General features: G+C 39.1%; 2 protein-coding genes across 2 annotated transcripts; both read right to left on the bottom strand.

Annotated features, from left to right (window-relative positions):
- Positions 1-19173: 19173 nt before the first annotated feature.
- On the bottom strand, positions 19174-20479 carry LOC141589876 (uncharacterized). Its single transcript, XM_074410498.1, has 2 exons — positions 20399-20479; positions 19174-20301 (listed from the first exon to the last, which is right to left on the bottom strand). Exons 1-2 carry the CDS (start codon positions 20477-20479, stop codon positions 19174-19176), a joined length of 1209 nt encoding a protein of 402 aa, XP_074266599.1.
- Positions 20480-38452: 17973 nt separating this feature from the next.
- LOC141591963 (uncharacterized) lies at positions 38453-42612 on the bottom strand. The gene is made up of 2 exons (XM_074412491.1): positions 42119-42612; positions 38453-39327 (listed from the first exon to the last, which is right to left on the bottom strand). Exons 1-2 carry the CDS (start codon positions 42503-42505, stop codon positions 38764-38766), a joined length of 951 nt encoding a protein of 316 aa, XP_074268592.1. The 5' UTR covers positions 42506-42612; the 3' UTR covers positions 38453-38763.
- Positions 42613-72089: the final 29477 nt, after the last annotated feature.

The following is a 72089-nucleotide window of genomic DNA, read 5'->3' as shown; positions in this document are numbered from 1 at the left end:
TCCCAGAATCGGTCCAAGAAAGCGCGGACCAGGCTAAGGTTAGCCCGGAACATCCTCTTCGCGATGTTCCTCCAGACCTGCACCAAAGGACCGAACGCTCCACGCTCGATCATGGCCCTCTCCTCCGCCGACAGCCGCTCGTAGTGCTCCATCGCTGTCGTGTAACCCGAGAATGACCCGATGTTCCCGGCCTCCTATTGTGATTTGAAACAAAAGCTATCTTTAGTTTTGAATGAAATTTGAAAAAAAAAAAAATTTGAACAAATGAATGAAAGAGGACGAGTAATGAGTAGTGAATTCCTATTTACCAAACTCTTCACCGTCCTGTAGGACAGGTGACCCTCTGCAGCCCACACCAGGTGCCTGCTCTCCCAAGTCTCAGCCCACGCAGGAGCTCCTCTCAGTTGACGACCCCCTCGTCCGACGTTGGCCCGTCTCGGGGCCTCCTCCTCCTCGACAGCCTCCTCCTCGTAAAACTCGTCCCCAGCAGCCATCACCGCAGCGGTGAAGGCCTGCTCTAAAGCCTCCTCGACAGTAGCAGCGTCGATCTCCATGGGAGGTCTCCCAGAAGTATAAGCCTCATCACCTGCAACGTTAAAGCAAATTTAGGCCGCGTCACGTGACGACGAGCCTTGGTTAAGGGATTTTCGAGCCTTCGGAAGCCCTGAAACCGCTCTTTTCTTGCCATCCTTGGCCATATTCCCACCTACCCGATCACTCATGTGGTAATTTGGGTCAAGTCAAGCCTAATTTGAAGCCTAGTTCCGGGTTCGAGTCGAAATTTCGGCAACATTTCGCTATAATGGCGATTATGCCCTAGAAAAGTGTCCTGAAAAAGCCGTCACAAACCGAAATTCCGAGATGGTAGAAAGTTTACCCACCATTCAAGGATCCCAAATATCAAGTTTCATCGCAAATGGGCAATCCTAAGGCTATTTTCGAAGCAATTTACGGTTTAGTTGTAAAACCGTCTCAAATTTCACTCAAAGGCTCAAAACTCAACGAAAATCCGAGACAAATACATGGTTATGTTCCTAATACTACCTATTATCCATTTCTAATGCCAATTTCACAAGGCAAATGCGTTTGGGGGAAAAGCCCCAAAATTTCGATCAAATGGGTCATAAACCCTAGCTTTTTCGGCTCAAAATTGGACAAATATAGACGATTAATGCAAGAATGAGATATATACCTCGATTAGTCATGATTAATGCAAGCTTTTGGATCAAATCTTGGCGGAAATGGTGAAGATTTGAGAGAGAAATGAGTGATTTATGTTTCGAAATAATAATGAATATAAACCTCTGATTCATCGCGTTTTTACGCAGAAAAACCACTTTGGGGAATAGACGCAGCATGCGCTGCGCCTCTTCCAAGAGACGCAGCTCTTGCTGCGCCTCTTCCTTGTGTTCCCTCCATACGGATTTTCAAAAATTCGTTCTAAATTCGTTATTTGTGGGCCCATCTTTGGTGCGCCTCTTCCCCGATGCTATTTTTATTCTTTTGGTCCGTTTGACGATTTTCTTTCGTTCCGGCCCGCACTTCCAAGCCAGCAGCAGACTGTCACACGTTATTTATTCCTTCCAAGATCTTTTGTTTGTCGTAACGAGCATTTATTCCTTCACAGAATTCGACACACCTTCATTATGTCTCCAGCGAGAGTAAGCGGATATACTTTCCCTCTCATGACAAGAAGAATAAATTCCTAATCACGTCTCCAGCGAGAGTAAGCGGACGTACTGTCCCTCTCAAGACATGAGGATTGACATCTACCTAAGCAGATTTCCCCTCAGCAGTTCCCGCATGTGTCCTGCTACTCGCAATTGTTTCCCGAAGCCTACCCAAGCAGTTTTCTCTCAGCAGCTCCCGCCTGTGTCCTGCTACTCACAATATTTCGTGTTTCCCCGCGGAGTTCGACAAAGGTGTCGTTCTCCAGAAGTTCCCAAACCAATATAGTTCCTATACCCAAGCTTTAGTTATCCCTTAAGTTGAACTTACTTTTGGCCTCCTTCCCGTCGATGTTTTCCTTTAGGGCCCCATGCCCTAGCACAATCCTTATGTATCTTTTGGGTCTTAACCTTAGCTCCTATGCTTAACCTTAGCTCCTATGCTTAACCTTAGCTCTTACGCACCTCCGGAAGCATCTCGAGAAAGAAGTCCCAGGTATGATCTCTTCTTATGGATGGCGAGCCTCCTTACGTAGTCTAATGGACTTTAAACGACCCTCCCCGATAGTCGACAGACTCTAAAATGTTCCCGACGACAGGTCCTTGGCTCAGACCTTTTGAGCCGCCTCGCGTCGCCATGGTCGTCAGGTTGTAATCTTCGATTGACTTGATGGCTATACTTTGACTTTCGCCTTGTCCAAGCCTCAGTCAAAGTGGGGGCTCTGTAGATACCTCGTTTCTGCACCTCCCGCAAACCACCTGGTGATGATTGGGCCGCATGTTTGGTACGCGGAACGATTTGTGACAATTCGTAAGATTATCGTCAAGTGATTGCTCAAATATTAATGTCTACCTCTTAGTTGTCATCTACGCGCCGATACGGTCATTTTGACAGTAATTAGAGTACATTCGGAGTCCGGGCCTAAAACCGTCTCCATTTTCTGATAACCGTTAAATCCCGAGTCAGAATGTTCTGGAATGTTCCGGATATTTCTATTCCATATTTCATAATTTTTATCTTTTGGTATACAATTTCCCGTAATATTCACATAAGATATTAAGGAAAACCGAATTATTTCCGTCCTACCATAACTCAAACACAGAAATCTTTCTTCCGCAGGAGGAAACCCCTTGGGAACAGACGCAGCAGGTGCTGCGCCTCTTCCAAGAGACGCAGATGGCTCGCGCGCCTCTTCCCAGCCCTTTCTCGTATTTCTCGTATCTTTTTTATATCTTTCCGTGATTCACTTCCAAAGAGTCTCCGAAACCCTAATTCCTTCACGTGATTAGTATAAATAGGAGCCTTCACTCCTCATATTTCTCACGCGAGTGTCCGCCCTTCTCTTCTCCTTTTGCATTCTAGACTTTGTTCTTACTTTTTGGCGTCTACGTGCTTGAACTTTCGACCACGTAAGCTCGGATCCTTCTGAGTACCAGCCTCCCCGTTTGCATGACCGACCAATTTGACCAACTCCACATCAATCAATTTTAATTAATCTAATCGTTTTCCTCTTACGAGGGCACTTTCTTTGCATTCGCGTCGAGCATCACTAATCGATATATTAGTCCTTCTCGTTTCGTCAACATGTAAGTCTGAGGGTGTAAATCTCTCTTTCATTTATTGTATTTACTTTTAGTAATCAATTGTAAGGTTTATGTCGAAAATATCATTAAAACCGATTTCTAAAACCATGCTTTAAAACCTCTTTTTACGGATTTCCAGTAGATAACCGTCGAGAAAGGACGCAAAGAATCGCCGCGCCTCTTCGAAGGAGCGCAGTTCCTGCTGTGCCTCTTCGTGAGGCTGCCGCAGTTCCTGCTTCCTTTCTTCTTCGTTCGTCCTCTGTTATTCGTCAAATTCTTTCTTTTGTTTCGTTTGTTTGTTAATTCTTCGTCACGATAGCATTAGTTTCACATGTATATTAATTCATCATCTTTAATATGTTTTAATCATCATAAATCCGACTTAAATCCCAAATAATCTCATATTTGCGGGTTTTCGTCATTAAATTCAATTCCGGGTTATAGAGATTCAATTCATCAATATTGGGTTTCTGGAATTCGTCTTTGATATAGTTTTTCATCTGTCTTTTATCATATTCGTCATTAATCCATCGTATTTAACTTAATTAATTGATTTAATTTGTTTAACTTGTTAATATTTTTTCACTCCTGTAATTAATCCATCTTAATTCGTTTAATCCATGTTTTATCACTTTTATGACCATCATTCATATGTAAATAACCTATTAATCACTTTCATCCGAGTAAATAATTTTAATCCATCATTAAAATCACCAATTGACATTAACGGCTTGCAATTACGGCTTCATAGCGAGGGATCGAAATAAGGAACAGACGCAGCGTCTGCTGCGCCTATTCCAAAGGACGCAGCTCTGCTGCGCCTGTTCTTGGCTGAGTTCTGTCCCTGAACTCCGTTTTTGCCTTGACATAGTGTAATTAGTTTACGTATTAATCAACTATTAACCGTAATATCACGCTAATTCCTGTTCGTTAATTTATTCTTTTATTTCTTTTATTCCTTTTTTCTCAAATTATCCGTTTTAAAGGTATTTTCGACATAAATCGCCTATTCCAATGTAATCATTGTAATTTTCATTATTGCAATTTTCTTTATTGTATTTATCATTATTTATTGTATCATTTGTATGTCTTCACATGTAATTGAACATTAATCCCTAATTCGACTTAATTGTTTGCTAATTAATTGTCAACCGACTTAGTTAATTCTTCACATGTTAGGATTAAAACTTGGATGTTGCATTGCATGCATATAGCCGACAATATATCAAGTACGAATAACTTCCCTAATCATTAGTAGAGGCCGCTATCGAGGCGGGCGGGATTAGGTGTTCGATCAAAAGAGCTTCCTAATACGTACCCTCACCCCTTACTCCAGATCTCCGTGAGCACCCGTGTTCATTGGCATCCACGAGAGTCATTGTAGACATAGAATGCTAAGGGTAACGATTGCTTAGTGTTCATGTCACTACTTTATGTCTTGACATGACACGAGGTATTCGAACGGTTCCAATTTCCCATAAAAATTGGTGGCGACTCCAACAAAATGCAAACGCTTGTTTCTCTTTTCCTCCCAAGCGCCCCCGTGGGCGGCCCGCTGTCCACAACAAATAAAAGTAAATAAGGACGTAAAAAATGATAAAAGGAATGCTAAGATAGTCGGTTCACTATAGCTGCGATGGCACATAATCCTAGGTAAGTCCGAAATACAGTCGTGTAGGATGGGTAAAACAAGTCCTCTCGGTCCAAGTTAACTAGTAGCTCCTTTCGGCCTATGCTACCAGTCCCTAAGTCTCACTAATGCTAGCTCTCGCCCCAATTAGTGATTCCTAAAGCCTAAATTGCATTATCTCTCCATCTCAGCAATTTAGTCGTCTCAACTCGTTAATTAATGCCCTTCCCTATCTTTCGATCTATGGGTTGGTCAAAACTAAGCATCTAACAAGTCTCCTCTCGGTCTCATTGTTAAATATTGCACTTAACGAATTATACGGTGCTAATCAGACACGAAGTCAGTCGATCGACCAGCTACCCCAGTCGATCGACTAACCGGCTCAGTCGACCGACTAGTTGAGCCAGTCGATTGACCAAGCCCTAATTCGGGGTCACCTTTTCTACGCCATCTACGCTATAGCTCCCCTCACATCTTAGCAAAGGTACTTAGCTACTCATAATAGTGATAGTAACAACAATAAAATTAACAAATACCATAAGTGAAAACATGATTAATAATATTAAGCAATAGAAACGCAATAAAGTAAATAAGGTTTCGGGAACTATCTAACAATTCTAAACTATGGAAGAATTAAAGCAAACTGAATTTGAATAAAGTAACAGAGGAATACCGTAAAGAAGAATTGAAGAATCCGAATGCCAAAAGAAATACTTTATTGAAATTAAAGAAAACTGTAAACTGTAAAATGTAAACTAGGTAAAACTAAACTAATGAATGATAGATTAATGAATAGGAAGGGGTTACGTTATATAGGAATGTCACGTAAAACCCTTATTCCTAAACCTAATTACAATGGGCTTTGTCACGTCTTTTTATTTCCGTCAGCTCGTGGTTTGGTCGATCGACCATGGACCTCAGTCGATCGACTGACTCTTGATGAACAGTAGCTTCTGTTAGTCGTGCACTGGTCGATCGACCATGTAGGTCAGTCGATCGACCAAGGGTGCTGTACAGTAATGCATTCTGACGAATTCTGCAGCGCGCAACGATCTTAAAAGAGCTGCCATTTCTTCGTTACTTGGTCAAATCAGGCGTTCTATGCGGCGTTGGAAAGCTAAGAGGATAAGCTTTCACCTCCAATTGGAATCTCTCAATTATCAGCTCTAGAACTCGAGATATTGCCATCTGAAGTAGGCTTTGATGCGTGTCTTTTATATAAGGTTTTTACCTCATTTTTACACGCATTTCTGTGCTTTTTATGTAGCATCTGGCTACAAATACCCCCGAATATTCTACTTTGGTCCGTTTATTGTATTTTGCAGGAATTGACCGAGGAGGAGCTAAAATAAGCCTTAATTGTCCCAATTGTATGCATTCATGGGAAATATGGAGTGCGCATGAGCTGAGCAAGGGAGAAACACGAGGCCTGACGTGCTTATATAGCTCGATCGAGTGGTTTTACTGCTCGATCGAATGCTTTTTACATTGAAGTTGGTCGATCGACTGGTTAGTGGAGTTCGATCGAGGAAGTTCATACAGCAGTGCTCGATCGAGTGGATATCTTTGCTCGTCGACCGAGTGACGTGGAGTTCGATCGAGTAATCATCTTACTCGATCGAGGGGTTCTCGTGCGCTTTAGTTTAATTCTACCTAATCTTTTATGGGCCTTTCATAATCAGTCCATAGGTTAGGTTTAAGATGCTTTACAAGATAAGATCGAGGAGAACACTACGTTACTCCTATCACTTTTACTACGCACATTTCCACTTTGTTACTTTTGTGATTTTTCGGATCTTTGTTCACCACTTTGCTACTCGAATTTCGGTATTATCAATCCATTTAATTCTTAATCATTTTTATTGTTCTTAATTCCTTTTCTTCTCTTTGATTTATAGTCGTTCAATCATCTTTTTATATTTGTCATCATGTTTAGTTTTGATTGTTTGGTTATTATGATTGCTACCCCCATAATTATGAGTAGCTAAGTTCCCATGCTAAGACTATAGGGGATCCATGATTTGAAGGGAGAGTAATCCAATTCATCAAGTTAATGCTAGTATCGTTCATGTTGTTAAAATGCTACATATAATTGTAATTGCCTAATTGAGTCGACGCAATTAGACCCTTATTCTTGGTGGACCTTGACCTGGACCGAAAGGTTGGAAGGGGGAGACTAGTAGCAAGCAATAGAGTATTGCAGCGAGGGCGAAAGTTAAACTGTTTACACTTTAGGGTGAATTAAGGACCGAAAGGTGACGTTCGCTACCCCTTGGACTGTATTGCATTGACACAGGACCTAGATTACTCGACCGGACGATTGTGGTGAACCGCTTGTCTTAGCTATTCCCCTTTATCTGTTAAATCCTCTTCCTTTATTTCTCTTTTCTTTACTCTCTTTAGTTTAGAAATCACAAATTATAAACCCCAATTTGGTTACTTAGACGAACTTGAGTTTAGCCGACAAATTCCTACCTCTCTGTGGATTCGACCCGACTTCCCTAGCTATATTAGTTAGTTGGCCATTGGTTATTTTTGACAGTACGCGATGACGACGTGTCAAATTTTGGCGCCGTTCTTGCAGGGAGGTGGCGAATATTTGTTGCTTTAATTAAGTTTGTCTTTCGTCTCAAGGGATTCATTCCTTGAGATCGATCTCATTTTCGCGAAGCTTTGATTAGTTTTGCGGGATAGCGCTTTATTTGTCAAAGATGCCTACGATTACGGAACATACGAGCCATGTGGTAGATGCGGCGAGGAAGGGCACGACCTTTATGAGTGCACGGCAAGTGTAGAGCGTGCCATTGCATACAAGAAGTTCAAGCAGGGAGTTCCTTTCTCCCAGTTGTACGAGGAGATAAAGAGCGTTTCAACCCCTTCTACGCCAATATCACAGCCGGGTTCTCCTTCTTCAAGAGAAGCAATTGCCGAACTGAAATCCATCGTGTTACAATCGGATTCTGTTATATCGGAGTTAAGAGAGCAGTCGCGCAGCTTAACACTCGCGGCGGATCAAGCCAAGACTTCTCCAAATTGTGATTCCGTCGTGGGATGAATTTCCACGGTGACCTTCCTCACGAAGAAAATGAGGTGTTGACAAATGATGATGATTCGATGACGATTTAGAAGAGTTCCTGCGAGAAATGCTTGCTGCGTGTGCGATAACCACTTTCGGTCGAGCAAAGATATCCACTCGATCGAGCGGTTCTACCACCCACACTCGATCGAGTGACATTGACAGTCGATCGAGAAGCACAGAGCCCCAGGTTGGTCGATCGAGTAAAGAGGTGAAGAAAGCACTCGATCGAGTGCCGGATAGGTCGATCGAATGAAATTGAGGAAGAAATCGGTCGATCGACCGGTGAAGACGTTCGATCCAGTGCTGTAAGTGGCGGGAATCCCAATTTGTTAATTAATACCGCCACCGTGTCATCTCCCCCTGCTGTGGAGACGTCACGAATTGATAAGGGTAAAGAAAAGGTCGCAGGACCACTCATCGCTACCAGGGTACCCTTTCCGAGTCGTCTGAAAGACGCAAGGATCGAGCAACAAGATGCGGTAAGTTCGTGGACATCGTGAAGAACCTTCGTAAATCTGTCCCTTTCTCTGACCTTGTCACCCAGGTTCCTACTTACGCCAAGTTTATGAAGGATATTATAACGCGTAAGAGAAACTTGAGCGAATTTGAGACGATTTCATTTATGGAAGAGTCTAGTAACCTACTGTTAAATAAGGCCCCTCCAAAAATGAAAGACCCGGGCAGCTTTTCTATTACCTGTGTCATAGGTGATTTGATTATTGATAAGGCCCTTTGCGACTTAGGTGCCGGTGTTAGTGTCATGCCCCTTCCCCGTCTCGCAAGAAATTGAAACCGAGTCACTTCAAGGTGACTAACATTACCCTACAGATGGCCGATAGATCTCTTAGGAGACCTTTAGGTGTCTTGGAGGATGTGCCTGTGAAAATAGGCAAGCTTTACATCCCAAGAGATTTCATTGTTTTGGACATAGCGAGGACACCCGGACCCATTTATTCTAGGAAGACTGTTCCTTTGTATGCACCGTGGGCCGTTATTGATGTCAGACAAGGGCGTCTGACCCTGGCAGTAGGAGATGATGCTATCACCTTTAGTTTGCCCAATACTCTAGCCCACCCAATGATAGAGGACACCTGCTATTCGGTCGATATCATTGATGAGTCTATTTATGACTTCTGGTCGGGTTCTTTTGTGAAGGACCCACTGGAAGCTCTCATGCTTTTTGATGAGTGTGCAGGTAGCCCAGAGGACGATGACGCTGCATTGGATTTGCTTGTTGATGATTTAGACGAGCGTGAGGGAGAGCAGGTGGAGCAAATGATCGCACTCTTTGCTCTATTGAGGTAAAAGTACCAGAACGTAAGCCTCTCCCATCTCATCTTAAATATGCTTTTCTTGACGACACGGAGCGGATCCGTCATTGTTAGTGCTAAGCTTAGTGATGAACAAATGACCTCTTTGTTAGTCAGACTTAAGAAAAACAGAAAGCAATGGGCTATTCATTGGATGATATCACGGGGATTAGTCCCGATATTTGTATGCACAGGATAGAGCCGGAGGAGGATCACAAACCTTGCAGACAGGGGTCGGCCCGGGTGAACCGAGAAGATGGAGGATGTTGTGACGGTGAGGTAATGAAGCTTCGGATGCGGTATTATTTATTCTGTCGGTAATTCTAAATGGGTAAGTCCAAAGATGGTGGTCCCGAAAAAGGAGGGACAAATCGTAGTTAAGAATGAGAAGAATGAATTAATACCTACTCGAATAGTAATCGGTTGGCGGATGTGCATAGACTACGACATGACTAAATGCCGCCACCAAGAAAGATCACTTTCCCCTTCCTTTTATTGATCAAATGGTAGAAAGGTTAGCATCCCACAAATTTTTCTGCTATTTAGACGGGTATTCAGGGTTCTTTCAGATCCCTATCCACCCAGATGATCAGGCCAAGACTACATTTACCTGTCCTAAGGGCGTTTTTGCGTACCGCAGAATGCCTTTTGGTTTGTGCAATGCCCCTGCCACCTTCCAAAGGTGTATGATGGGGATATTTTCAGAGTATATTGAGTCTATCATGGAAGTTTTTATGGATGACTTCGGTGTATATGGAAGTGATTTTTCGATTGTCTGTCTAACCTTGAGAAGGTGTTGCAGTAGCCAGATCGAGGTTAACCTTGTCTTTGAATCGGGAAAAGTGCCACTTCATGGTCAACGAGGGAGTTGTCTTAGGGCACTTAGTTTCTGATAGGGGAATAGAAGTTGACAAGGCAAAGGTGGAAGTGATTCAGCAATTACCGCCTCCCGTTAATGTTAAGGGGGTGAGGAGCTTCCTTGGTCACGCCGGTTTTTATCGCCGGTTCATCAAGGATTTCTCTAAAATTGCTAAACCACTTACACAAAATTGTTGTTTAAAGATGCCCCTTTTGTGTTCACTGATGCTTGTCTTTCTCGCTTTTAACAGGTTAAAGCGGGGCCTTAGTCTCCGCGCCGATCATACAAACCTTCCTCCTAACCGGGACTTGCCGTTCGAGATCATGTGTGACGCGAGTGACTACGCACTAGGAGCGGTGCTTGGCCAGAGGAAAGACAAGGCCTTGAGTGCTATTTACTATGCGAGCCGAACTCTGGATGAGGCTCAAGTGAAGTACACTACCACTGAGAAGGAACTGTTAGCGGTAGTTTATGCCTTAGAAAAGTTTCGTACTTATTTAGCCGGGTCGGAAGTTCTTTTTTTTACCGACCATGCAGCTCTGAGGCATCTCCTTGCTAAGAAGGAGGCAAAACCACGGCTCGAGGTGGATACTCCTCCTCCAGGAGTTTGATTTGCGATCAAAGATAAGAAAGGAGCCGAGAACGTTGTAGGCGATCACTTGTCGCGGGCGATGCGACAAGAAGGGGAAGATTCTCTACCCATCGATGATTCTTTTCCCCGACGATAGTCTAATTGCTTTTGTGTCGTCTATTGTTGACCAGGAACCTTGGTATGCGATATAGCTAACTTCGTTGTCGGTGGCAAGTCGCCCCCGACCTTTCTCATCGCCAAAAAAGAAGCGTTTTCTTTATAACGCTAAACAGTACTTCTGGGATGATCCTTACCTGTTTAAGGAATGTGCAGACGGTCTCTACAGACGGTGTATTCCGCAGTGGGAGATCAAAATAGTCCTGGAAGGCTGTCACTCCTCTTCATACGGTGGTCACCACGGTCCATCGCGCACCGTGGCTAAGGTACTTCATCTGTTTTTTTGGCCTTCTTTGTTTTGCCGACGCCAAGTCTTTTGTTTCAGCTTGTGATGCATGCCAGCGATCAGGGAACATTTCGAAGAGACATGAGATGCCACAAAACGGCATCCTAGAGGTTGAGGTTTTCGATGTCTGGGGCATCGATTTCCAAGGACCGTTCCCATCCAGTAAAGGTAACAGGTACATTTTAGTAGCTGTAGACTATGTGTCAAAGTGGGTTGAGGCAATTGCTTCACCTCATTGTGACGGTAAGACCGTGATAAAGATGTTCAAAAAGATCATATTTCCCCGTTTTGGTGTCCCTAGGGTCGTCATTAGTGATGGGGGGATGCATTTTAAGGAAAAGAAACTTACTTCCATACTGTCTAGAGTTGGTGTCCAACACCGGCGTGGTTTGGGGTATCATCCCCAAACTAGTGGTCAGGTAGAGGTCTCTAATCGTGAACTGAAAGAGATCTTGTCTAAAGTAGTTTCTAAATCACGGAAAGACTGGAGTCTTAAGCTAGATGACACGTTATGGGCTTATAGAACTGCCTTTAAGACACCAATTGGTGCATCACCTTATAGGTTAGTTTATGGGAAATCGTGTCACTTACCCGTGAGCCGGAATGTAAGGCCTGGTGGGCAATTCGTGAGCTTAACTATGATCCTAAACTGTGTGGTCAGAATCGTCTTTTGCAGCTAGATGAATTAGAAGAATTTAGGCTCAACGCCTATGACAGTTCGCGCATCTACAAGGAAAAGACGAAGAGATGGCATGACAAGAGAATCTTACCTCGGGAGTTCCATGTGGGGCAAAAGGTGTTGCTGTTCAATGCCCGGTTGAGACTATTTCCCCGGCAAGTGAAGTCCGTGGACTGGTCCATACACGGTGACGGGTGTTACCAAATTTGGATCCGTAGAGCTTGAAGATTCCGAGGGCCATAGATTCAAGGTGAATGGCCAATATGTGAAGCATTACTATGAGGCGAGTGAAGCGGACAAGCCCGTTGAAGTTTTGCACTTCGACGAGCTCGACGCGCCAGTTACTTGATACCAGAAAGGTCGTGCGGGACCTCTTAAACCAGCGCTCTCCGGGAGGCAGCCCGGACAGTTTTATTTGTGTTTTTGCTGAACTATTTGTCTTTCCGTTTATTTGCTTCCCTTTAAACTTTAAGTTAACATTTAGACGCTGCTTTGGAACAATTTCTGTATTTTCCTTGCTTTCATGCGTCCTTTGCAGGCTAAAAGTGGTCGATCGAAGGGTTTTTGAACTCGATCGAACGCTTCCTGACGCGGCTGCTACTCGATCGAGGGATGTTGTCCTCGATCGACCAGATCCATAACAAGGCTTACTCGATCGAGTGGCTTGTCTCTCGATCGAACCCTTCCCATACCCTGTTCACTCGATCGAGCCGTTCCAGGAGGACGATCGAGCAATTATGACTTCCAGCCGCTGTTTTTACGTCTGCAAGGCCGCTGTTGACTTTCTTTGACCTCCCATGTTCATGGTCGGTTTGGGGAGGTCCCGCTATATGATGTTTCGTAAGTTTCCCGTCACCACTCCTCTTTTCCCGTTTAGTTTGCATTTCTCTCCCTATTTTTGGTACAATGAGGGCATTGTACGGTTTGGTTTGGGGAGGTATGCATCCATATCTGTGTCTGCATGTTTCTTGCATTTCTGCTTGCACGTTTATTTATTTCCGCATGCATTGTTGTTTTAATCAATTCCAAAAAAAATCATCATATAAAAATCCCAAAAAAATCATAAAATTCAAAATTTTCATGTTTTCAATTGAGTCAGAACGTTTGAACATTGACGCTACATTTTGAGCCTTGCATTTTCTTGACATTTAGCTGGCGTGTTTATGTGCATAATCTACGAGTTTTTATTTCTCTCTTATCTGAACGAATAGACTCGATTCTTTATGTCGGCAAGCTATAATAACATTCTGAGGTTAGAGCTTATTAAACTGGTGACATTCATGACCGGTTTCATTTAGGATGTGAGTAGTACTCTCTTTAAGACATGTAACATCAATTTGCATAAGCATGAGTCTAGTCTTCTTAATACCTGTATGCATTCGGTCTGTGGATGGTGACACGTGTTAGGAGAGGCAGTCCCCTTTATTTCATTCTACCCATGAGCCTCACATAGCCAAATTGCCTTTTTGCCCATCAACTACTTCCTATAATATTTCCTACCCTAGCTGAGCTAGTAACGAGTAGTTCTTGGAATGTGTTATTGCAATATGGTTATTTCATCTGATTTCAGAAGTTGGCGGAAGAATCAAGGGGAAAGAAAGAAAAAATGTGTTGAATTGTGAAAAAAAAATGAATCGAAAAAAGAAAGAAAAGAAAGCGGAAAAAGAGACAGAAAATTCAAAAGAAAAGAAGAAAAATTCAATTGAAAGAAAAAATGAGAATTGTGCATTGTTTCACACTCCCATGACTTATTTATATCCTATGGGGAGTTGACGATTTTTGGTATTCGTGAAGTTTAGTGCATAGTTTGGCACCGTTTCATCTTGTTGTAATGAGTACGAAGTTGGGATGCAGTCTATATTTGGATCCGTTGTTGCTAGCCTAGCTATTAACCCCACATATCCAAATTCCTTTTTGCCCCTTCCTACCCATTACCTCACTAACCCAAATGTAAGTCCTCGGCACGTGTCTTGGTCATTAGTATGGTTGGAATGCTTATGTACGGTTGTAGAGACTTTATTCACGTTAATTGCATGCATGTTCTTATAGGTCGAGTTAGGTGAGTGTCCTGCTTCTTCCTATCTTTCACATTTATACTCACCCTGTACCTGATTTTGAGTGACGAGCGACCCGTGAGAGTCCGACATCTTGAATCTTGCAAGGTCGACGGTTCAGTAAGATTGAAACGTCAATTTAACTCGTTTGCACTTCTCAGTTGCCACTTGTCATTTTGTTGCATTAAATTGGTTCTATTGGATGATTTGTAGCTGATGCGTTGGTCCCGTTCTATTGTTCACCCTTAGTTGCATTCATATTTGCTTGGGGACAAGCAAAGGTTTGGTTTGGGGAGATTTGATGCGTGTCTTTTATATAAGGTTTTTACCTCATTTTTACACGCATTTCTGTGCTTTTTATGTAGCATCTGGCTACAAATACCCCCGAATATTCTACTTTGGTCCGTTTATTGTATTTTGCAGGAATTGACCGAGGAGGAGCTAAAATAAGCCTTAATTGTCCCAATTGTATGCATTCATGGGAAATATGGAGTGCGCATGAGCTGAGCAAGGGAGAAACACGAGGCCTGACGTGCTTATATAGCTCGATCGAGTGGTTTTACTGCTCGATCGAATGCTTTTTACATTGAAGTTGGTCGATCGACTGGTTAGTGGAGTTCGATCGAGGAAGTTCATACAGCAGTGCTCGATCGAGTGGATATGCTGCTCGACCGAGTGACGTGGAGTTCGATCGAGTAATCATCTTACTCGATCGAGGGGTTCTCGTGCGCTTTAGTTTAATTCTACCTAATCTTTTATGGGCCTTTCATAATCAGTCCATAGGTTAGGTTTAAGATGCTTTTACAGTATAAGACTGAGGAGAACACTACGTTACTCCTATCACTTTTACTACGCACATTTCCACTGTTACTTTTGACAGTTTTTCGGATCTTTGTTCACCACTTTGCTACTCGAATTTCGGTATTATCAATCCATTTAATTCTTAATCATTTTTATTGTTCTTAATTCCTTTTCTTCTCTTTGATTTATAGTCGTTCAATCATCTTTTTATATTTGTCATCATGTTTAGTTTTGATTGTTTGGTTATTATGATTGCTACCCCCATAATTATGAGTAGCTAAGTTCCCATGCTAAGACTATAGGGGATCCATGATTTGAAGGGAGAGTAATCCAATTACTGGGTTAATGCTAGTATCGTTCATGTTGTTAAAATGCTACATATAATTGTAATTGCCTAATTGAGTCGACGCAATTAGACCCTTATTCTTGGTGGACCTTGACCTGGACCGAAAGGTTGGAAGGGGGAGACTAGTAGCAAGCAATAGAGTATTGCAGCGAGGGCGAAAGTTAAACTGTTTACACTTTAGGGTGAATTAAGGACCGAAAGGTGACGTTCGCTACCCCTTGGACTGTATTGCATTGACCTGGGACCTAGATTACTCGACCGGACGATTGTGGTGAACCGCTTGTCTTAGCTATTCCCCTTTATCTGTTAAATCCTCTTCCTTTATTTCTCTTTTCTTTACTCTCTTTAGTTTAGAAATCACAAATTATAAACCCCAATTTGGTTACTTAGACGAACTTGAGTTTAGCCGACAAATTCCTACCTCTCTGTGGATTCGACCCGACTTCCCTAGCTATATTAGTTAGTTGGCCAGTTGGTTATTTTTGACAGGTACGCGACAGACGTGTCAGGCTTCAATATCGTGAAGTGCTTCTTTGCTTGTTAAACTCGTACGCACCCATGCTTTTGCTATCTTTAGGCCTTGAAATGCGCACCAAGCTCATTCCTCGAGTCAATACCTCGTGTCAAATCCTATGTTAAACACTCAGGAACGGATTCGGCTCATTTTCCGCTGGATTCTTCACATTTCTGCAATATTATACAAAAACACGAAAGTAGACGGAAATAGGTAAAATAGTAGCATAAACTACATATATGAGCTCTGAAATGCGTGCAAAATGGGGTGTAAAACATCATATTTAGGACACGCATCAGTAGGGTTCTCATTATCCCGCCCAAACACAATATTGTTTCTCCATTTCCAAATCCACCAACATGTTAGAGCGAACAAGATAGGCCAGTCCGGTTCAGACGTCAGAACATCGTTACTCGCGTTTTTGGTTAACCAATCCAAGAAAGAGGGGGCATAGAATAAAGAGCACATAGAGTCTATGCCAACAGCGTTCCATATTTGCTGCGAGTATGGACATGAGCGTAGTAAATGATCAGTTGTTTCCTAGAACTCGTTACATCTCGGACAAATGGGATCGTCACCCATGTTTCTTACTACACGGTTCACATTCACCATCAGCCGGCCGTGAGCAGCTAGCCAGAGAAACATGCGCACACTTTGCTATACGGGAATGCGCCATATCGTGCGCCACACTATTGATTCAGGGAGTATCGAATAGTCCAAGTCCTTCAGAAGTCCTAAATCAGAGCTGATAGAAAACTTCCCCGACGATGTACCCTTCCAATAAAGAGAGTCCTCAAGGTCTGGGTCATTAACTAGCGAGATTGAGGCGATTTTTTGAAGTATTTATTGCGGCAGGTAATTGGAGAAGGAATCCCATTTCCACCCATGTCCCTCACTCCACATATCACTAACAGTATCAAGCAGCCTATCTTCCGGAATTGGGGCGATAGAATGGTCACTCAAGCCCTCTCCATCCACTCAAGCGTGATCCCAAAAAAGAGTACTTCTACCATTTTCGATTACCATGGCTGCACCCAGGACAATAGTGCGTGACTGAGATGTTATACCGGCCCAAACATTAGACATACTATTTTTAGGTTGAAATATGTCAATGTCGCACCGATTGTTACAGTATTTAGCACGTAAGACCCGCGACCAGATACTAGATCGTTCGGTTAGAACCCTCCATCCAAGCTTGGTTAGGAAAGCGGCATTAGCTTTTCTAGCTGACATGATGATAAGTAGCATTTTAGTCGTATTTTACCCCTTATTTATAGCTTATTCCGACTCGATTTTGTGTGCCTTAATCGTTAAATAGCTCATTTATTTACTAATTTATAATAATTAGTCCTCATAGTTATATTTAATAATTAATCGGTATTATATAATATTAATATTATTACTATTACTTTATTAATATATTAAATATAATTTGTAGGCAAGGTGAAATAAGGAGACGGAAGCACAGGCCAAGTCGAGTGAAGACGGGATTTGAGGAAGGGTCAAGGCAAGAAAATAAAGCGAAGTCAACCATTGACTTATCATTTGACCTTCATCATCATCTGTCATCACCCAGTGCACCAAATTTACCATCCCCTACTGCTGCTTATACACTGCATCCCGTCATCAACCTTTAACCCAATCACCATTTCCACCATCTCCATTTCCACTTCAGTCACCATCATCACCAACTCAACAACAACCTTCATCACCATATTTGGGTTGTTAACCTTTTGAATTGGGTGATTATGTGATTTCTACTCTTAATGCATTTGAAGTGTTTGTGGAAATGCCTCAATGAGAATTGGACATTTCATTAACATGTTTGGCTTACCTTGGTGCATTGTGCTATTAGATAGTTTTAGAAGTGTTTATCGATGAGTTTTAATGAAAGTTAGAACATCTCTTTGATGCATTCGATCCGTCTTGGTGCTCATGCTATTGGGTAGTCTTTATGCTTTATTTGTAGCTAGTTCATCTCGATCAAGTGACAACTTATTGAGGAGCTTAAAGTGACTAAGAAATTAGTCTTAAACCCTTGACCACTATTATTACCCTTCTCTTGTTAGACCTTGTTTCTCCCCCTAATTGCCCTTTGTGAACCCAAAGACCTTAGCCTTCCCTTATTAATTAAAAAACAATTTCATTTAGTTTAAATTTTATACCTTATTGCATCTTAGTTTACAGTTTAATCAACCTCTTACTTTTGTTTGACTAAAATAGGACTTAAACGGACTAAGTATACACCCCCGCCATCTTTGTGTTCGACACCCGAATAAATACTACTTTTAATTGGGTTTATAAATTATATTTTTGATTGGGAAGTGACGACAAATCCCTTACATCACATGATTCCTAATCCCCCGATAGATTTTGGTTTTTAAATATTTTCCCATGATACGAGATGGATAGATTTTTTGTCTTCATCCCCGCCCCATAGAAATCGACGAGATTTTCTATCAATGGAATCACATACCGACCTTGGGATTTTAGCTGATTGCATGTTATAATTAGCAATTGTGGTCAGAGTAGATTTAACAAGAGTAGCTCTCCCTGCCAATGATAGTCTTTTAGTAGACCACCCGGCTAGTCTTCGATTAACCTTTTCTTCTAAATGGGAAAAGGTTTGGCGATTGACCCTTCCATTGATAGTGGGAACCCCTAAGTACGTACCCAAGTCATCAGTCTCCTCGAAATCGAGGATATCACGGACTGCAGTTCGAGCTACACTATCCGTATTTGCCGAGAAAAAGACTTTAGATTTAGCAGCACTGACCTTTTCTCCAGAGACCTTACAAAAATTATCGAGCACATTCTTGATTAAAAGGGCTTGCTCCTTCGATGCCTCCGCAAATAGCACCATATCATCAGCAAAAAATAAGTTGGTAATATGTGGACCATTTCGACACAGGACAATGGGATGCCAATTATTATTACGAACTTCGAGGTCTATTGCCTGCTGAATCTTCTCAAGACACATGACGAAAAGGTACGAAGACAACGGATCACCTTAACGAAACCTCGGGATGGTGTAAATTGCTCTGTTGGTTCACCGTTCCAAAGAATTTGCATCCTTGGCGATCTTACACATTCCATTACCACGTCAATTAGTAATCCCGGAAAATTCATATCGCTAAGAGTAGTGTGGATAAAATCCCACCGAAGTCTATCGTAGGCATTCTCCAAATCTATTTTAATCGCCATAATACCCGATTTTCCCTTCTTTTTACGCATAAAGTGGATGGCCTCTTGAAATATGACAATGTTATTAGTAATTTGTCGACCCGGCACGAACCCACTTTGGGTTACTGAAATCACGTGTGGCAGTACCCTCTTAATTCGATTTGCTAGTGTCTTGCTGATAATCTTGTACGCGATATTACACAAGCTAATAGGACGGAATTGAGTGATAAACTCGAGTGTATCTACTTTTGGGATTAGAACAAGATGGGTATCGTTTAAACCTGTTGGCATGCCTTTACCTTCCAGTACATTAATCACCATATTACAGAGCGAGGGTGCAATTAAACTCCAATTTTTTTTGGAAGAATAGAGGTTGGAATCCGTCCGGACCTGGAGCCTTGGGAGCCCCCATATATGAGATAACATTTTCGATTTATGCTATGGTAAACGGCTTCGTAAGCCACTCCCAATCCCTCGTGTTGAACTCCTGGAATAAGTCCCATGGAAGCAGGTCATACGTCCCTTCGGTCGGCTCGTCTGTATATAAGTTTTTAAAATAGTTCACGACAATCCCTTTAACGACTAGAGAATCGTCCGTCCATTCGCCATTAGCATCTTTTAGGGAGGTAATTCTATTCCGCCATCGTCGCACAAGGGTACTCACATGAAAATAGGTTGTGTTACGGTCACCGTCTTTTATAAATTCCATTCTCGACTTTTGGTACCATAAAAGTTCCTCCTTGGCAAGGATCTCATCTAACTCTCGTCTTAATTTGGCTTCTAACTTTATAAGGTTGCTCTTTCTTCCCAAGGACAGAGAACGCTGGCAGCCTTCGATGCATGCTAACAGGGTTTTCTTCTGTTTAAAAATATTTCCAAAAATCTCAGCATTCCAAGTCTGTAGTTTTTGCGATAAGGTTTCAAGACGGGCTGTAAAAATACCCTCCTCGGGCCAACTCTCATCAACGAACTCCTTGAAGTTTTCATGGGTAAGCCAACAAGCTTGAAACCGAAAAGGCCTATTAATCGCGTTAAGGGGGACAAACCCATTGGGTGAAATAAACAACGCACAATGATCCGACTGTATAATAGGAACATGACGGACCATAGCGTCTTCGAAAAGGGCTCCCCAATATGCATTGCACAGTGCTCTGTCTAATCGCGCGCTCTGCCGAGTACCCACTGAATTCCCTCTTGCCCTAGTATGAGAGGGTCCAGTGAACGCTAGCTCAAGGAACTCGCAATTTTCGATCCAATTGTCAAAATTCTCACATCTTCTAGCCATATTATGGTCTCTTCCATGTCTTTCCCTTAGGGAGCGGGTCTCGTTGAAGTCTCCTGCAAGAAGCCACGGCCTATTATTATGTCGAGCAAAATTCTCTAATTCCACCCAAAGTTGCCTTCTATTAGCCGGATCAAGGCTTGCGTATACAGCTGAGAAGAACCAAGGTAGCTCCCCATTGCGAGAAATTTCTACTGTAATAAACTGTTGGTGCTCTGCTATTGGAGTAACCGTGACGACATCTTTCCTCCAATATAGCCATATCCCCCCCGCTAAAACCTATAGAATTTACACGAGATTGTCCATTATACCCCAGGATCGAACCCATCTTGATAGCATGTTCTTCTCCCATATGAGTTTCAACTAGAACAAGAACCGTGGGCTTATATATTCTGACAACCTCTTTATTGGCATTAATCTTCTTCTTATTGCCAGTGCCTTGAACATTCCAAACCATATAAGTTATATGGGGTAGGTTGGGAGCCAGGTTCGGGATTCTTGTACTCGTTAAAAAAGGTAAATAATTTAACGATGATAGATACGCTCGACTTACAAGCTTAAGGACACTATCAATACTCCATGGTATCGACAACTCCATCATTAGATTCGAGGGTTTGTCCCTCGCTAGCTCGAACTTCACATCCAGGATTGGGCATTCCGACACTACAATCCCCAGATAAGGTGCCGCTATCTCTGGCCATGGCGCCACTTGAACTGTCTGTGAAGGTGGAATTACTTCTATCTGGGGGTTTTGTGGGAGGCAACGTGGTTGAGGGAGTTGGCGGTCGAGATAGGAGAAGTATAGGTGAGGATTCTTCGTGTTGATTATCAATTCGTACGTGGTTGGATATCACTGGTATCGTACTTGGGGAGGAGCTGGAAGTAGGTTGTATTACAGGACTAAAAATAGCCGTGGAAGATGGAATATTTGTAATATCTTTTAGAACGAGTTTAGGAATAATTGGAGCAGAAGATTTATTAGTATTGAAAGTATTTTGATCAATGGGATTTTTTGTTATATTTTTGGATTGAATATTTTTGGAAAGAGTTTGTTGAGATTTAGCTTGTGAAATAAGTTTGTAAGTTTGCTTATTAAGGGTAGTAATCTTTTGCTTAATTTTAGGAATTTGAGAATTATTTCGAGGGATTGAATTTGGATTATTCGCGGAAGGTGTGCTTAGAATAGACTGATTTGGTGGGATTTCAGAATTTGCAGAATTATTCGAAAGAATTTCAAACCTTGACCCGATTGAATGTGAGGATTGACCGAATTCAAAAATCGTTTTCGGGATGCTTGACCCTGAACTCTGTTTCTCGACGCTAGCTGCTGGTTTCCTTCTTGGTGGTTTCTTCACCATCATCCACTCACCAAAATCTGTCGCTTCCTCTAGTTTGAGACCTGCTTCAATGGAATTCTCATTAGGGATGTCGTGATTGGTTTCATTGTATTGATTTTGCCCATCTAGATCCATTCCGGCTTCTTTCGACAAATGCTAGGAGCATTCCTCTGCTAAATGACCCATACGCCCGCATTTGAAGCAAATTTTCTTCAAGCCCTCGTACTGAATCTGGTACACCTTACCATACAGTCGAAATTTCGACAGTAATGGTTTAGAGATGTCAACTTCCACACTAATGCGAGTAAATTGACCTCTCTCTGAATTTGCCGTATTCTTATCAATACGAATTACTTCTCCTATCCTCGACCCAATTTTCCTTGGGAAAGTTTCATTGAAATATTCCACGGGAAGATTCGGGATTCGCACCCAGGCTGTGAGTTTCTTGATATGGTCCTCCGAAGGCACGAAATTTGGAACCCACTTCCTAATCGTAAGATAATGATCATCGATCATCCATGGACCCTGTGATACGACAAAATCGTAATCTTGTCTTGATGAAAAACGAGCCACATAGTACGACCCGGTTAGATCAGTGAGCGTCAATTTCCCCTTAATCGACCATTTCGCTTGCAATTTCCTCATAAGCGAAAGGTACCCAATGTTCTTATCGAACATTTTGATTATTCTAGAATGGCGCCAAGGTCTGCGAATAATAGCTTTCTCTTCCTTGGTGAGGCAAATGCGTGGACATGTGGCTTCATCTTCATCTTGGTCGTCCTCCTTATCGTCTTCAGAATCCAAATCGAGATCGTCCAATGATAAGTCCTCAACTCCAACATAACCCTTTCCAAACCCTTGAATTGTACCGTGTCCTTGAATGACAAGGCAGGTGCATTAAGTTTTTCAGTTGGGGTTGTATTACCTATAATAGGCGTACTGGTCATTCCTGACGCATTGAACTCATTAATGTGCATCGTTTTCCTTTTAGCATTCTTCGCGAGTGGTGGAAAAAGCGCATTTGAGGGCTCAGGACTGGTAGGTCCGGTCTCCGGCGGGAGACCATTAATAGGAGCAAACATTCAAATATTTAGGGATTTTCTCTCATTAGGGATTTTCTCTCACTAGGGATTGTAGATGGGGAGTAGATGAATTGTAGCGAAGGTTGTGGATGGCTGGATATGTAATGGGGGTGAATATGTGTTAATGTGGTGGAAATAGGTGCTAATTAACAAGGGTAAAATGGTTAATTTATGTAATTTGGTATTAAGTATGAAAGAAAAGAGGATTTTAGGTATAAGTTTTGAAATAAAATTATCTTAGGAAAAGAATTGAAAAGAATTGTAGTAACATTGAACAAGTAACAGTAGTAATAAAGAATGTAATAAAAGTAACAAAACAAACAAGAAAAGAAAGTATATATGAACAATTAGCTAACCAATCGATTTAAATAAAATATTAATATCGGAAGTAGTAAATTTGTCTCATAATTTATTTCATCGTAATTTTAAAAGTCATACAAAAATATATTAATGATAAATTTATGAGTTATGCAACTTTAAAATAGTTTTATTTAATTGAAAATAAATTTTATTGCTAAACAGAGGTAGCCCGAACGGGGCGGACACTAGTACTAATTTTTATGTATTTGGACTACTTTAGATTTCCCTAAGTACCAACTAGCAAGTACTATCAAATTTTCAAATTATCCTCGGTTAAACATGTCATAGAAGTTAAAGAAATTAAATGGAAAACGTTGGGAGTTTTTTAGTTTTAAGGTGGTTAATAACAGGGGCGATTCTAGGATATGATCATAGGGGATGCAAAAGTTTAACAATGATTTCGGTGATGGAAACGAAAATTTAAACACAAAAAATTGATGAAACTAAATTTATAAAAGGAATTTATAAATTTTAGAAGGAATTTAAATACCAAAAAAACGGAAGATGGTAGAGTTACACCAGGTGTATGAGGCCCTCATACACCACCAATAATGACGCGCCACTTGTCCAATTCAAAGAATCTTATTTAATCTAATTAATCCCTTGATTCCTTCATTAATTGCCCCCCCTAATTAATGTTCTCGGTTTTGCCACATATTTTATTAATTAAAAAAAACTTCTCTCCTAATTTATATTTAAGTCTTATTTATTACTAATACCTTTTATTATTTTTAGTATTTATGTATACAGTATATACCTTTAATATTTCGTATATTTATGTATACCTCTAATATACGTACACAGTCCTGTATACGCTACGGTTAATTGATACGTATTGTATCAATTTCTTTATACGGTATGATTATTCCTTATATGTATGTTTATGTATTTACGTTAATTTTTTTTTTAAAATTTTTTTTTCAATTAATATTTTTTCATATAATACCTTTTCTTTTGTCTTATATTATTTTAAATTATACCTAAATTTCGTTGTAATTTATTTTTTTGCATAATGTTTTGTTTTATACACACTGTTTTTAATATTTAATTTCTTTAAATTAATTTTTTTTAAAAAAAATTTAAAATTAAATTTATTTTATGATTAATTTTCATTGTACTTTTTTTTTTCTCTTATGTGGGTATGAGTAAGTTATGTCTTTTTTTATACACATTATTTTAAAATTTTAATTAAATTGATAAATATTTTATTTGCTAATATCCATGACCGGAAGTTAAAAAGACCTTATATATATATATATATATATATATATATATATATATATATATATATATATATATATATATATATATATATATATATATATATATATATAGGACTGACATATGACAAAAGATAAGTTAGTGGGTGCAAGGGTTTCCTTACTTAGTTCATGCTTTCCTTACTAAGTGTCTCGTGTTCGAATCCTCTTGTGGGTTTTTCTTTTTGTTTTTGGCATAATTTTGCACAAGTTAACCGTATGCTATTCTAATACTTGAAGACATATACTCAATACTGTGAAAATGAATTAAGGAAAATAGTCATTGATTTTGATTGATCATACATTATTTGTTTAAAGAAGTCAAATGATATACAAAAAAAAAAATCATACTTCCTATTTACAACCTATGACTATAATTTGTATATTGAGAATATTGAGAATTTGAATATTGTGACCTATTTTGCGATTGGGAGAACGTCGGAGTATTTTGTGACGATGTAAAACGTGGAGTATTTTGTGTACCACTAAAGCCACTCATAAAGGATGAAGCATCATCGTTTGGAACATGTCGGGTTGGGTTCGTATTTGGGGGGAGCGTAGTGGTTGTCGGATCCTCATCATTTGTCTTTCTCCTTCTCTTTGTCTGTTTGACAATACGTCTTCTGCCATTCCCTCGCTTGTCGGGGGGGTCTCTAATGTCACCTTCTTGTTGAGGTGTGTTTATGATAGTCTCCCTAGGTCGTAGTCTCCTACGACCCCACATTTTTGAGGAAACTCCACCGCCGCAAATGAATCTATAGATCGTATCCCAAAGATGAGCCTCTAACTCTTTGATTAGTTCATCGGTTCTCGCTATTATAAATGGCGAAAGACCCTTCACTTTGCATAGCCAACCTCTTAATGTAATCATTTTTTACCATTATCTCAAGAGACCTTTTAACACGTTTCGACTCATCCGGGTTGTAGTACCCAACCCGAATATTTTCGTATCCTCTAACCAAATCCTTGCGCCAACGTTCGATTATGTATTTGTCAGGGGATAGCTTTTACGTCCAACACATCAAGACACTTCATGATATGGCGACATAAGATCCCTCTAAATTCAAACATCTTATAACCACATTTATACTCACCAGTGATTGTGTCAATACTCACTTCAAAACTTCTTCGATCTTTCTTCCAAAATGCTTCACACTTTTGATGTGGCCCTAAACCTCTTGATGAAACCCAAACTATTTGGAAGAGTTTCGACATTGGTGCTTATACAACCATATACCTCTGTTTTCACCTCTCCGAATTTACTGTTTGTGTAGACCTTACTAAAGATATCCTCGAATAATATCATGGGATCCCATTTAAGTGGGCTCTTAATGTCTTTGGCGTTATTGACTTTCTCCCTCCACCTTTTTCTCTATGGCATCCTCGTACTGCTCCATGAATTGCATCAGGCCGGTTTCTATGCTCATGTACGTTTTAATAAATATGTTTGTTTGTTCACTCCTCTGAGTAGAAGACATACCCGCACAGAAAGTGTCTTTCCAAAAAACAGGCATCCACCGCTGTCTCATATCCCATGCACCCCTCAACCATTTGTTGCGTCGCAAGTTGTATTTTTCCATGAAATCGTCCCCACATATCTTGCGCTTCCTCCTCGGTGATACTCTCGTGTACAAGCGTACGCAAATCTCTGTCAATCTGAGGAAATTGTGGGTGGTCTTTTAGATTCTTATCCGCGTTTTGAAGAATATGCCAAAGGCATAATCTATGTTTAGTCTCCGGGAACACTTTCTTGATTGCCCCTTCCATTGCTTTACATTGATCAGTTAGTAAGACGGTCGGAGCTCTCCCCATACATTCCATCCACTTCTCAAACACCCACTCGAATGACTCTGTGTCTTCGTATGAAATTAAAGCCGCTGCATATAATATTGTACTTCCATGATGATTAACTCCAACGAATGGACAGAAAGGCATCCTGTACTGTTGCTTAGGAATGTACTATCGAACGACGATGGGTCACCAAAAGCCTTGTACATGGCACGACATCGTGCATCGGACCGAAAAATGTTCAACACTTATTATCCGCGTCCCTTTCAACAAAAAGTAGTAAAAATCTAGATTCTGCTCTTTTAAGCCCTCAAAATAATTTAAGACCTCTTTAGCGTCACCACGAAACCTACTTTTGCGACGTTCATTTGTTGATGAAGTTTCTCGCGTCCTGCTCATTGAAATGTAGATTATGAATCCCTCCAACCTCCCTAACTAATGTGTTGAAGTTCCGGTAATTGGTATGCCACGCTCTGCTCAACACCAACCTGGCCTTGAAATATTCGCTTATGTGCCTATAATTGACTACATGCCGGCTAACCTCAGGATTCAAATCGTGATTATGTACCAAATCACAAGTACAGATTACAAATTTCCCAGTGTCGTGATTTAATTTCCCAAATACATACATTTTACATGGTGTTACACATGAGCTTTTCTTCGTCGTATTGCCCTCTGAACACATAAACCTAATCTTGTTCATCATGTGGAATCGTGGTTCTTTATCCCCAACTCCGTTTCGACGTACCCCCTGCTCCTTGAAGGGAGCCAAAAGTTGGCTACTACGAACATGAAGTTCAAACCCCGTCTTATAAGCGTAAGTATAACAGAAAGCGGCAAACTGTTCACCTGATTCAAATTCCGCACCAATCGTAGGCTCAATAGCTGGTTGATTGTCTTCATTGCCTTCCAGAACATGTGTTGCATGCCGTAACAATTCAGTGGCTGTTTCATTCTCGTCAATGACTTCGTTTTCTCCCTCCTCCTCGATATACAAAGCATTTAAATCAAAACTATTCGACATTTTTAAATGATGAAGGTTGTTTTGAGAAGATGAAGGTGATGGAGTTGTTGAACTTAGAGTTTGCTGTGTTGAACTACTTTGACTGTGGAAGTTGAAAGGTTAATCTCAATTTACTTTTAATTATTTTTATTTTTTTCTCATATTTTATTTTAATTATTTTTAATTTTAAAAATAAAACCTACTATTTACGGTGGGTGGAAGTTGGAAGGTTTTCTCCCTAATTTTCTTTTAATTATTTTTAATTTCTTACTCATATTTTATTTTTAATTATTTATAATTTTAAAAATAAAACCTAATATTTACGGTGGAATTTGGAAGGTTTTCTTTCTCATTTTCTTTTAATTAATTTGATGAAAAATTCCCGCCTAATTCTCCCGCCAACCTAATCCTACCATTATCCACACTCCCTATAAATCCCTATGATTTAGTCATATAGTATTTTTTTTTTCAACTACAAAATCTTTCAAATATTAAGATTATGGGTGTCTTGCCGTCACCATATTGCGATCCCTCATTTGTAACAACCCTAGAAAGCTATGACAAGTTGCTCAGTAGAGATCCGAATTTCTTAATTGGGGAGGAGTTCATGGAAAGGGTGATGATCAATCGTCAGAAATTTATTGATCTTGCAGGCGCTAGGTTGGGTTTTTTACCTGGTTGTGACACTTACCCAGTCGTTCCTAGGCCAAGACGGCCTCTTACAAGGAAAATGACATCTAAATTGTCTACTGGCCGTATCCAACTTACTTCAGAAGCAGCAATTGTCGTACTTGACATTCAAGTTATTCTTGATTATTATGAGATTGATGATCGCGACGTAGAAGGTGAATGGAGGAACTATTGGGAGATGGAGAGGGATTATATCATTAGAACTGGCGTAATTCCAAGTCACCTATGGTGCTTTCTTGTGTAAAATGTGTAATTGAATCAAATAATATTCAAGAATTGTTATGGTTACTAGCGTTTGTTTTAATTAATTTAAATTCAATTTATCGTACTTGAACAATTTAGATTAAATATATCTTACATACATGTAACGGGATAATTTACGTAAGATAAAAAAATCGATAATTTCTATTTACATAAAATAAAAAAATCGATAATTTCTATTTACATAAAATAAAAAAATCGATTAAAGAATTTTAAAGGACACAATTTCATTGTATTGGAATATTGAAGGACAAAATGTCATTTCCTAAACATATTTACTTAAAAACATCTCCCAACTCCTTCAACAAAATTTATTAATTTTAATTTATTAATTAAAATAAAATCCGTGGCAGTTGAAAGGCCACATGTTGTTTCATTATCTCATCTATAAATACACTTTCACTAAATGCAAACCCTAGTTTCTCAACCAACAATTTACCATTCATTTCTGTTTTCCTCTTCTCCTTTTCTTAAAACCCTAAGCTCAACAACCCTAAATCTTTAAACACCAAACTTCTTCTTTCATATAATGGATAAGAACATTCGCCTAACATTGATACACATGGAGAGGAACAAATACTATATCCGCCGCTTAGAGGATTTAGAGACGAAGATCAACGACTACCTTGATAAGATTCGGGAGATGGGTATTAGTCATGACGTCTTGTCGGAGATCGAGCAGATGAGGTTGCATGCAGATTATGAATCTGCTATACAAGACCTCCAAAAAATAATGGAGAATAGGAGCATTCTCATGGAAGAGAATGACTCCCTTGAAAAAGTTATTGCTAATTTTTTTTCAAATTAATTTAGTATGTATGTATGTATGTTTGGATGTTGTACCCAAATCCACAATTTTTCCTCCTATTTGGGTATTCATCTCGGTTTGTTAGTTTTTTAATTTGTAAAATATTTAAATTATTATATAAAATGTGGACTTCTAGTATTTTCCATTTATGTACTTTATTCAATTCCATCTCTTTTACTTGTTTATTTGAACAGTTAAAATTGATTTGACAAAACACAACACAAAAAGAATAATGAAATGAACAATTGGGAGATTTGACATAATACCAACCAAAAAGAGTAATAAAAAATGAACAATTCAAAAAGAGTAATAAAAAATGAACAATTCAAATTTGATTTGACTAAACACAACTTGAAATGACTATTGTAACTTGAAATGACTATTGTTGTTGCGTGTGTAAGAAAATACGGCGGCATGCATAAAGTCTTCAATTCTGAGAAACGATTTGACTTCCAAATCAAATCAAGTCACAACTTTTAATAAAAAAAAAAAAGGATTTTAAAACCCTAACTACTACCTTTTCCCATTATAAAAGGCAAAACACATTCATCTCAAAATTATCTTTCAGTACACAAACCCTAATCTTTTTTTATCCATACTCCTCCATTATCAATCAAGGTATTTGTTCTTTTATCTTCAATTATTGTTTGGGTTTTTTGTTTTTGTCACAATTGATTTTATTGAATAAATCCCAAACCCAAATCGATTTTTTTAACTATCTATTTAACTGATTGTGCGGTTGTTGCTTCTTAATTTAATTTAATTGTTTCAGATGGATAGACAGTTTGTTGCTTTCTTATTTCAATACACAATGGATCGCAGAAACGTTCTCACTCGGCTGCGAGAAATTGACATTCAGTTGGAAACCCTAATCACCAGAGCGTCTCATGTACGAGACATGGCCATAACAAGAGGGATGCATGACGTACAAGCAAATATGGATAATATGATAAGCATATTAAGGGCAAATCGCGAACCAGCGCTAATAGAAATTAGGAAAATTGAAAGGGAGATTGTTCAACTTGAATCTCTTGGATTTTAATTAATTTTAGTTAATATTTCGTATTTTGTAAGGATTATTGTAAGTATGGTTTGTATTATATTTTATAAATCTATGAAGATCCTTTTTCTTTACCCGATGCAAGTGTCTTCATTTTGCAAAATTAACAATGAAATTTATACAAAAAAAAAAAAAAAAAAAAAAAAAAAAAATTAAACGACAAAATGTAAACGAAAATAGATTATTATTAACATAAACTTTAAAAAAAAAGTACAATATTAAGCCTAGTCCTTATTAATCAAGGACTTTAAAATCTTAATATCATCCTCTAATTCTTCCCTAAGTTTGCAACATTTTTCATGTGTACCCAACACGGATTTGACGAAATCATCCGCTTCCTTCTCCATTTCCTTCATGCCTTTTGCATAACAATCGCTGCGAATTTTAATCGCCCCGACCACCATCTTCATCACTCTGAACTCCTGTTCATGGAGCATGGCAACCTGTTCTTCTAAACCAGTTAAAGATTCAATAGCAATATTGTGAAGGCCTTCCATTTGAAATTTCTGAGGTTTTAGAGAGAAGATAAAGAGAGATAAAGTGAATGAGTAAGGAAAGGTTAGGTAGAAATGGATACTTCTTTTAACTCACCCGTTTTTATAACAAGGATGGTGAACTTTGGTTCATGAATTAAATTAAATTAAATTAAATTAAATTAAGTGGTTCATGAATAAATTCAATTAAACTATTAAATTAAATAATACGCCTCAGTTGGAAACCCTAATCACCAGAGCGTCTCATGTACGAGACGGATTGTATGGTTTGTATTATATTTTATAAAACTATGAAGATCCATATTCATTACCCACATGCATGTCTCTTCAGTTGCAAAATTAACAATCAAATTTATACTAAAAAAAAAATAGTAGAGAATTAAACGATAAAATGTAACAACGAAAATAGATTATTATTATTAAGATAAACTTAAAAAAAAGTACAATATTAAGCCTAATCCTTATTAAGTAAGGATCGTAAAATCTTAATATCATCTTCAAATTCTTCCCTAAGTTTGCAACATTTTTCATAAGTACCCAACACGGATTTGATGAAACCATCCGCTTCCTTCTCCATTTCCTTTATGCCATTTGCATAACAATCGTTGCGAATTTTAATCGCCCCGACCACCATCTTCATCGCCCTCAACTCCTGTTCACGGAGACAGGAAACTTGTTCTTCCAAAAAACTCATAGATCCAATCATAAGATCGTTAAGGCCTGCAATTTCGACTGCCATTTCAAAAAATCTGAGTTTTTAGAGAGAAAATAAAGAGAGATAAAGTGAATGAGTAAGAAAAGGTTAGGGAGAAAGGTGATTCTTCTTTTAACTCCCCGGCCGTATTTATAACAAGGATGGTGACCTTTGGTGAACCATAACATGAATAAATTAAATTAAATTAAACTAAATAAAATTAAATTAATAAAATGTGGTGGTTCATTAATAAATGCAATGAAAATTAAAGAAACACATCGGAATACTAAAAGACAAAATTTTCTAAGATTATAATTACAGTATTAAGGAAAATAAAGATTACAATATTAAGGAAAACTAAATTAATAAAAACTAAAACTAAAACTAAATTAAAGGTTACAATATTAAGGAAAAAAAATAAAACTAATTTCTAAGATAAAGAAGACAAAATAGCCTCTAAGGCCCCGATCTCCTTCTCCAAGTCCTTCCTGAAATCGTATGTCCTCTGATAGTCATTTAAGAAGGATTGTATGAGGGACTCGAGTGATTTGTCGAAATCTTTGATACCTCTTTCATGCCAACGGTTGCGGCGTTCCATAAGGGATTTCATCCTCGAAACATGCTCCAACTCTGTCACACGGAGCTCATCCACCAAAGCTTGTTTACCTCTGATTGATCTATTAACAACATCAACGGCCGCGTTTTCCATCTTGACGTATACAAAAATAAGGATTAAATTAGAATTAAGAATATTAAAGGTATTATTGAGAGAAGAGAGAGAGAGAAGTTGAACAAATAGAGAAAGAGATGAAAATAAGTACTATTGAGAGAAGTTAGAGAGAGACTTCGATTATGTTTTAGTTGATATGATAACAAAAAAAAAAATGCTTATAAAGGTTGTAATATTTACCAATCCGTGGCTTTATTTGTGATTGGTCACTTATAGGATCAACGGCCACGATTTAATGTGGAATATCATCAAATATTTTAATGACAACTGAACGGTCACGATTAACTATTAAGTACCATCACTTTTTAAGTTGTTTTAACACTAGATTGTCCTTTTCCCGCCAAAATATTCGTACAATCCTATTGATCATACGTTGCAACGATTAGTCGATAGCAACGTACGATCTCATCTTAAGTCTTAGAAACTTGTTAAAATTAGTCCTACACTGTTGATCGGAATAATTAACTAATTATAGCAACATACGATTGATAACAACTTAACTTAGGTCTTACGTCCCGAGACATAGGTATCTACACCCGTATTGATCGTACATTGCTATGATTAGTCAATAAAGAACGTCATTTATCTATAACATTTTAAACATAGGCATCTAAACCCGTATTGATCGTACATTGATATAATTAGTCAATAGCAATGTACGATGTATAACATCTTAAACCACAAGACATAGGTATCTAAACTCGTATTGATTGTATATTGTTATGATTAGTCAATAGCAACGTTCGATCGATAACATCTTCAACCATAATACATAGGACCATAATACATTGGTATCTAAACTCGTATTGATCGTATATTGCTATGATTACTCAATAGCAATGCACGATCGATAACATCTTAAACCATAAGACATAGGTATCTTAATCAATTATCCCGTTCTAATCATATATAAACTCATATTGATCAAACGTTAAGTCTTAACCTTAGGTCTTAAATTTACGTCTTAACCTTACGTATTACACATACGATCGTACATATGGCTAAAAACCCTAAAACCACAAATAAACCCTATAAACCCTATACACCCAAAACTCCTAAAAAACCTAGAAACCCTAAACCCCAAATAAACCCTAAACCCCAAATAAACCCTAAAATTTTCTTTTAACCAAACCATGATGGACTAAAATTTGGATGATCATCAACGCGACAAGCTATGTAGAACATTTGTATTATATTTCTATTTTAATATTTTAACTTAATAAACAAAATAAATTAAGTAACAGTAAAACCATTCATTTTTTAACTGTTGTTTTTTAAACACAACAAAAAGAAAAACTTATATTTAATATCAATTTAACTGTTGTTTTTTATTTCATAACAAATAAAAACTTATATTTTAATATCAATTTAACGATTGTTTTAATATTTTAATATTTTAAAACTTGTTTTTTATATTCATTTATTATATTAATATGTTACTTTATCAATATAACTGTATATTTATATTATGTTTTCAATAATAAAATTTATATTTTAATATTTTAACTTAATAAAACTAACATTTAAAAATATGTTTCGGCATTAATATGTTACTTTAGTCTACGAATTACATAAAATATTTACTTTCAATTATTTAAAAACATGTAAATAAATTAAGATATATATTATTTACTATTATTTTTAATAATATAATTGGTCATTAATAATTTTAATCTACTTGCCTTTTCGAAATCTGTAAAATAAATTAAGATGCATAGGGAAGACAAACGTTAATAATTCAATTTTATGGAGAATAGTAAGAGTTACACTATTTTTTTTTTAATTCCATTTTATCGAGTATGATAACAGTCGCCCTTTTTTGTTTATATTTTTTAATTTTGATTTATAAGGACAATTAAATTAAAAGAAAGGTAATATGAAAAAAAAATTACTTTCATTAATATTAAAAACGACGTACAAAGGGAAAAAAAAAAACAACAGACAGAATTTAAAAACTAAACCTAATGACTACAACCAACACAAGAATCAAATCTAAGTTTCTTAGAATTGAGCCTTCTTGGACGAGTCCTCCCGAACCTCTTCTTGGACATCTTTGAAGGGAGGATATCGGGGGTTTTTGTGCATGGCGAGTTCCCCATAGCTTTACCGGAGTTCTTCGGCTTAGTAGGGGTTGCTATAACATCAATCACCTCCACTACTTCGTCCTCCTCTGCCTCCTCCACCCTAACAATGGAGGAATCAACTTTAGGGGTAGCTAACATCTCTATCCCATCGTCAATTTTCTTCCAATACATTTTGTCGAGTTCAAATTTACCCCAATTAAGCATATTAAATTCCTCCTCAAATAAATCGACAAGGAAAGTATTTCCATGGTAACCCGGACTAGCTCTCGTTAAAGCATTTTGGACATTTGTAGGACCAACTTGCTTGATTATTTCTCTCATGAACAACCTCGTGCAAACAATGTCTCTTGCATGGGCTTTCCTCTCTTCCGACATTTTTCTTATTTCACTTTAGGATAGTTAAATTAATTTAGTAGGGAAGATGAACTTTGGATTAATTAAAAATTGGAGGGAATGACTATATTTATAATACAATATTTCCCTTAAAAAAAAAACAATCAATGCATGGTTTACCGCCAAATGCAAGTTAGGTGGGGAAAACCCTAACGACCTTTCATCTTCTTAATCATTACAAAATAAAAATAACAACTTATAGATTATCAGCAAACAATTGGTGTAGCACAGTTGGTAAGATACATAATTTTCTAACCAGACGTCCAAGGTTCGAACTTTGTTGCGGTATGTTTTTTATTAACAAGTTTTTTCTGTGTACTTTTTGTAAAAAAAAAAAGTATTTAAATAAAAATAGTTGTTCCATAAATAATTATGTCAAACAAATTTTTATTATTAACATTTTTTAAGAATTTTTTATTAAATAATTATGTCCAATAGTTTTTTTTAAAGAAAATTAAAAAATAATTTTTTTTTATTTTTTTTATTTTTTTTATTTAACTCACTAATTTCATACTTAATATTTTGAAATTAAACAAAAATAATTTAACGTAAAAACAGTGCCTTATAAAATGCAAAAACAATTTATCAATAATAATAATAAAAAAATAAAACCTTGAAATACAGAACGCAAATATATTCAATAATAAATTAAAACGAAAAATACATATAAAAAATAATCAAAAAAATAATTATAAAAATATATTGTATAAATATAACGTATTAATATCGTATATGCAAAACGTACAAATATAACGTATTAATTAATGTATCCGCCTCAGTATAAATATACGGTATACAAATGCATACATAAATATTGAAATACACAAAAATATTAATAATAAATAACAGTTAAATATAAATTAGGAGAGAAGTTTTTTTAAATTAATAAAATATATGGCAAAACCGAGGACATTAATTAGGAAGGGTAATTAATGAAGGAATCAAGGGATTAATTAGATTAAATCAGATTCTTTGAGTTGGACAAATGGCGCGTTATTATTGGCGGTGTATGAGAGCCTTCATACACCTGGTGTAACTCTACCCTTTTCGCAAAAAAACAACAAAAATAATAGAAGGAATTTATGAAAATGAATGACTAAAACTAGGTATTAAATAGCATTAAAGACACATGGGATAAAAGTGCAAAAATGATAGTTTTAGGAATTGAACTCATGACATAACCAATACAAACTAAGTTTCCAACCACTGCACCACCAAACATTTTATGATATTGATTGAAACTAATCTTTAAATATTTCAGAACAAAGGGGATGCAGGTGAACCCCCTGCACCCCCTCTAAAACCGCCAGTGGTTAATAACAATATTTTTTTGAGCTATAACTAAAAAAAACAATATTTTTTGATGCGGTTTTATACAAAATTAATTATATAAAACTGATTATCTTAATAACTATTTTTATCTATTACTCTCTTTGACCCGGTTAATTGTTGTCCTTTAATTTTGACACAAAAACCAAGGAAAGAGGAGGACACCAATTATTAAATGATAAGTGGATCAAAATGACTGTGAATAATCAAATTGATTATGAAATTCATCCCTAAAATAGAAAGGACAACAATTGACTGAGAGTTTGAAACACCCCAAAATAAAATAGGACAACAAATGACTAGGACGGAGGGAGTAATATGGTTAAGTTTGGATTAATTATATATTATTTTTGCTTAATTACATTACACATTATTAAGGAAAAAATTATTATACATCAGATGTATTACCTCATACTTAATGAGTTTCTGTGTATTTTTTATTGAGTTCTATAAAGTTTATAAATTACATTTTAGTTTTCTGACGTCAAAACTCAATCTTTTGTTGAGCTTATATGTAATTTTTTGAGTTTAATGTTTAAGTAAATGAACTCAAAAATTTTATAATAAAACTCATAATTTTTAAAACAAAACTCGAAAACTTTATCCTAGTGTTTAGAAATTACACCATCTGATGTAGACATGTAGTACATCCAGATGTATAGTCCACCTACTGAACTATTAACGAGTTTAGTAAGATATCGTTTGGTTGATCAAGGAATTAAATTGACACCGAAAACTCCAATTTATGTGAATTATTGTGCTATAACATTAACATGAATTTGGAAAAGTCGTTTGAAAGCGTTGGATGTAGAAGTTGAATTTCAGGTGAATTGTCAACTACCTAGTGCCTAGTGGAGTAGAATGTAGATAATCAAACTCCCTCACTCGGTAAATTATATCCTACTCCTAGGAGTAGGAAGCAGGATACTCAATTTATGGATTATACAACCAGTTGTATATGTTGTACGGTGTAGAATCTGAGCTTTGTGATAAAGTATCCGAGCTTTATGTTCAAGAATATGAGCTTTATTAGAAAGTATTGAACTCATCCATTTAAACATTAAAAACATGAAATTTAAATTAGCTCAGAAAGAATACATATAAGCTCGAATTCTTATACCTTGGTTGTACCATGCTTATGGTACAACTGGATGTATAATCCTATTTGTGCAGGATACTCTCATGGTAGTTATAGAGGGAAAAAATTAAAAATTAAAAATTAAAAATAATAACTACCCACTACATCTTCATACAGTACGTTACTACGTTTGTTCTTTTTTTCAAATTACTCAATTTACAAGTTTATTAAAATCTTATCAAATTCATGAAATTCTAATTTTAATCTATTTGTAATCAAATTTATCAAGTTTATGAGTCATAATCATTAAATAAATCATCATATTCATTTACGTTAAAGTGAATATAATTGTGTTTTTGGGTGAATATCACACTAAGTTACATATATACATCAAATTACCCTATCATATTCACTAAACTCAAAATGAATATAATAGTGTTATATGATGAATATCATAGATACATACTCCGTATTCATTATGTTACACTATCATATTCACTAAACTGAAAGTGAATATAATAGTTACATATGATGAATATCACACTAGGTAACATATATTCATCAAATTAAAATTACCATATTCACTAAATTGAAAGTGTGACAGTATCATATGATAAATATCACGCCCAAAATCACAAATTTAACCATGAATATGAAAGAGAAAACGGAAAAATTCAATTCAATTAATAATATATGCGATTTTTAGGGTTTTAACGTAATTTCAACACTTACCTGATAAAATAATCGATCAAAACAGAAAACGAGATTACAAAACTAATGGGATGGATGGAAAATTAAATTTGTGCATAATTTATTTGGTGAATATAGAAGCTGTAGATTTAAAATAGGAAAAAGAATGGTTATTTATTGTATATGGTAACTGCTTAATAGTGGGAATGTTGGGAGTTTTTATTTTTTATTTTTATATTTTTTTTAATAGGGGGAGTAGGAAGGGTATAAGAATTGCTCACTCCCTCATTATAATAGGCATTTGAAACTCCTAAGAATATTGAAAGCTTACATTTTACAAAAAAAAAAAAAAAATTGACTACCAAACACTAATTTTTCCATGAATTACAAATGGCAACCAAATCACACCTGATTTTTGTTATTACGTAGTATAGGAGTGAGGGTATATCCGTCACAAGCTTATGACGGGTCAAGTATTTCTCACTTGTATAGATAAGACAAGTTTTGGGAATCACAAAGTATTTGTCTTTATCTACTCAAGTGGGTAATATTTGACCCGTCACAAGCTTGTGACGTATATGTCCGTCACAAATGATAATTTGTGTATAATCAAAACCAGTGTGCTTAATTTGTCAGCTTGATATCTCTCTTTGGTGGTGGTAGGTTTTATTCATGTACTATAAATAGAAATGCAAGCGATGATATTCAGATTTGAGCAATAGGGTTCGGAGTGTTTCAGACGAACAATTTTTGTCCATATTCAGATTTGAGCAATAGACCATTTAACTTTGGCACTAGTATTAGAGCCTAGCGCTCGATTCATGTACTCGCCGTAAAACAATGTCTGCAAAATCTTCAAATTGCATAATTTTATCTCTAGGTTGGTTTCTTTGTTTGCTGATGATATACTACACTAATATTTGCATGTTGAGAGCAAATTTGAAGTTATAGGAACTCTTTCTAGGCTGACACGTTTCTATGCTTAGGTTTATGGGAAAGGCGACTTTCTGCACTTCACTGATATAGGCATATATCAGTTCAGTTTAGTGACGGTCAGTCTTCGACAAGACCAGGAAAAACATGTTATTGGTCTCCAAGTTACCGTCCCTGCCCTGCTTCCCAAGTCATTCTAGTTGCAAAAGCTTCACCTTTAGCAATGTTCACTTAGCCCTCAATGACAGTATCTACAGAAAACAAATCGTCTCTACTGTCACGAACAACTACCCCAATACCTGTCATGCCATTAGAGAAAATAGCAACATCGACATTATAGCAAGAATGCAAGAAACTAGCAGAAGTGGAAATCTGATTTTTAAAATGATGTCGGAAACATTAATGATCTAATACAAAGTTAAAACCTCATACTCGATATTGACAAACTACACATGGCTTTACAAACATAGTCATTAGTCTCACTGCACAAAATAGTAGTAATGATGAATAGGTCAAGTCATTCTTCCCTCGCATCGCAAAAATAGCATTAGTTAATGCTGCATAGTGCATATGGTATACTTAAGACCTTATTATAAACACTATGTTCAGTGGAACTCACAAAAGCTTGTCTTACTCAATTCCGAAATGGCTGCTGCTTCTTTTTCTGATTAAGAAGTGACTATTTTATCCTCAGGAAATGCCTCCAAAGCCAATAAAATCAAGTCTGCCCTCTGTCCAATGTTGAGTCTTGAGTCAAGCACGATTACACCATCAAAGAGTTTAGCATTCCTTAAATCTTTGACATTGTCCACATCAGAAATTGTGGAGACTGTAATAGCATTAGTTTTGCGAATCACCCCTTTCTCTTTGTGCAGAAAATGGGAGGTAAGATGCCAAGTCCAAAGGATGAGGTTAAACATAGCTGACATCAGTACCAACCAAAGATGCAATGGTTTCATGGTAAGTTGAACTCTCACAAAATTCAACCCTCTTTTCAGAAATTCATTAGTCTCGCCAAGTTTCTCACGAAAGATAGTTACCTCCTTCAGATACCCGCAAAATGTCGACACATCATGAACCAATAAATCCTCAAGCTCTCCACATGCCATTGGTAGAAGCTCATTAAGATCCCTTCCTTCAAATCTCAGCTCCCCAGTGTCCAAGCAACTCTTCAAGACATGAAGCTTATGAAGCCCTGTTCTTAATATCAGTGGAATTACTTGAGATTCAACCTGCAAACGAACAAATGAAGCTTATACTTCAAAACTTGTTCAAAAATACTAATTATTTTATGGTAGTTACACTGTAGATATTATTTCCTAGATTTGCTCACTAACTTATGCACGGGAGGTAGGAGACTAACAAGTAACAAACAGAGGTCAGTGAGTAAATCTAAGAAATAGTACCTACAGTGAAACTACCATACAATAATTAGAATATCCTCTAATTATTCTCAACATTAACACCATAATCAAGGAGCATAATTCACAAATCACAACAACAATCCAGAGAAACAGAACCTATCACGAGCATAGGCACGTAGTTGAACATTAAAAAATCGTATCAGCGTCTCTAAACCGAATTCACAAATTGCAACAGAATATCCAGAAATAACAACCCGTGTCACGAGCATAATCAAAGGCACATAATTCAACATTAGAGAATCGTCTAACATCTCAAAACCGAATACACAAACTGCAACAGGACAATTCAGAAATCACAAGAAGAATCGAGAGAAGCAGCGTCCCGAGCATAATCAAAGGCACATAATTCAACATTAAAAAGAATCGTCTCAACATCTCAAAACCGAATACACAAACTGCAATAGAACAATTCAGAAATCACAACAAGAATCGAGAGAAGCAGCGTCCCGCGCATAATCAAATGCACATAATTCAACATTAAAGAATCGTCTCAACATCTCAAAACCGAATCCACAAATTGCAACAGAACAATTCAGAAATCACAACAACAATCGAGAGTAGTAATCAAAGCCAAATAGTTCACAAAAAAACAAATTTCGTCTCAACACAGTAAAATACGATACAAAATACACCAATTTCACGCCATTATTACGACCACCGTAACAATCTAATTTCACGCCATAACATCAATCACGGTAACAATCACCGTAAGTACCGCCACTAGTCAGCCATAACAGCAATCACCATAACAATCCATTTGCATTAACCTATGTTTTTTAGACCGTAGATATTAGTTCCTAGAATTGCTCACTAACCTATGTTTTTTAGCCTTCTACCTTGCTTGTAATTCCACAATCTTAGGCACTAATCTTGTACTCAATTAGCTAGGGTAGCTGAATAACCTATGTATAAATATACTCAAGTTGTACATTGAAAATCAACTGGTATCAGGAGAGGTCTGATCCTTCCTTTCTACCCCTTCCTGCAGGCTGCAACCTCTTCAATAAGCTTTTACCCTCGTTTTTCTCCTACTCCGCTACTCGCAATGTCCACTCATACTATTCCCAATGACGAGGAACCTCTCAAACCCCCTTTCCTCGTAAGTGTGCACTCAGGCGGACGTAAATGGAATCGCTACTTGTTGGCTATGGTCTATCATACTTCTTTAAAGACAGTGCAGCGCCCCCCTAAAACAGTCACAAATGATAAAACAACCACCCCTAATCCTGCATATTTATACACAGGTTACACTGCTACCCTAACTAATTGACTGCAAAATTCGTGCCTAAGATTGTGGAATTACACGCAAGGAGGAGACTAACAAGCAGAGGTCAGTGAGTAAATCTACAGTGAAATTACCATAGAATAATTAGAATATCCTCTAATTATTCTCACCATAATCAAGAGCATAATTCAGAAATCACAAAAACAATCCAGAGAAACAGAACCGGATCCACAAATTTCGCGCCATTATACATTGGTTAAACAGCTACCGTGAAATTACCATAGAATAATTAGAATATCCTCTAATTATTCTCTCCATTAACACCATAATCAAGAGCATAATTCAGAAATCACAAAAACAATCCAGATAAACAGAACCGAATTCACAAATTGAGAACAAGATTAGTGACTAAGATTGTGGAATTACAAGGAGTATAAAATACGCCAATTTCACGCCATTATTACGATCACAGTAACAATGTAATTTCACGGCACAAGAACAATCACCGTAACAATCTAATTTCACGCCATAAAACAATCAGCGTAACAATCTTAAGATAGTGATCAAAATACGATAGAAATTACGCTAAGGGTGTGTTTGGATAGCAAAAGTGGAGGGAAAGGGAGGGGGGGGGGAAGGAGGGAAGAGAAAGGGAGGTAAGGGAAGGGGAGGGCAAATGGGGAGTGGGTGTTTGGATATAATTTCCTTCCAAATCTTGCCTATTGTGGAGAGATTTTAATATGCCTTGGAGGAGGGAAAATGTATCCCTCCAAATCTCTCCCCCTCCATTTCCCTCCACCCTTATTTGCTATTCAAACAAGGGAGTTTAAATCCATACTCTCCCTCCCTTTCTTTTCCCTCCAAATCACTCAATCCACACACCCTAAAAGTGTGGAATTGCAAGATTAGTGCCTAAGATTGTGAAATTATTACAAGTGAGTATAAAATACGCCAATACACGCCATTATTACGATCACCGTAAAAATCTAATTTCATGCCATAAAAACAATCACCGTAAAAATCTAATTTCATGCCATCACAACAATCACCGTAACAATCTAATTTCACGCCATAAGAACAATCAGCGTAACAATTTTAAGATAGTGATCAAAATACGATAGAAATAAACGCTAAAAGTATGGAATTACAAGCGAGCATAAAATACGCCAATTTCACGCCATTATTACGATCCTCGTGACAATCTAATTTCACGCCCTAACAACAATCAACGTAACCCTAACAACAATCACAGTAACAATCTATTTCCATTATTAATCAAAAACACAATTAAAATTACGCTACAATTATCACAACTAATTAAAACTAACACAAAAATAAACGAGTGCAGCAGATCGATAAATGATAAGGAATTACCGGAGCTAGTTTACGCGACCGAACATGTTGAGTAATTATTTCATCACGTCTGATTCTCGCAGTCCAGGAAATAGCTTGACAGGTCAACCCGAGGCTTTTAGCAGTTAAACGCTGGTATGAACGAACAAGTTGTTTCTCGTCGTCATTGAGAGTTTTAACATCACTAGCTGATTGACATTCACGGAGGTTTGCGCGAAGGATGGTGAGGTAGTTGTAATGAGCAACTCGGTACAGCTGCCTCTCCTCATCATTGAGTGTTCTATTCAACAACTCGACTGTGTAGAATTCAACCAAATTCATGTAATACGACATCTCAGCGTAATTTTTTTCATCTGCAGCAGTTATTGCTTTGTTGAGATAATCTTGTCTTCTAGCTTCGTCCGCCATTTTTGTTTTGTTTTTTTTTTTTCAGTGGTAGTGGTAGTGAAAACTGAAGAGAGAGAAAGTGAATTGTGAAAAAGCGGCAAATATTTTGTGAGGCTTGCCAACCAATGGTTTCAATTTTTGAACCGGTTTCTAGATTGTTCCATGAGTAGTAGATGTTACTCCCTCCATTCAACTCCACTTTACAGGTTTCTCATTTGCACACTATTCACAAGCGGACATTTAACTTTAATTTTCTCTCGATACATAAGTTAAAATATATTCATGTGGGATCTTATTTGATTCGTCTTTAAGAGTACATTAAAAATATCTAACTTTTATAATTTTTGCAAATACGTAGCTAAAAATATTTACCGCGTAAAACTCGCGTTGACAAACGTGATAAAGCAAACATGTAAAGTGGAGTTGAATGGAATGAGTACTAGCCTTGCGAGTGAGTCGTGACTTAACATTGTCTTAATTTTTGTTAATAATACAGTCTAAGCTAAATAATACGAGTACATAGTAGTGGTCTTTTAATCAACGATAATAACTCTATCCAATTCTATGCTTATTTAATCTGTATCGTTTTTTTACTACGCTAATCTCTATTGTTTATAGAAGAATTTAATTAGCTCATTTGATGCTTGTTCACTCTAATAATTCTTTCGTGCTTATACCTAAGGTAAATTCGCTCGAGTTCATCACTCAATTCCGTTCCATTAACTTGTGTAATGTCGCATACAAAATAATTAGTAAAACACTTGCTAACCGAATTAAGAAGGTGTTGCCCCGAGTCATCTCTTAAACTCAAAGTGGATTCGTTCCGGTCGATTAAAAACTGGTAATATAGTGATTTTTCAAGAAGCCATACACTCTATGCGCAAGAAGAAGGGGCAGTTCGAAATTATGGTTATTAAAATCGATTTGGAAAAGGCATATCACAGACTACGTTGGAGTTTCCTTTCCTAAAATTGGCCAAAAGCCAATAATTGAGAGGAAAATCCTGACGGAAAACTCGTCAGGATCCCGTGTTTTTGAAAGGTCATGACGGAATTTCCGTCTGGAACGTCAACAAAATATTGACTTTTCTGATGGATTTTCCGTCAGGACTTTTCTTAAATCTAAAAAACACGCGAAATCACCCGTCATTCCATCGCACATAATTTTCCCCCAAATCAATTTTTCTCCCAAATCCGACACCACTACCACCACCCTACTCTCCTTCCGACCACTGCCATCTCCGCCCAGTTATGTCATTTCTCTCTTCTTTTTCCTTTTCCTTTTCTTCTTTTTCTTTTTGTAGGTTGTTGCGCCACCACTACCATCCGCCGCCACTTTCTCCATCACTCAAGAAACACCCTCTCTCCAAGCTGAGCAGATGACAGCCATTCAAAAAGTTTGGGCTCGATGCGAATCCCACCCCTCCCGGCCTAGTGCTCGGGTTCCCCCCCCCCCTTCCTTTTCGTAGAGACGATTATGCGGATGACGGGCATGGCTTTGGAGGTAGTGATCACGTTGAGCCTCTAGGTAATAACTAGTCTCGTCGTCTATGTTATTATGTTAGTCTTTATCTTATGTTAGTATGTAAGGCTTTATCTTAGGTTAGAAACTTATGATTGTGGCTTTATATTTTAGTTGGTTTGTAAAAGACATTGTTTTATGAGACGTTGTACAAATTTGACCAAATTTTCTATGTAACAACTTCGTTCTTCCAATCGTGTTCGGTTTTCTATCGATAATTTCGTTGTCTACTCTTGATTCTCGCTCGTGCGGTCGACATGAAAATGGATTCTCGTTTGGCGGTTGACGGTTGTATATGATTTTTTGTAGATTTGGTTGTATTCGTTTGGTGTAAATCAATGCAAATTCGGCATTGTGGCTGGGCAGCAAGTTGTTGTTTCCAGCCACTGCCTTTAATTTTTCTGACGGAAAATCCGTCAGGAAAGTCAACATTCTATTGACTTTACTAACGGAAAAACTGTCAGAATTGTCAAAACTACTGACAGATACTCCGTCAGAAAGTCAACAGAGTGTTGACTTTTCTGACAGATTTTCTGTTAGGAATGTCAATTTCCTGACGGTTTTTCCGTCAAGGAAAGTCAACGTTCTGTTGACTTTCTGGCCCAACCTAGATTAGGCCTTTGACGGAAAAGTCCTCACTAATCCGTCAGAAATGAAAAATCCTGACAGAAAAACCGTCAGAAACCCATTTTTTGTGACGAATCGTAGTGACGTCAATTCACTCTTGATTACCGCTTGTACGGTCGACATGAAAATGGATTCTCGTTTGGCGGTTGACGGTTGTACTCCCTCCCATCCAAACCAAAGGTAACATTTGACTTTATTACGCTTGCCGAGGCGCGTTTTGCAACGTGAATATCTTTAGTTACACATTATTAAAAATTATAAAAACTTGATATTCTTATAACATTCATGACGATGAATCAAACAAGATCTCGCATGACTATATTTTCTCTTATACATTACTCGTAATACCAAAGATTCTCTACAATCATGAATAGTACCAAAAAGTCAAATGTAACCTTTGGTTTGGATGGGAGGGAGTATATGATTTTTTGTAGATTTGGTTGTATTCGTTTGGTGTAAATCAATGCAAATTCGGCATTGTGGCTGAGCAGCAAGCTGCTGTTTCCAGCCACTGCCTTTAATTTTTCTGACGAAAAATCCGTCAGGAAAGTCAACATTCTATTGACTTTCTAATGGAAAAACGGTCAGAATTGTCAAAACTACTGACAGATACTCCGTCAGAAAGTCAACAGAGTGTTAACTTTCCTGACAGATTTTCTGTTAAGAATGTCAATTTCGTGACGGTTTTTCCGTCAAGGAAAGTCAACATTCTATTGACTTTATGGCCCAACCTGGATTAGGCCTTTGACGGAAAAGTCCTCACTAATCCGTCAGAAATGAAAAATCCTGATGGAAAAACCGTCAGAAACCCGTTTTTTGTGACGAATCGTAGTGACGTCAATTTCTGATGGAAAAACCGTCAGGAACCCATGTTTTTGAAGGGAAAAGCGTGTTATTGACGGATTATTTACGCCAGTTTCCTGTGTTTGTTTTGTAGTGTTCATCTGTACATTTTTCCGGTAAAATCGGTGATATTCTTGACCTTTCTACATTTGTGAGATGTTTTCTCTTCATTTATTGAGAAAGTTTGTTTTCAAAAGGTTACAAAGTTAGTTTTTGTTTGGGTGGAATAAATGAAAGTTTGTTTTTGTTTGGCTGGAATAAATGATCTACCTTATCTTTATAGTTTACTAGTAGGTTGCACAACGCGCGATGCGCGCCGTTCCCCAAGTTATTTTAATCGTTTACGTTTCAAATGCATAGTAACAAATCTTGATTTGGTTTGATTTTCTATACATTTTGAGTGGCGATCACAATGAAATTATTGTCGTTATAATTTTTTTTGATGTTCGAATCGATTGCAAACAAGATCGCATTTGAAAATATTTCGTATCTAACTTTGTTTGGAACATGAATATACGATCTGGTTCGGTTGTTTGTACATGTTCAGTGTCAATCACAATGAAACTCTTCTCGTTATATTATTTTGATGGTTGAATCAATTACAAACAAAATTATAATTATTCGTAAATAATTTGTATTTAACTTTGCTGAGAGCATGAATATCCGAATATAACTACACTTTTTGCTTAGATGGTTAATTGTTAAACAACACAATTACATGAAATACATAAGACATTAGCATTATATTATACTTTGCGAAGTAACGTAAACATCACACCTCCTCATCCTCTTCCTCCTCATATTAATCGCTCTTCTCCCATTAGCCCTCCTTACTCCTCCTCTACCTTCTCCTTTTTCCCCAACATTCCTCACCCTCTACTTCGTCATCCTCTTTATCTCCCTCTTTTCTCTCCAACATCGCTGCATCCTAAACCACCTTCTCTTCTTCAACCTCGTAGTCCTTCTTTCTTTTCCCCTTTCTCCTTCCCTATACCTTCTATGTTTCCCTATCCTCCTCTTATGTATTCTTTATTTCCCTTTCTCCCCCACTTGCTCTCATGTTAATTCTCTCACTTTTCCAAGTACTCCTCCATATCTTTTACTTTTTCCTCCCCCTTTCCCTTTCCTCTTATCGCCCGCATCTTTTCATTTTCTTCTCTCTACCTCCTTTTCTGTACCCTGACTCTCGAGTCATGCTTATAGCACAATATGGATTGAGTGAGAAATAGGCAAATGATAGAATTCCCGTTGATCATCAGCCATCACTATTTTCTTAATTTCAATAAATTAGCCATTATATTAAACCCGAACTTCTCTCCTCCTTATTTCTTTTCTATTTATACATTCATTTGCCTCCATAGTCTCTTTCACCCCCTTAATTCCCCTTCCTTATCTTTCCTTCTGCTTAGCTTGTCCTTCTCCTCCCATTTCTTCTTCCCCTTATCTTTGTCGTGCTCTTCCTCTACTCCTTCTCCTACCTTTTTTGACCTAATGCTCGTCCTCTTCATGTCCTTTTCAAATTTTATCTCTCTATCATTCGTCTTCCTTAACCTCTTTATTTATGATTACTCTTAATGATCAACCCACCACTTTAAAGCTAATTTGTTATCATTATTAGAGAAATAATCCTCTAAATAATTCTACATTTTTTATCGTACATAGCTTAACGTTCATTCAAAAGATAATGAGATGATACGCAATAGGTCTAAAGCCATGTTCGTTTGACTTAAATTACCTCTTTTAAAAGTGATTTTATAAGTTCGGTTCCAAAAAGTTAATAAGCTCTTATTAGTAAGGGCAGTAGAAATTAGAAAAGGCACGATGAAGTAAAAAGAAGCAGCAACAAGATTTACGAAAATAAGAAAATATGTGAATGTAAATAAAGAATAATTGGTATTGGAGTATTTGAGGATTTATATATTAAAGCAATTGAGTAAGAATGTTTTATGGGTAAAAGTAATTCTGTAGTAATATGCATATTATCATGTACGGATTATTTGTATTAGGGCTATTAGGATTGTCGTATCCATACATAACTCTAAGAACTACTAAACAATGTTTAAGAAAAAATATTTTATGAATGGATATTTAACTTCCAAGAATATACGCGACTTAGGGTTTAACCTCTCCCTCTCCCTCTCCCTCATCCATTTATTTCTCTCTCCAACGTCGTCACATCCTAAACCATCTCTCTCCTTTCATCCTCGCGGTCCTTCTCTGTAACTTTCCCCTTTCTTCTCCCCTATACATTTCATGTCCTCAATCATCCTCTTATATATATATCCTATGTTTCCCCTCTTATATATTCTCTGTTTCCCCTCTTCCACCTGCTCTTATATTACGCCTCCGCCTATTTTCCCGCATACTATTCCTCCGTATCTACCCATTTTTCCTGCTCACCTCCCTCATTCCTCTTCCTCTTATCTTTCGCATCCTTCCATTTCCCTCAATCTACCTTTTCTTTCCCCTTAGTCTCTTTCTCGACCACCATTCCTTCCCTATTCCTCCTCCCTTATGCCTTTCATGTTCCCCATCCTCCTCTTATATATCCTTTATTTTCTCTCCTCCACTTGCTCTCATATTATTACTCCTCCCATTTTTCCTTGTACCATTCCTTCATATATTATATTTTCTCCTACCTCTCATTTCCTCTTTTTCTTTCCCTTTATCGTTCACATTCTTCCATTTCCATCTCCCTACCTCCTATTTTCCCCTTGTTCTCTTTCTCGACCTTCATCCCGTTCCTCTTTCCCCATATCTGTATTCCCCTACTTTGTTTTCTCCTCCTACTATTTATCTTACTCCCCTTAGCCTCCCCCCTTTTTCTTTCTCCCGTTTCCCACTCTCTTCCCCTCGTTCTCTTCTTTCCCCCTCTTTTCTTTTATCTTTAGCGTTGCCGCCTCATTATTCTCATCCTCCTTGTCGTCTTTCCTATTCCTCCTCCCTTTTCAATTTTCATGTCTCCCTGCCTCCTTCTATGTCTAGTCTCTTTGTTAGGCCCAGATTAGCCTGGTCTGACCATAACTTGGCCTGACCTTACAAGGCTGATTGAAGGAGACGAAGACCGGACAGATTTAGCTGTTGAAGAATATTATAGCACTTAGGCTGCCTAATCCTAGAAGAGAAGCCTGATGGTAAGTACAGAATAGCCTGGCAGAGTATTAAAGCGGGCTAGATTGAGCTGAAGAACAAGCAAAACGGTTATATAAAGATATACATTCGTGTCCTATCCTCAAGGAAGACTAAGCCTAATTATGAAACCATATTGCCCATGAATCTGGACGTGCAAAGGGAAAGAAAGCTAAAGATCAATCAAATAGGAACGAGTCAACCAGATTAATAGGGAATATGCTCTATTAATCCGGCAACAGCTCCGACAAAAGGGAAGGGCGTTGAAGACTGATACAACGTTCATTTTTATGACTATAAATATTGTAATACTAGCATTTGTAAAGGGATCGATCATTCATTAATATCAAACTACTTCACTACTTGTCTCTTATCATTTTTACGAGCATCCAATTATTAAAACAAATTCGTATTCAGCTTATTTGAACAGTATTATTCTTTTTTCTAGTTTTTCTCTCTTATTCATTTACAGTATTCCAACCTTATAGAACTAGATACCCAAATTACTTCTTCAATTAAGCCGGACCCATTCAGGGAAAATCCTGCTAAAACAATTGGCGCCCACCGTGGGGCATCTAGTTCTTTGATCAAATAATTCCTTTTACCATCTTTTATTTAATATTCACACACAAAAATGGTGGAACTCACCTCAGAACAACAATTAGCGGCTGCCCTGGCCAAGATCAAAGAATTGGAAACAATCCAAGAGAAGGCAGCCCAAGCAAAAGGTAAATCAATAGGTCAAGGAGTCCGAGTCTAGCCTCGAGAAAAAAATTGGAAAATCAGGCTTCGGGCTCCAAAACCAGATTTGAACCAGGAACCCCATTCTCATCCATTATCAAAAACATTGACTTCTCCAATTTTGGAACCCCGGAGAAGGATACATTATCTGGTACCCCAACCATTCCCAATGACGAAACAAACAGATCAAACAAGAATAATGATGGCCATGCTTCAGAAATTCAAAAACTTCACAATAAAATAGAAAACATACCGAGTGCCGACCACGTGGGTCAAGTAGAAGTTGACAGCTTTGCAGATTCACCCTTTGCAGATGAAATTGCAAAGATTGATCTCCCCAAGAAATTTACTGTTCCATCCATGAGAACTTATGATGGAACCTCTGATTCACAAAATCACGTTGCCATATTCAAACAGAAAATGTTGGTCGCCTCAATACCCGAACTCGGGCAGTGTCCGCATGTGTAAGGGCTTTGGTACAACCCCGACCGGAGCAAAGATTACAGGGTTCATTAATCTCCCAAATGGAGGTATCAAGAATTTTGCGAATTAATCAATGCCTTCAATCAACAATTCGCAAGCAAAGCAGAGATATGGCTAAGAGACCCAAAGAACTGCTGTTCGGGTAAAGCAACTTCCCGAAGAATCTCTCAAAGAATTCCCGGCCATATTTGTCAAAGAAAAAGTGGCCATTCCCAGTGTGATGAAGAAACAATGTAGAGAAGCCTTCACGCAAGGAGTCCTGCTGACAGTGACATCTATGCAGACTGACCAAGAAAGCGTGCCCAACCTTTGCCACCGTTCAATCCATCGCCTTAGAGCATGTCAGATTGGAAGAAGATCTCAACTTCAGAACGAACTCATCCGGAGGAAAGCAAGGCTATGGGCACACTAACAGAAAAGCTCCTACCGGAAAGGAGGCAACCCCAGGATCAAAGACCCTATTCCAGGCCCGAAGATCCAAGTCAACATGGCACAAGAACACAAAGGTAACCTTTCTAGCCTACCAACTATTCCTGAATATAACTTCTCTATTAATACTGCAGGATTAATTAAACGCTGAAAGCCTGGGAGATACAATCGGATGGCCCAAGAAATCGGACAACCCCAGAAAGACCCAACAAGATGGTGTGACTTCCATCGTGACATCGGGCACACCACGTAAGAATGCATCCACTTTCGGAAAACAGTGGCATATCTCTAAAGAAAGGCTTCTTGAAGGATTTAATCCAGCAGCCAAAGAACAAAGATGAAGGACAAAACAAGAGAAATTCAGGGAACGACAGAGATCCTCCTCCTCCTCCCCCCATCTATGAAGTCAAGTTCATAAATGGAGGATCGAAATCATGGTCCGACTAGCTCACCACAAAAGAATATCCAGGGAATCCAGACTTCAACCTCCTTCCAGGCCCAAGTCATTGCCTGCTATTACCTTTGATGACTCGGACTGCAGGAATATCGATCTACACCATGACAAACTTGGTAATCACCATGCAAATTGGCACAAAGAAAGGTATCAAGAATCCGATAGACGGAGGCGCTTCAATCAACGTGGTGATGCTTGACGTCCTCAAAGCTATGAAGATAGATGAAGGAAAGAGTATCAAGAAATCCAGCGTCCTGGTTGGATTCAGCGGAGAAACAAAGAACACCCTGGGAGAAATCAGCCTGCCAACCTATGTGGAAGGCGTGGCTTCATATGAAAGATTTGGAGTAATGGATTGCCTATCCTCATATAACGTAATCCTGGCGGACCATGGATCCACAATATCAAAGCAATCCCATCAACATACCATCAATGTGTGAAAATTCCAACGAGAATGGGGATAACCACCATCGGGGAGAACAGAGGACGGCTCAAGAATGTTACACTCGTGCTTTGAAACCCTCAAAGTCGGGTAAGTCCTTGCATAGCAATTAAAGTCACCGCCCGGGGAAGAATATGTAGCACAATCACGATGGAAACAGAGAGGTCATATTGGACCTGCATTCCCGACAGAAAGTACTTGTAGGGTCGATGCACCCGACTCAATCGGACCCAATCTGGTCACTTTCTAAAACTAAAATGTCTTGTTTTGCTTGGTCACATTTTGATATGACTAGTATAGATGCTGATGTTATTACTCATAAGTTGAATATTGACAAATCCTTTAAGCCTCGTACAGCAAAAAAGAGAAGAAAATTCGCTGCAGAGAGGCATGAAATCATCAACCAAGAAGTTGACAAGCTACTGGACATGGGAATAATCAGGGAAGTAATGTATCCTAACTGGCTTGCAAACGTAGTGGTCGTCCAAAAGAAAAATGGCAAATGGAGAGTCTGTGTAGACTACACCGACTTAAACAAAGCATGCCCAAAAGATCCATTTCCGCCACACATCGATGCAATGGTAGATGCCACTGCAGCCACGAAATGTTAACATTCATGGATGCCTCCAAATGATTCAATCGATAAAAATGCACCTGCAGATCGGAAAGCACGGCTTTTTCATTACCGAAAGAGGTATATATTGTTATACTGCTATGCCCTTTGGATTAAAAAATGCAGGTGCAACCTACCAAAGGCTAGTCAACATGATGTTCAAAGACCAGATAGGAGACACCATAGAAGTCTATATAGATGACATGGTAGTCAAGTCAAAAAAGGCAGAAGACCACGTCAAAGACCTGGAAGTAGCCTTTCAAATACTGGAGAAATTCAATATGAAGCTCAACCCACAAAAATGCCACTTTGGAGTCTCAGCAGGCAAATTCCTGGGCTATATGGTGACAAAAAGAGGAATAAAAGCCAGCCTTGAACAGATCAAAGCTATTCTGGAGCTAGAACCACCAAAGACGGTCAAAGACATACAAAAGTCGATCGGAAGAATAGCGGCCCCGAATGTATTTATTTCAAGATCATCGAGAGAGGTGCAAATCATTCTATAACCTCGCTAAGGAAGAACAAGGACTTTCAATGGACCCCGATCATCGTGCCGCCTTTGAAGACCTAAAGATATATCTATCCTTTCCTCCTTGCTGGCAAAACCAATCAAAGATGAACCCCGACAAGATACCTGTCGACCACAAAATCGCTGCGGTCTTTGGTCAAAGAAGCGGCAGACGGACAACAACACCCCCGTCTATTATGTAAGTAAGAGCCTACGGATGCGAGAGATCGGTATGGCCTGCTTGAAAAATATGTTTTAGCTTTAATTATGAGTTGCACAAAATTAAGACCATACTTTGAAACCCACCCTATAATAGTCGAACCAATCTTCCTATCAAGTCCGTACTTAGGAAGCCGTAATTGTCCTGACGAATGTGCAAATGGTCACCCAAATGAGCACATACAATATAACATTTGAACCAAGGACAAAGAATTAAGTCACAAGCATTAGCAGACTTTGTGGCTGACTTTAGTCCTACCCTAGAACCCGACCTAATAAAAGAAGTGAATAAACCCACCACCGGACCAAACAGGACCTAGAATGGACCCTATTCGTCGATGGTGCAACCAACATGAGGGACACATGCCTGGGGTAGTACTAAAATCGCCACAGGGGGGGATAAGATAGTACAGCTATAAGTCGTGCATTTGAGGCCACCAACAATGAGGCAGAATATGAAGCCCTAATAGCCGGATTAAAGGTATGTATTGACCTTGGTGTGCAAAACCTAAAGGTACGTACTGATTCCCTTCTTATCTCCAACCAAGTAAATGGGATATATACTGCAAAAGACTCCAAAATGATGCTTTATCTGGATGTTGTTCAAAATTTAAAAGGAAAATTTCGAAATTTCAATATTGACCAAATTCCCAAGGACTTGAATACCCAGGCCGATGCTCTAGCCGGCCTAGGATCTAACTTCAGCCCCGTAGACTTCGACAAAATACCCATCGTACATTTACTAGAACCTGCAATAAATAAACAAGATGAAAGTTTCCCAATTTATATTGCCAATTCTTGGACAAAACCCTACTATGACTGGCTACAACAAGGAATCCTTCCCCTAAATAAGCAAGACGCCAGAGCACTAAAAATAAAAGCTGCTTCGTATACTATTATTGACAACGTGCTTTTTAAGAAATTGCAGTCGGGTCGTACCTCGGATGCCTGGAACCACAAGAAGTCGAGCGGATATTATCGTAAATCCATGAAGGATACTGTGAAAATCATAAAGGTGGAAGAAGCCTGGCAAGCAAAGTACTCAGAACAGGTTATTATTGGCCCACCTTGAGGGCCGATTGCCTGGAATTCAGCTCTAAATGTAAAGCTTGTCAGATTCACGGACCATATATCCATCAGCCATTTGAGGAACTACATTCCATATCCGCACCCTGGCCATTTATGAAATGGGGCATGGACATAGTAGGGAAACTACCCCAAGCACTCGGACAAAAAGTTTTCATGCTAGCAATGACTGACTACTTTTCCAAGTGGATAGAAGCTGATTTATACAGGCAAGTCAAGGAAAAGGATGTCATAGCATTCATCAAACACAACATCATATGTAGATATGGCATCTCCTCCGAAATAGTATGCGACAATGGCACGCAATTTGTGGGAAAAAGAACAAAGCCCTATTGTGCTCAATGGAACATCAATCTGCAACATCCACACCAGGATATCCAAAAGCTAACGGTCAAAGCGTAATCCAAGAATAAGGTGGTAATCACCGCATAAAGAAGAAGTCAAGAAAAAAGGCAGATGGGTCAAGAACTCCCCCCGGTCCTCTGGGGCGACAGAACCACGCCTAAAACATCCACAGCCAAACCCCATACTCCTTGGTCTATGGATGTGAAGCGTAATCCCTACTGAGGTAGACATTCCATCACCAGATGCGGCTGAACACAATAACAAGCAATATACCTCTAATGGAGGACAGCCTGACTTAACAGAAGAGCTAAGAGATGCAACCAAAGATCGATTAGCGAAGATATCAAAAAAAAGTTGCGAAAAGCTACAACAAAACTGTCAAAGCCAGGGTATTCAGGGTAGGAGACCTTGTCCTCAGGAAAGTCTTCCAAAACACAAAAGAAAAGAATGCTGGCAAATTGGCCCCAACCTGGGAAGGTCCTTACCTGATTGACTCAATAGTCGGTCAGGGAGCTTATAGATTACAAACCCTGGACGGCGAAATGATCCCAAGAGCTTGGAATATTGCACATTTAAAACTATTTCACATATAAAATATATCTCTTAATTCAGGTATAATTTTTCACCTTGTCATTTCTTGCCTGGCTTGATATGAAACTACATGTATGATGCTTGCCATTATATGAATAAATGTCGTATATGATTTCTTCAAATTATGTGCCAAAGTACTTATCTATGTTCTCATATTTACTTTTACCAAGTAGAATCTTCAATACTTGTTTTACATACTGCATTTTATTTAAAACAAATCTCAAAGATTGGGAGCCACCCCCACCAAATATCCAACTGATATCCAAATTTCAGTTGCAAAACAGGCCTTTAAATATTGAGCTCCACTTAACATACAAATCTGGAAAACTCCTTCCTGAATTGTATAACATAAATGGGTCATAAGCCCTCCAGACAGGCAGGGGACGTAAGCCCTCCAGACAGGCAACAACCCCACCCAAAAAAAAAAAAAAAAAAAACGCCGATCCAAGACAAAAATCGCCCGATCGATCGATAATCGGCCGATCCAAGACACATCCAACATTACAAAAGTACCTTGTCAAAACACAAAAAGAAACAAACAAAGACCAAATATTTATTCATCCAAAATAATTGGTCCTACCACACACCTAATAATCATCCATTCCAGGGACATCCCCCCTGGATGGGCCAAAAAAATTCCTAAATATTCATTCCAGGGACATTCCCCCTGGATAGACCAAAACCTAAAAGAAAAACACAAATCTAAGTTATGTTTGAGCCAATAACCGACTCACAACCATCCACCATTTCCTGGTCATCAGATTTTGCCTTGGAAGGAGGAGAATCCACTTCTTCTTCTTGACCCATATTGGCCAAATCAGGATACTGAGCGTCCAATGTTGTTTCATCCCGGTCCGGATCCCAATTAGCCCGGTCAGATTCAGGATCCCTCATAGCATCAACCCGGCCTTTCCCAAAGAAGTACTGAGCAGCATCAGCCAGCCGCGCCTCCACTAATTCCTTTTCAGCAGCAAGCTCCTCATTTTTTCTCAACCGATCCCGCATTGCCTCGCTTCTCACCTCCAACTCTTGCCTGACAACCTTCTCGCATTTTTGCGGCCACCTCACAAACTATAGCACCCTAGTTGCCTCTCTAGCTCGTCCCACCGGATTGAAGTACTACTTCATTACTCCTGGATGTGTGCAGGTCACGATTAAGGTTATCCAGTTTTTCCTCCAAACTAGAAACCCTGGCCTGGGCATCCCTGAGATGACAAGCAGTAGCCAACCCGACATCCAATCCCTACAAAAAAAATATATAAAAATCAATCAGCCAAGTACAAAGCAAAACAAAAAGCACATGAACAATTAAAAATATTCCTTTACAACTAACCTCCTTAGCCTCGAGAAGCAAGTTCAAGACCTTTGTCACAAGAGAAGTCGAATAGAAACCACTCTGGTAGACGACTCAAGAGTATTAGCAGACAAGAGTTGGCCGCCCATTTTTGCAGAAAATTCATTTATCCGTGCCCGGGCATCGTCCATGTCATCAATCCTAGCAGGCACTTGCCTTATACTCCTGATTGGCTGAGCATGAATAGGCTCTTTCTCTCCCCCCTCCTCTTCAAGGATAACATCTTCCCTCTTCCTTTTTGGAGCCTGGACGACCTCCGTGACACTAGCCTGGTGGATCTTGGGAAGGCCGGACGTCGAAACCGTAATATCAAGCGTTTTGTCACTCCCACTAGCCTCCCGGCTCTTGGACTGCTCAAAGAATCCTAGCCACCCCACCTTCAAATCTTTTGCGAGAAAAGTCGGCCAACCTAGCAGAAGACCTAAATACTGAATACATAAAAAATACACGTAAGTATCAGATGAGAAGCGACAAGAAGATAGCAATTAACATAAAAACATATAGAAGACATACGAAAAAGAGCAAGAGAGCTAGGCTTGCTTTTGGGTACCTTGACCCCATCGGCTTGGTCTTCATATACCGGGCAATAATTCCCTACCCAAACTAGTGGCCAGGTCCTCTTTCCTCGAATAGCAAGGAAAGCCTCTATCCCGAAACAACTTCCTCGTCAAGAGGATCGAGTTCCAATCGGGGCCGCAAAAACCGTCGAAAATACACAGGTGAAAATCAAAACCTATTAATTTCATGTAATATATATTGCAAAATAAGAGTACAGAAACCTACCACTCTCCAAAGGAGGATATCTCGAGATAATCAAAGCCTCGATCCCGAGTCTCGTCCGGATAAACAGAAAAGTCTTTGCCCAACTTTTATCGTCTCCAGAGTCCAGGTTAGTAATTAATGGAGACATTTTCGACTTGATTCTCAAATTAAAACGACCATTAACTGGATTTTTCATATGATAAATTGCCTTGATATCGTTAAGGGTAATTGTGAGATTGTGCTTAGCACATAAATTTTCAACAGAATGGATAAGTTTCCAAACCATTGGCATAATCTGAAAAGGTGACACTTCCATTGCACGAATGGTATCGATCATCAAAGGGGTAAAAGGTAACTTACGACCGCTTTGAATGCCCATTCATAAATACAAACCAACTAGGTGACACCCAGCTTAGCCCGACGATCGGACAAGATTCAGAATCCATACCTCGGTCGATTCAGAATTATTTTCTTCTCCCTTAATATCTTGTCATAATTTGCTTTCAACAAGTTCTCTTCAGGAAAGTAAGGATCCAAAGATTGAAGAGCAGTGAAAACAGAATCCTGGTACTTAAAAGCCACAGCACGAGCAGGAGGATCAATTTCCATCACCTCTTCCTCCTGGACATCTGTGGGTTCAGGCTCAGCAGCAACCTCCTGAAGTGCAGCAGTTTTCTGGGATACAGGACGTTTCTTGGCTCCCATATTCTTTACTATTTAATTTATTGTGATAAAGCTTAATTATTGAGAAATTATAGGTTAGCAGAGTAGAACTCAGGAGAAATAGAGAAGAATTCTAGAGAGAAATTTAGCAAAGAAAGTGGAAGAAAATTGGTGGAAAACAAATTCGTCACAAATACCGTATTTATAGAAGGTGTATAACGGTATGAAAACCCTAGAAATTGCAAAACTCTCAAAGATGACATCACCTAGCCAAGTTCATGGTGTTCAACGGTAACTAGGAGTCTAAGAGCCATTGATTAAATATGATTCTCTTTGTTATTTAACCCGGTAAAGTTGACATCTCACCCCTGGCCTGATCCAGCACGGGTAAAATGTCAAGGGGCAATTGTTAGGCCCAGATTAGCCTGGTCTGACCATAACTTGGCCCGACCTTACAAGGCTGATTGAAGGAGACGAAGACCGGACAGATTTAGCTGTTGAAGAATATTATAGCACTCAGGCTGCCTAATCCTAGAAGAGAAGCCTGATGGTAAGTACAGAAAAGCCTGGCAGGGTATTAAAGCGGGCTAGATTGAGCTGAAGAACAAGCAAAACGGTTATATAAAGATATACATTCGTGTCCTATCCTCAAGGAAGACTAAGTCTAATTATGAAACCATATTGCCCATGAATCTGGACGTGCAAAGGGAAAGAAAGCTAAAGATCAATCAAATAGGAACGAGTCAACCGGATTAATAGGGAATATGCCCTATTAATCCGGCAACAGCTCCGACAAAAGGGAAGGGCGTTGAAGATTGATACAACGTTAATTTTTATGACTATAAATATTGTAATACTAGCATTTGTAAAGGGATCGATCATTCATTAATATCAAACTACTTCACTACTTGTCTCTTATCATTTTTACGAGCATCCAATTATTAAAACAAATTCGTATTCAGCTTATCTGAACAATATTATTCTTTTTTCTAGTTTTTCTCTCTTATTCATTTACAGTATTCCAACCTTATAGAACTAGATACCCAAATTACTTCTTCAATTAAGCCGGACCCATTCAGGAAAAATCCTGCTAAAACACTCTTTATACTAATTCGAAGAAAATAACATCCTGATTACAATTTACTCTATTAACGGATACACTAATGAAATCGAAATTCGGTACGTTTAATAAATTCATTTTCTTAATTAAGTGGAGTTTTGTTATAATTTTTTTTTTTAAATTCTCATTATAATCACTTATCTCTCTCTCTCTCTCTCTCTCTCTCTCTCTCTCTCTCTCTCTCTCTCTCCAATGTCCTCGCGACCTCAACCACCTCCTTCTCCTCCCCTTCCTCCTTCACTTTATCTCATAACACTCATCTTCCACTTTGTCCTCGGACTGTTCATCCTTATCCATCCCTTCTTTTCTCCATTTTCTCTTATAGCTCGCATCCCGTTATTTGTTGTTACATAATTGACCCAATCACGATAGTATTATGAGTTGATTACTTGATATTTAGGTGTTTCAAAGCATAGTGCATTATACATCTCTTCAATCTATTTGTATCATCATTTTGAACTCATTCTAAGTTTTGTTTTGGCAAAATGGAGTACATCTCATACAAATTTGTTAAAAAGATTAGCAAGTTGGTGAATCAATGTTTGCAAAATTTTATGGGAGCTATCCATCTATACTTTTAAAGTTCCCTCTTTATTTCTTTCATCTGGCGCCATTTAGGTTTCAAACAAAGACAACACACTTACTTCTTCGGATAGTTGTAATTTAGGCAAGTCTGTTTCAGCTTGTCCACTAACTCCCTCACTTTAGCCGGATGCGATGTGCATGTGATATGAATATATATTTTTCTTCTATGCCTCAGGCTTTTTATAGACCAAAAGACAAGCAGCAACAAGATCACAAGCATCAACGATACCCCAAGATATTATTACTTACGAGTTGTTATTTGCGACATTATGCTCGAGTTAATCTCAACCCAATCGAAGCCGATATTCCAATATCGTTATTATATAGTAACAAACAACTAATTGAAGTTATGAGTGCAAATTATCGTGAGCTTATTTGGATGCCATTCAATTTTTTCTCTAGTAACGTATTTGCGGGGTTTTATATCAGTGGGTTTCCTTACAAGTCATTACAAAATTCACATACTTAGTCTCCATATTCCATTGTATTCCGTCATCGATTGTAGTTGACACATTCTCAACAACAAAATTCACATATTATGGACAATGGGCCCACGGGGGCGCTTGGGAGGAGAACAAGCGTTTGCATTTTGTGGAGTCGCCACCAATTTTTATGGGAAATTGGAACCGTTCGAATACCTCGTGCCATGTCAAGACACAAAGTAGAGACATGAACACCAAGAACTCGTTACCCTTAGCATTCTATGTCTAGAATGACTCTCGTGGATGCCAATGAACACGGATGTTCACAGAGATCTGGAGTAAGGGGTGAGGGTACGTATTAGGAAGCTCTTTTGATCGAACACCTAATCCCGCCCGCCTCGATAGCGGCCTCTACTAATGATTAGGGACATTATCTATACTCGATATATCGTCGATTATATGCATGCAATGCAACATCCAAGTTTTAATCCTAGCATGTGAAGAATAGGCTAAGTCGGTTAACACATGATTTAGCATACAATTAATGTCGAAGTAGGACTCAATGCTCAATTACATGTGAAGGCATACAAATGATACAAGAAATATGAAAATACAATAAAGAAAATAGGCGATAATACGGATAATAGTTAATTATACGTAAACTAATTAAACTAGATCAAGCAACAACGGAGTTCAGAGACAGAAATCATCCTGGAACAGGCGCAGCAGGACTGCGCCCTTTGGAAGAGGCGCAGCAGTTGCTGCATTTGTTCCAAGGGTGAGTTCTGGCTGTGAAGCCGAAACTGCAAATCGTTAATGTTAATTGGTGAATTTAATGGTTAATTAATATATTTACTTGGATGAAAGTGATTAACACGTTATTTACATGTGATTGAGAGTCATGAAAGCGATAAAATATGGATGAGACGGATTAAAGACGGATTATTTACATGAATGAACGATTGATTAATGACATGGGTGAACAAAATAGGTTAAATATGACGAATTAACGACAAATTAATGACGAATATGGACAATGAACAGATGAAAATATATCAAAGATCGAATTCCAGAAACTCAATATGAACGAATCAAATTTCTACAACCCGGATTGATTTTAATGACGAAAACCCGCAAATATTGGATTATAAGGGATTTAAGCCGAATTTTAATGATGGATTAGACGTATTAATGATGAACAATAATATACAGGTGAAATTATTATGATTGTATCAAAGAATTAAAGAAAACAAATGAAAACGAATAAAAATTGACGAATTACAGAGGACGAAGGAAGAAGAAAGGAAGCAGGAACTGCGGCAGCCTCACGAAGAGGCGCAGCAGGAACTACGCTCCTTCGAAGAGGCGCAGCAGTTTCTGTGTCCTTTCTCGACGGTCTGTCTTCTGGAAATCCGTAAAAAGGGTTTTAAAGCACGGTTTTATAAATCGGTTTTAAAGAGGTGTTTTTGACATAAACCTTACAATTGTGATTACAAAAAGTAAATAACAATAATAAAAGAGAGATTTACACCCTCAGACTTACATGTTTGACGAAACGAGATGAACTAAGTTTACGATTAGTGATGCTCGACTCGAATGTAACGAAAGTGCCCTCGTAAGAGGAAAACAATTAGATTAGTTAAGTTGATTATGGTGGAGTTGGTCAAATTGGTCGGTCATGCAAACGAGGCTGGTACTCAGAAGGATCCGAGCTTACGTGGTCGAATGTTCAAGCACGAAGACGCCAAAAAGTAAGAACAAAGGTCTAGAATGCAAAGGGAGAAGAGAAGGGCGGACACTCGCGTGAGAAATATGAGGAGCGAAGGCTCCTATTTATACTAATCACGTGAAGGAATAGGGTTTTTGGAGAGACTTTGGAAGTGAATCTCGAAAAGATATGAAAAAGATACGAGAAATACGCAGAAAAGGACCTGGGAAGAGGCGCAGCAGTCACTGCGTCTCTTGGAAGAGGCGCAGCACCTACTGCGTCTGTTCCCAAGTGGTTTCCCCCTGCGGAAGAAAGATTTCCGTGTTTAAGTTATGGAATGACGGATAAATTTAGTTTTCCTTAATATTTTGTATGAATATTACGGGGAATTGTTTACCAAAGAATAAAGATTGTGAAATATTTATAAAATATGGAATAGAAATATCCGGAACATTCCAGAACATTCTGACTCGGGATTTAACGGTTATCAGAAAATGAAGACGGTTTTAGGCCCGTACTCCAAATGTACTCTAATTACTGTCAAAATGACCGTATCGGCGCGCAGACGACAACTAAGAGGTAGACATTAGTGTTTGAGCAATCACTTGACGATAAACTTACGAACTGTCACAAATCGTTCCGCGTACCAAACATGAGGCCCAATCATCACCGGGTGGTTTGCGGGAGGTGAAGAAATGAGGTATCTACAGAGCCCCCACTTTGACTGAGGCTTGGACAAGGCGAAAGTCAAAGTATAGCCATCAGGTCAATCGAAGATTACAACCTGACGACTATGGCGACGCGAGGCGGCTCAAGGGGTCTGAGCCAAGGACCTGTCGTCGGGAACATTTTAGAGTTTGTCGACTATCGGGGAAGGTCGTTTAAAGTCCACTAGACTACGTAAGAAGGGCTCGCCAGCCATAAGAAGAGATCATACCTGAAATACCCCTAGGTGAAACGGGACTGAAGACGCTTCGACGAAACTCTTTGGTCTGAAGATAACTTGGTGTCTGAAGGCATTAGGGGGTTACAAGGATTCTAAAAAAACTTCTGAAGGCTATCTCTCACTAAAGGATATGAAGGATTACCCTAAAGGACTGAAAGGGGTCGTCTGAAAGATTAACGGTAAATTTCTGAAAGATCTGAAGGGTTTATCCGGAGAAGGTTTACCTAAAAGATATGAAGGTTCGCGTGAGGAATAATAAAAAAACGATGATTTCGGGGAAGGCAGCAGGACACATTCTGGAACTGCTGGGAGAAATCTGTTTGTGTTCAGCTTCAAACAAACTTTGGAAGAATTCGGGGTCGATGTTGATCTCCATGTCTCGAGAGGAAGTGACTGTCGGTCGTGAACTCTCGTTGGGGAACTTAATCGGGAACTAATCTCCATGTCTCGAGAGGGAAAGTCTATCCGTGTACTCTCACTGGGGAATATAACGAAGGCGTGTCGAAACACCTGTGAAGGAATACCCGCTCGTTGTGACAAGCAAAGTCTTGGAAGCGATAAATAACGTATGATAGTCTGCTGTTGGCTTAGAAATGCGGGTCTGAACGAAAGATAATCGTCAAACGGACCAAAAAAAAGATAAAATGGCATCGAGGAAGAGGCGCACCAAAGATGGGCCCACAAATAACGAACTCATAACGAATTTTTAAAAACTCGTATGGAGGGAACACCAGGAAGAGGCGCAACAAGAGCTGCGTCTCTTGGAAGAGGCGCAGCGCCTGCTGCGTCTGTTCCTGGAGGTGTCTTTTCTGCGTAAAAACGCGATAAACAGAGGGTTTTAATTCATTTGTTCGAAACACAAATTCCTCAATTTCTCTCTCAAATCTTAACCATTTCCGCCAAAATTTGATCCAAAAGCTTGCATTCATCATGACTAATCGAGGTATGTATATCATTCTTGCATCAATCTTCTATATTTTGCTTAATTTGGATCGAAAAATTAGGGTTTTCAACCCAATTGATTCGAAAATTTGGGGCTTTCCCCCCAAATGGATTTGCCTTGTAAAATTGGTATTAGAAACGGATAATTGGTAATATAAGGAACATAACCATGTATTTGTTTCGAATTTTCGTTGAGTTTTGAGCATTTGAGTGAAATTGAGACGGTTTCACAGCTAAACCGTAAATTGCTTCGAAAATAGCTTTAGGATTGCCCATTTGCGATGAAAATTGATATTTGGGATCCTTGGATGATGGGTAAACTTCCTACCATCTCGGAATTTTGGTTTGTGACGGCTTTTTCAGGACACTTTTCTAGGGCATAATCGCCGTTATAACGAAATGCTGCCGAAATTTCGACTCGAACCCATGACTAGGCTTCAACTTAGGCTTTACTTGACCCTAATTACCACATGAGTGATCGGGTTTGTGAGAATATGGCCAAAGATGGCGAGAAAAGAGCGATTTCAGGGCTTCCGAAGGCTCGAAAATCCCTTAACTAAGGCTCGTCGTCATGTGACGCGGCCTAAATTTACTTTAACGTTGCAGGTGATGAGCCTTCTACTTCTGGGAGGGCTCCCATGGAGATAGACACTGCTGTTGACCCTTCTCGTGTCATCGAGGAGGCTTTGGAGGAGGCTTTCACCGCCGCGGTGATGGCTGCTGGGGACGAGGTGCACGAGGAGGAGGCTGTTGAGGACGAGGAGGCCCCGAGGCGGGCCAATGTTGGGCGAGGAGGTCGTCAGCTGAGGGGAGCACCCGCGTGGGCTGAGACCTAGGATAGCAGGCACTTGCTTTGGGCTGCGGAGGGTCACCTGTCCTACAGGACGGTGAAGAGCTTGGTAATCTTGAATTCATTACTCATCACTCCTCTTCTTTCCTTTCATTTGTGCATATCTTTTCCAACTTTCATTCAAAACTAAAGATAGCTTTTGTTTCAAATCACAATAGGAGGCCGGGAACATCAGGTCGTTCTCGGGCTACACGACAGCGATGGAGTGCTACGAGCGGCTGTCGGCGGAGGAGCGCGCCATGATCGAGCGTGGAGCGTTTGGTGTCTTGGTGCAGGCTTGGAGGGATATCGCGAAGAGGAAGCTGCGGGCTAACCTTAGCCTGGTCCGCGCTTTCTTGGACCGATTCTGGGATACGACTTCCACGTTTTACATGCCTTTTGGTGAGGTGGGAGTCACTCTGGAGGACTACGGCATGATTTCTGGTCTGCCATGTGGGTCTGAGGCTGTGGAGTGGCCGGAGACTGCCATGAGGGTGGACTCGGCCGAGGCTAGGAGGTTGATCGGCTGGAACTTGTCGCCAAAGACCTATTCTGATGCACGGTTTGGTGCCCAGTTCCTATGTCCGAGACTACTTTGCGGGGAAGACCCCGGCGTTGGTGACGATTGACGGGAGAGAGACGGCTCCTCCTCCCTGTACAGCTGAGCATAGGGCTCGTTTGTGGCTTTGGTGGTTTTTGTCTTCGATCTACCTCGGAGACAAGGGAGAGAGGCTGTCGACGAAGCTTCTTCCCTTCCTTTCTGACCTGAGCTCCCTAGGGCGTTGGGACTGGGTCACTGCTGGTTTTGCGGTCCTCATCCGCTTCATGAGGGCCATGGTTCGTCCGGAGTTGATGGAGAAGGGGACTTCTCCTGGTGCTGTCGGCCCTGGACTACTATTGAAGGTATGAACCTTCATTTAGACTAAAATCAATTCTTTTCCTTATCGAATTACGAAAGATCTTTATTGACTACCTTGCTTCACAGGCGTGGGTGTACTCCTACTTTCCGAGCCTCTCGCCCAAGAGGACGGAGCCGCTGGAGAAGGCCTATCCCGTCGTGAGGGATTGGGTGATGTGCAGGACGAGGAGCAAGCGTTCCTCTCACGGTGTTTACCGGCGGGACGTGAACGCTCTTCAGCTGGACAGCGTGAGCATCTCACTTGTATTCATTTTGCTTCTTCATTACTTCTTAACCGATCATAAGAATGATTTTCTGTTTGTCTTGTCCCAGTGGGTGCCAAGGCCTTGGGCGGAGTACGCTGGAGCGCCTCCTTTTGTGGCTGAGGTCCTTTGACCTAGGAGCTCGAGCCGGCTGTTGTTGAGGACGTCGATGGGTCCTGTGTGGTACTTGGGCGAGCGCTTGGCTCGTCAGTGCTCTCGGGACGTCTTGACGGTTCCCATTGATCCTCCTAGGACGATGTTCGGGAGCCTTATGAGGCTGAGAGGGAGGCTGACTTGGCTGGCGTTGGTGGTGACGCCCTCCTTCTTCCTGGTGAGGACTACTCGGCGTTCCTCTACGGGAGGTTGGCGTACTGGCCGGTTGTGGTGAGCATATTACTCTCCTTTATTTTTGATTTTGAGGATACGATGAAAGATCATCGATTAACGAGAAACGTTTGACTTTGCAGGAGGTTGAGGCGGCGGGCATCGAGCCCCCAGAGTACCCCGAGACCCTCGAGTACACTGACACGACCGGGAGGACGACGATCTCTGAGCTGCGTGACTGTGACGTGGCTGTGACGGATGCTGGCCTGGATGATTGGCAACATCTGATTCGGAGGGTGAGCCTCTAATTTGCATGATTTTTGTGTAAGAACACATTTGGTTGAACTTATTCAATTATTGAGAACTTCTTTTTGAAAATGCAGGTTGCGCCGTCTCGGTTTGTGGCGTTATGGAGGGTGGCCAACCGGCTGCGAGCTACTGTCGTCGAGGCACTTGTCGGCAGTCGAGGTCGTCAGGTATGAACCTTGTGTCTATTTCATTTTTTGAATTTTGATTTTCCAACTTCTCTTGTAATTGCTTGCAATGATTGACATGAGCCAATTTTGCTGTTTACAGGGGGACCGTGAGCTGGAGCGGGAGTTGGCTCAGTGTCGGGAGGAGACAGCTCGCTTGTTGAGGGAGCTTGAGGTTCGCGACGCCGAGGTTGCTGCTCTCGCGGCAAGAGTTGCGGAGCTGGAGGGCGACCGGCAGTAGTTTTGCTTTGTTGTTGTTTGTATCTTGCACATTTGTACATTTTGGACCTTCATTTTGGACATTTTGGACTTTTCTTGGGGCTCGAGCCCCCAGTTTGTTGTACATTTCCCTTTTTGATGGCCTGAGTGCCTTTGCTGCTGGGTTGCGTTGCTTGTACCTGCAGGTTAGCTTTGAACAGGTTTGGTAGATGACGGTTTATGCCGTCATGCTACCGAAATTTACATAGAAATCACGCAAAACATACATTTGCATATACATACGGCCTGAATTAGCGCAAAACGAATGACTCAAAAGAATGCAAAAATGCAAGAGAAAATGCAAAAATGCAAAAACTTTGCCAGAAATGACCGGACGGTAGGGAGGGTTACCCCTAAAAAAAGAAAAAAATAGAAACCTATAAGTTAGAAATGAAATGATTAAAAAAGAAATAAAAGAAATATATAAATATATGAATTTTGAAATGAATTAAATTACAATGAAAATTATTTCCTAAAATGAGTTACATTAAAATGAAAATTATTTCCTAAAATTAATTACATTGAAATGAAAATTATTTCCTAAAATGAAAAAATACAAGTGTGGTAAAATGATGAAAATGTTGATATCGCCTCGAAATGCGTGCCCGCGGAATTAGGAAACATGGAATATGGCAATTTCCACGTATTTACCAAAATAATAACCCGTAGGAATAGGAAATTATTCGTCGCGGGATTTAGGAAAGATCCAACGCGGAAAATCACAGAAACCTAGCTGAGGAAGAGGCGCAGCATGAGCTGCGTCCCTTGGAAGAGGCGCAGCAGGTGCTGCGCCTGTTCCCGGGTGTGTCTGCTCTGGCAGATTTTAGGAAACAGAGTTTTAGTATAAATAGAGACGTCGATAGAGCTTTTATTCACACAATTCTTCCGTCTCTTCTTCGTCTTATTACATAAAATTCTCAATACAAGCACTCATCATGAATACTTTGGAGATTCGCCTAAAAGAGTGGACCAACGAGTTTTCCAACATGGAGAAACACGACATGGGCGCCTATAATCTTGGATCGTTGTTGAGTTTGAAGCTCATCAAGGTTATCAAACCATTCTTGCCTTGATTACTGGGATCCGAATTATCATGTTTTTGCTTTCCCCGGAGGCGACATTTGCCCATTTCCTGAAGAAATTGCTGCGATCGGTGGGTGGGATCCAGAACACTTGCCTGCGATTCCTTCTACTTCGCAAGGGTATAAAAGCAAGTTTAGAGACTTGCTTGGATTGACTAGAATTGAGGTGGACCGTCTAGTGACCTCGAAGGGAGTGCGAATGTTGGACTTCATTGATCGATTCATTAACAGGGCCGACCCCACCGTTTCTTATGTTGCTAGGCGAAGGGCATTTGGATTTTGTTTGTTGCATGTGTATGTCCTTCAAGGGCATGTTGATGAAGACTTGAGAGGTGATCCCCGTCTTCAGGGCCTAGTTGAGCAAATGGAGCTGCGCAGGAGCCCAACTTGTTTATGCTTAGGAGAGATCCTTTTGGGCTTGGATAATAGGAAAGCCAATCGTGACCTACCGTACTTAGGAAGTCCCGTTATTTTGCAGGTAAAAGAACATTTTTCTTTTCCTTTTCTTCTTCTTTTTCTTTATTTTTTTTTCTTCTTTTTCGTTTTTTCTTTTTTTCTTTTGTTCTAACACCCGTTTTTGGTAGGTCTGGCTTATGGAGCGTCTTCGATTGATCGAGCCCCCAGTTCATGTTCCTTCTTATCATGCTCGTTCGATTGCAATGAGGACCAGGCTTTACATGGTGGACTTCACTCGAGTTTGCAATTATTGGAAGAATAAATTGAAGAGTGATGATAGCCCCTTGATTAGGTGGATTGTACCATGGTGTCACCTCAAATCTGTCACTGGAGTGTCTTCCTTGGATCCTACTCAATCTGTACGCATTCCTGGCTTGGAATTCATGGTGTGCATCTTCCCGGAAAGGCTGATGAGACAGGTTGGACTAAAGCAGACAATCCCAAAGCTTGATACTTGTCCCAGATCGACCGTGGCGCTTACTACTGAGAGTCGAAGGGAGTGGGCCATTAAATGGGCCCAAAGAAACATGTGGTTCTTGAACTCTTCTGCTAATGCCTTATGGGTGTCGGATTCCTATCTGCGATGGAGGAAAGCTACTACTCCGGAGGAGCGCGAGAGATTGAGGAAGCGCGAGCCTGTTGACTACAAGGTGCGCGAGGTGGAAAAAGAGAAAGAGAAGCATTTGACTGAGGGAGAGGAAGAAGCCGGGTTTCGAGTTGTTCATCCTTCGAAGAAACCGAAGACCTCTCCTGCCGTGGATAAAGTGATTGACAAGAATGGGAAGTCTAGGCCTCGAGAAAGACCGTTGGTGATTAGGTCCGAAGTGGCGCAAGAGCGTCCGGCTCGAGGCCGTGACAAGAAGTATGACAAGAATGACAAGGGCAAAGTAAAAATGGAAGAATAGCCCAAGTGTTTATTATTATTTATTATTATTATTATTGTAATAAAAAGGTGGGGTTTTTAGAATCCTAGCCTATTTTATTTATTATTATGTAGCGTATTATTATTAGAAAATAAATGAAATAAAAAGGTTAATTGGTTATGAAACCGTTGTGATTTTCTATTTATTATTCTTGTCGAATTCTAAATGCAATGCAAATGTCCTTCTATTTACATTTTTAAAATAATGGGTTGTATCCCGTGAAGGATTGCCTACGTATTCATTAAGAAAAATGAAATCAAACCCTTGCGCGTAGTTCGAGTAAATGTAAAAGAATAATTGTTCTAAGTAAGAGCTTGTAATGAACTTAGAAAATAAGCATGAGCTTTTGCTTACTCTGAATGTGCAGTTTAGTTTATTCGATGATATGAGGATGACAAATTCGTCAAAATGCAAGAGCAGAGTTGTGACACCCTCATTTATCGCGGAAAAGTAAACACGTAATTCTAGAATAAAACAGCATGGATATGTTTGTAATAGGTTCATTTGGGTAAAAACCTGTTATTTTTAAAAACCTGAACCTGTTATAAAGATATCCAAATTGGAAGGTGTCAAAACATACAAGGTCTAAATAGAAGTTTCGCAACATAACCATTGCTAAAGTCACGAATAGCAAAGTTATACAACCAAATGTAAAGAGGGAGACATATGTCCCTAAAATGTATGTGACATAAAAAGTGTTTAAGGGTCACAATAAAATAAAGCCAATCTAGGTCCCAAGGTTACTTTGCTCGCTAGCTCGTCCATGTACCCCATATATGCATCACCTACCTGTCATTCGCATTTTATACAAATACGAAAGCCACGGTCAGTGGGGAGTAACTCCGAGTTCTCCCAGCCACGAAATGTCATAATTAATATAACATGTAAACATAAGAATATGAATATGAATAACACATAGCCTTAGCATATAGATGCTAGACATTCGTGCTTATCATGTGAACAACAATATAACAACACATAGTCCTAGCATGCGAATACTAGACCGACTCATACTACACTATCATGTGAATCACATAACATCCAGGAATCCAAACTCTATCAACCATAGCCAACTTGCATCTCACCTTCTATGATTCATAGAATCATCAAACAAGAAAGGACAATATATCTAGAGACAGGCATAAGTTACTTGTACAATCAATAGTCACTTTGTAACTCGAGTCTATACCACGAGGTAGGGAAGCTAGTATTTTGGCTAGAGGTTACATTTAAAACATGGCCAAAACACGACTCAACCCTAATCCTAGACTCACGAGACCTAGAGAAATGCGGATAAAACCACCGCACCCAAGACTCATGATAAAACCACATGAGTACCCTAAGGAGTCCACCAAAGGGTTGGCTAGTACTTAAGCTGACCATCTCCTCACAAAATAGGCAGAAAGGTCATGCCCCAGCTTGGATATAAACCCACCAAGCCAAGAACACAAAGGCTATTAAGCCGCAAACATATACTCGTCAAAGACTATAATGGCCTATCTATGATGAAGGTCGAAATACTCACCTAGGACCTAAATAAAACCAATCTAGGTCCCAACTTGAATACTTTAGCCCACACCACACAAGACAAGTAGGACACCCAATTAACCATAAGAGAGGCAAAGAGTCCAAACTTGCACACTCATATGATCATACACACCCTAGTATATGAAAGGCTACGCAAGAGCATATTCAGCTGACAATCCAACAATATCTCCAATATCAATAATAATCCAAATTCCAGCTAACCGTTAATCTCATAATTCATGAGAACAAGCTAAAATGGCAACAAGGCAAGAAGACTCAAGCATAAGGCATCCAAAGCATCCAACAACCAACATGTGAAATGATAATTACAAATATCAAGGCATAACATAAAACTTCCAATAACAACCAATCTCACCTCAAAGACAAACCCTCGACCCGAGTCCCGCGACGGGTCATCGGTCAAATCGAGGCTGACCGGTTTAAACCTAGTTTGACCAAACTCGTTCGGTCAATACGCCCACTCGAGTCTTGGCCTACTTTGGCCCAAATCACAAATTTTATCGCAATATTATTCTCATGCTATTTCCAATTTCTATCATGTGAAACACGAAAGTAAAACATTATCAATCACCTAAACACTTATCAAACAACAAACACAACATCAACTACTAATGTGACATTAATTCGTCGAGTAACTCGGAATAGTTACCTTAAGCTAGCAAAGAGACAAGCAATAACTTGAGAAAGCTTCTAAAACCCAAAATTACTCTTCATCTTCAACCACATATGAGTCACCTAAAATAATTATGTGAAAGGACGATATTAACGAATTATCGTTGTATAAAATATGAGACGGAAATTAATTTAATTATATTTTAAATAAACCAAACTAGCGTCAAAACAATTTATAGACACGGCCCAAAAGTTATTATGACAACCTCAAACTCGGCCTAACCACCAACTACACATGGCCTCAAACTCGTGACTTAGCTAGGCCACTGCCTAGGCCACGGCCAGGCCACTGCTAGGCTACAGCCAGGCCACTGCCAGGCCAACAACCCAACGACAACAATCCATTCAAACAACCCAATAAGAGAATGTACATGTATTTGTATAAGAATGAGACGGAAATTCAAATAATTTAAACAAACCCAAATTGAGCCAAAGCAACCTCTACCCACGACTAAGAGGAGTCATTGAACGGTCCTACACCCGTCACCAAGCAATGGAAACGGGTTTAAAACGTTACTCCGCGCATCCCCAAAACAGAGGCCAAACACACACCAAAACAACCCCCCATTCGACCCACAACCCGCTACCAAAACTTGTCCGCAAAGCCACCCAAAACCAGTCCTAGCAAGGTATGCAACCATCTCCAAGTCTCAACCAATATTCATCCCAAAACAATCCCTGCATGTCAGTATACACCGTCTCAACTATAAAAGACAACAATTAGCACCCAAAACAATCCATACATGTCAGCATACACCGTCTTAAATATACCACTTACTAACTAGCATCCCAAATGATCCCTACAGGTCAGTATACACCATCTCAATCATCTCCACATATCAGTATACACCGTCTCAACTATACCACTGACTAATTAACATCCATAAGGATCCCTATATATAATTTTACACCGTCTCAATTATAAAACAGACTAACCAGCATTCGAAATAAACATATTTTACAAGTAATATCGAGTAACCCGTCATCGTTACCTTTTTCCGATCGAATTAGTTTTTCATGACTAACAAATCTTATACAAGACCGTCTATCTTAGCATCTACAACCGTCTTATAATAAATAAAGCTGAAAGTATAAATTGCGTTTGTAAAAAAAACATGACGAAAATGAATTTTACTTACAACGGATTGACATGAACGATGAAAGCAGCACTCTGGAACGAAAATCATTGATAACGGATGACAAACGGAGTGACAGAATCAATTTAAAATTAAAAAAAATGAAACAGAACGAAAAAGAAGAAAAAGGAAGGGAGAAGAAGAAATGATACGTGAGAAATGAGGGAGCAGCTAGCTAGCTAGCTATTTATTATACGTACGTTTCTTCGT

Source organism: Silene latifolia, chromosome 7, assembly GCF_048544455.1.
Source record: "Silene latifolia isolate original U9 population chromosome 7, ASM4854445v1, whole genome shotgun sequence".
Lineage (NCBI taxonomy): Eukaryota > Viridiplantae > Streptophyta > Magnoliopsida > Caryophyllales > Caryophyllaceae > Silene > Silene latifolia.
This window is presented reverse-complemented; position numbering and strand designations above follow the sequence as displayed.

Bases quoted from the DNA above. Each gene is read 5' to 3' on its own strand.
- LOC141591963 (XM_074412491.1), bottom strand. From the start codon at position 42,505: ATGGCGGACGAAGCTAGAAGACAAGATTATCTCAACAAAGCAATAACT. The intron at 39,328-42,118 runs GTAATTCCTTAT...GTTCGTTTGCAG, and splicing joins GGTCGCGTAAACTAGCTCCG to GTTGAATCTCAAGTAATTCC.
- LOC141589876 (XM_074410498.1), bottom strand. From the start codon at position 20,479: ATGGTTTGGAATGTTCAAGGCACTGGCAATAAGAAGAAGATTAATGCC. The intron at 20,302-20,398 runs GTTCTTGTTCTA...TAAATTCTATAG, and splicing joins TCAGAATATATAAGCCCACG to GTTTTAGCGGGGGGGATATG.